Source organism: Bufo bufo, chromosome 10, assembly GCF_905171765.1.
Source record: "Bufo bufo chromosome 10, aBufBuf1.1, whole genome shotgun sequence".
In the NCBI taxonomy this organism is placed as follows: Eukaryota; Metazoa; Chordata; class Amphibia; order Anura; family Bufonidae; genus Bufo; species Bufo bufo.
In genome coordinates, this window is record NC_053398.1 from 96,058,740 (window position 1) to 96,130,828 (window position 72,089).

Genomic DNA, 72,089 nt, shown 5'->3' on the forward strand with positions numbered 1-72,089 from the left:
GAAGCCTGATCAGGCTAAGTGTAAATACAAATACATTGCAGTACACTATACAGTGTACTGCAGTGTACAGTCGTGGCCAAAAGTTTTGAGAATGACAAAAATATTAGTTTTCACAAAGTTTGCTGCTAAACTGCTTTTAGATCTTTGTTTCAGTTGTTTCTGTGATGTAGTGAAATATAATTACACATACTTCATACGTTTCAAAGGCTTTTATCGACAATTACATGACATTCATGCAAAGAGTCAGTATTTGCAGTGTTGGCCCTTCTTTTTCAGGACCTCTGCAATTCGACTGGGCATGCTCTCAATCAACTTCTGGGCCAATTCCTGACTGATAGCAACCCATTCTTTCATAATCACTTCTTGGAGTTTGTCAGAATTAGTGGGCCACTTAGTTATCACTTTTGCCTTATGGCACGGTGCTCCATCGTGCTGGAAAATGCATTGTTCTTCACCAAACTGTTGTTGGATTGTTGGAAGAAGTTGCTGTTGGAGGATGTTTTGGTACCATTCTTTATTCATGGCTGTGTTTTTGGGCAAAATTGTGAGTGAGCCCACTCCCTTGGATGAGAAGCAACCCCAGACATGAATGGTCTCAGGATGCTTTACTGTTGGCATGACACAGAACTGATGGTAGCGCTCACCTTTTTTTCTCCGGACAAGCCTTTTTCCAGATGCCCCAAACAATCGGAAAGAGGCTTCATCGGAGAATATGACTTTGCCCCAATCCTCAGCAGTCCATTCACCATACTTTCTGCAGAAGATCAATCTGTCCCTGACGTTTTTTTTGGAGAGAAGTGGCTTCTTTGCTGCCCTTCTTGACACCAGGCCATCTTCCAAAAGTCTTCGCCTCACTGTGCATGCAGATGCGCTCACACCTGCCTGCTGCCATTCCTGAGCAAGCTCTGCACTGGTGGCATTCCTATCCCGCAGCTGAATCCTCTTTAGGAGACGATCCTGGCGCTTGCTGGACTTTCTTGGACGCCCTGAAGCCCTCTTAACAAGAACTGAACCTCTTTCCTTGAAGTTCTTGATGATCCTATAAATTGTTGATTGAGGTGCAATCTTAGTAGCCACAATATCCATTTTTATGCAACGCAATGATGGCTGCACGCGTTTCTTTGCAGGTCACCATGGTTAACAATAGAAGAACAATGATTTCAAGCATCACCCTCCTTTTAACATGTCAAGTCTGCCATTTTACCCAATCAGCCTGACATAATGATCTCCAGCCTTGTGCTCGTCAACATTCTCACCTGAGTTAACAAGACGATTACTGAAATGATCTCAGCAGGTCCTTTAATGACAGCAATGAAATGCAGTGGAAAGTTTTTTTTGGGATTAAGTTAATTTTCATGGCAAAGAAGGACTATGCAATTCATCTGATCACTCTTCATAACATTCTGGAGTATATGCAAATTGCTATTATAAAAACTTAAGCAGCAACTTTTCCAATTTCCAAAATTTATGTAATTCTCCAAACTTTTGGCCACGACTGTATTGTAGATGCATCAGACCCACTGGATCTTCAAACCAAGTGGGTCTGGGTAAAAAAAAAAAAAAAGTAAAAAAAAAAATCTAACCTTTTTCCTATATCCACACATATAATTGGTTTAACATAAAAAACACTAAACATGTTTGGTATCGCCGCATCCATAATTACCTGATCTATAAAAGAATCACGTTACTTTTACCGCATGGTGAATGCCATTAACCTGTGATTTATTTATTTTTATATAAAGCAGCAATAGGCTATTCTTAAGTCACCTTTGGAAACATTAAAATATATATTTTTGTCAGAATAAAGAGACATTACAATTATGAAAAGGCTTGAAGCTTTAAGAATACATTGAGCTGTTGTGACCAGATGCACGTCGTCTTCTTTGTACACCTGATGGCAATTCAATGCATCAAGATGTCTTGCTTGCTCATAGTTGGATATTGCAGGTAGCATGCTGTTCTTGAACATCAGAGGCTGGACTTGGGAAGGCAATATTCTTACAAGAAAGAATTACACCATTCTTTCAGACTGCAAAAACAATCACCTGCCTGTTTTTTATCGGCGCCACAGATGCCCTTTAACCAATCTGTAAATTGCTTTTCATTTTTCTTCATCACGAGAAACTGACCCAAGACAGTATAGGCCTAGAAAATAAAGAAATGGTGTATTTAGGAAAAGTGTAGACTGACACGATAACATAACTCAAGTTATAACATAGCTCATGCCCACCTCTGGGACCGGCCGCTATCCGTAAAACTTTATAGGCACTTTATTTTAGGAAGTCCTATAGAAATGAATGGGAAGTAAACTGCGCAAGCAAAGCCACTGCTTCATTCACGTCTATGGAGCACATGGAAATAGCTGAGCCAGCGCTAGGCTATTTGCAGCGGTCCCATAAAAATGAATGGAGGGCAGCTGAACATGCAGGGTCCACTGTCCTTCTCTTTGAGGGCTCCATTTTAGAGCTATCTTCGGCAGCCCCATAGAAATTAATGGAGGGTGGCCGTGCATGCGCAGTGTGCCCTCCATGACTTTCAAGGCTCTGTTCTCGATATAGGTACGGGTCCCAGAGGTGGGACCTGCACCTATAAGACATTGGGGGCATAACCTCTGTGTTCAGCAGCCTTCTAAATAAAATTCTTGATTTTACGGGATTCGTTTTTTTTTTAGGAACCATTTTGGAGTACACATAGTGTATTAAATAACTTTTATTATTTTCCTTTTAGGGGGAAAGATTAAAAAAACAGCAATTTTAACATTTGTGGAATTTATTTTTACGGCGTTCACTGTGTGGTATAACAAATATGATAGCTTTATTCTGTGGTTCAGTGCAAATGTGATCATTCTAAATTTACAGTATATATAAAAAAAATATATTTTTCTTTCCTCCGGCAACCCGGGCAAAACTGTTAGGTGCTAATGGCCATGGTCATAAATTTAGGAGAAGACTCTACACCTACATCCTGATAGAATCTGCAACATAGAATGGAACTGATTTTCAGTCGTGGAATTTTCTGCCAGAAAATCTGCCGCGTGTGAAGGCGCCCTTAGACTTGGATTTCTGCCACAGATTCTTTAAAAAAATTGCATTATGCCAAATCCAATACATATACAATACAACAGGGGAGCACCCAAAAATTTTGGTTAGGGGCGGCCCAGGCAGATTAATGGTGTCACACAAAAATCTAGGCCCCACCCTTTATTATAAACCCCTCCTACATATAATAGATCACTCCCAACAAACAACATACAGCTGAAATGATATAACTATACCGTCATGATGTCTAAAGGAGGACAATTACAGCAGGACTAAAAGCAACGTGTTTCATGTCTTGAGGCTAGACACTTCATCAAGTTCCAATAATAAAACTTGAGAATTCTTGTTTAATGTGAAGTTCCAAGTGTCCTCATTTTAACAGCTCTACCAACCACCCAGCTTTTATGAGGTCCTGAGTCAGGGGCATAGCTATAGCGGAAGCTGGGGAAGCAGCTGCTTTGGGGCACACACTCAGAAGGGGCCCAACCAGGAGGAGGAATAAAAGATTTTATTGTCAGGGCCCCCTCAACAGTATTAAAAATGACATTCTATACAGAGACACTCTAGCTAACTGATCGAACGATCTGCTGGGCCACATCTGAAAGAGCAATCTTGACTAGCCACAGGAGTTGGGGTTGCACAATAGGAGGGGGTTGTGACGAAGTTGCAGGGGGACGGGCCTGTTCAAAAATTTGCTGCGGGGCCTAGTCATTTCTAGTTACGCCACTGTGCTTAGTGGTCATAGACCATACGCTCTTTCTTCATGCCGCTGCCGTATTTACTGTAACTTTCTCCATTAAGTGGTGGAGGTTATAGCTGAAGTCTACACCAGCCTGTAGCTGGCATAGACTTCAGTTTCTGGCGCTCAGCAGGGCATAGATGTGCCTGATTTGTTAAGAGGCTTCTGCCTCTTAACAAATCAGACGCATCTCACGCCAGTGCAGGATGGATCCGCCAGTCTTGATATATCTCCCCCTATGTATTCATAGATCATATGTAAGCAATGGTTCAATATAAGTCTTTACTTGATAAAGAGACAAAGCCTGTAAAACAGGAAAAGAAATAGTCATGCAATAGGTGATGTCACATTTTTTCTGCTCCCTCTTCCTGGTCTCCTTGCACAGAGAATGTCTAGAAAACTCTACCACGGACTCAAGTCAGCCCCAGACTACTGATTCCTATGGCCATGAGCAGTGTTTCCTCTATGCCTATATGCACACGAATGTATGTGTTTTGAGGCCCGCAAATCGCGAAATCCGTGTTCCGTTTTTTTCCCGCATCCATACTGTTGGTCCCCAAATTATGGCCGTCGTGTTTCCGTGTGTCTTCCGTTTTGTTTTGCGGCCCCCAAAAAACAGAAGGCTGAAATCTATAGAAATTTAACTATGCCCACCCAGGATACAGGTATATATGCTGGTCATCTGAGTGTTTGGTGGCCATTTTCTGCAGTCTTTCCAGGCTACAGAGTGTTGTTCGATTCCTTGGCTTTGGTTTCATAGGATTCGTGCGTTTTGAGTCTTGGTTTTACCATGGCAGATGACTCTGAGGATGAGGCCATACTGTACTGGCTTTTTAGTAGGCGACGCGGACAGCAGTCACTTCGACAAGGAACCGAGGAGAAAGAGGAGACTTTGGGTCCATCACATTATTTCCCAACGGTACACGAAAGGACACTTCCATACCCTCTACACTGATCTTCGTCAGCATACTGAAAAGTTCTTGGTGTTCTGTCGGATGTAAGTGTCTACCTTTGATTGCCTGCTGTCATCTCTACGTACTGTCCTCAGCTTCTAGGACACCAATATGAGGCGCTGCATTACTCCTGAGGAAAGGCTCATTGTCACGCTGAGATAAGCAATGTGTTATTTTATTGCTAACAGTAATGTAGAGAGCTTATGTCATTAGTAACATGGTTCTTTAAGTGCCTGATGTTACACATGTGCTAATGTGAACTGAACTTACCAGTCTTTGTCCCTCATTTATTTGTGCTATTGTTAATTTAAATACTTTGTAATTTTAATAGCCAAATAACATGCAAAGATTAAAGGTAGTGTTGTATGTGAAGCTCTTTTTTTTGTCTGGGCACGCTAACATCATGCTGATAGAGTGTTCACATCATCCTGCGTTGCCCATATATTTACCATGAAAATGGCGTGACCACACTAGGTGTAAAAGAGCCTGTCAGAGTAGGGCCTAAATGTTTTTGGTACGAAATTAGGTACTAAAAAGGGACATCGAATATTTACTTTTTTGTCTACTACCAACAATTTTAAGTAAGCATTTTTCTGATGCCATAAACCCTTATTATTAATGTTTTTCTTTGTTTCCCCCCACAGATTCTTGGCAACTGGGAACTTATTTGCATCCCTGCAATTTGAGTTTCTTTTGGGAACCTCAACGATTTCTCAGATTGTGCGTCACACTTGTCATGTCATTTGGCATAGACTCCAAGAGGCGGTGATGCCACAGCCCAAGGCGGAGGATTGGGTTCGGATCGCTGAGGGCTTCAATAAATCTGCGCAGTTTCCTAACTGCATTGGGGCACTGGATGGCAAGCACATTCGTGTTAAGAAACCGCCTCACTCTCAGCACTACTGAAAAAACAATATTTTTCAGTAGTGCTTTTGGCTGATAGTAACTACCGTTTTATAATGGTTGATATTGGGGTCTATAGAAGCACTTCAAATGCAAGCATCTTTAGTGCTTCTAGATTGCGTGAATGGATTCGTGTCAACCAGCTTGACCTGCCCGAGTCCAAAAGACTGCCCGGATATGCAGGTCCGCCAGCTCCATTTGTCATCGTGGCTGATGAAGGGTTTGCATTGACTCCCCATGTTATGCGGCCCTTCCCCAGATGCGGTTTGGATGTTAGGAGGCGTATTTTCAACTACCGGTTGACTCGTGCCCGTCAGTATGTTGAGTGCGCTTTCGGCATACTCTGCAGCAAGTGGAGGGTGTTTAGGTCATCCATATAGATGGATTTGGAGAATTCTACCCTGGTGATTAAAGCTTGTGTTGAACTTCACCAGGATGCACAATCCTTCCTCTGCTGTTGACCAGAACCAATTTCCAACATCATCAGGTGTGGGTTTAGATCTGACCCTGCATAGATGACCTGGTACTTCAGGCATTGCAGTTCGGGAAATGTATGCAGACTTTTTCAGCAGCCCAGAGGGGGCCGTGCCATGGCAGTTGGATGCTATTCGTGGCGTATCTTCTGGGCTTGGTAGTTGTTTTTTTCTAGACAGCTTTTTGAATTTATGTTGTAGTTGAGTGTAGGGACTCGCAAGATAATGAGGACCCTTGACGTGGGCTTGTGGGCTGAGTTTTTTTGTCCATTAAACAGTTAATATAATCTGATGAAAATTACTACAGATGCAGTTCAAAGTGTACTTTGGAATACATCATTAAATATATTTGCAATCTTGGCCAAAAAAACTTCTAATACCTCATTGAAAGATTAATAATTTTCTTAAGTATGCCAATTATTAAACTAATAGTACTTGATAGATTGTGTAGAATGTGTAGAAATGATGACATCATTTTGTTTACAAGCAATACCATGAGGCAAGCGATTTTAAACTATGTTTTTTTACTTATCCTATAAACCTCAAATCAAACAAATAAAGACAAACCATGTCAGTAATGTTACAGGATACATAAATAAAAAACAAAACACATTTTCACAAATTTAACAAATCCCTGGTAAAACTGGTTGTCCCATAAGAGGGTTCATGCTGAACATTCCCCTGATCTGGGGCCCCTGATGTGTAATGGGCTGGATAATTGGCCTGGGAAAAGGGGGGGTTTGTGGTTTGGCTCATGGTAAATCGTTGTGGCTGGACCGAAGGCCCTCGGACTGGTGGCTGGCAAGGTGGATAAGTGGTGGGTATTTGATTTGGGGCCAAGATCACCTGGCGCCGCACTGTATCTATTAGGGCATGTATGTCCCCTTGGTATGGGGAGGCATACATCTCTAGGACACTTGCTATAGACAACATGCAACTACTTTGCCTCTCTGGAGGTACATGCCGCAGCAATGGTGCATCCCCCTCATCATAATTTCTTCCTGAACGTCATCCCTCTTCCGGGCTAGGTAGTCAATAAATTGGGAATCTATTATTTCCCGAGTAGCTAGCCCCGAAGAAGGCTGAGTGCCACCCCTCCTTCACCTCATCTGTGGTCATTGGGCTGGTGCAGGGCTCCCTTATGCAGGCCTTGACATTTCCCTTGGCTGGGGTTGTGGATCTTCAGCTGGGGTCTGGGTTGGAGTGGACGCTGGCGAGAAGACAGCTGGAGTTTCAGCACCTCCAAGATTGGAAGGCTGAGATTCCTCTGGCTCCGGATCATCCAGGCTGTCCACAGTACTGTAGGGCAAATCAGATAAAAAATATATAGGACATTAGCCACAACTAACATTCTGAATATATTGCAATTCTTAGCAAAATAGTGCTGCATGTTCTCATATAAGGTGAGCCGGCACAGAACCAACAAGGGTTACAAATGTTCGCCCTAAACATTTGTTGGCACATTACATAATCAAACCATTGGCGGACTGTTGCTTTGAATATTGTTCAAACAGCCTACCAACATTATGTAGTTTCATGGGTCTTTAGAGCTGTCCAAGTTTAAAAAATGTCAACACATTCCTGAGCTAACTAAGTGTGGAAATTCGGTCAATCTGTATATATAAAGGCATAGGGCAAAATAACATTGCTTGGTATACTTTGCTAAACAGTGATTTTGGGGATTTTGTTGGGTTGGAAGCCAACATAAAAAAATAACTGGTAAGCATCAACTAGAAGTCAGCACAAAACCAAACTGTGCATTCTCTGTTAAAAAATATATAATCAGATGGGTAGGCCACAGCCATTATATATTTCAGACCAAATCCGGATGAAAGGTCTTCAAATATACAAAAAGCGGGCAATGACATACAGTTACAAACATGCTGTAACGGGGTGCTGAAGGCACACTCGGTCTCCCATCAGCCGCAGACCTGCTGCTTAGCTTCGGGAGCGAGGATCTGTATTTGACCTCGTTCCCAGGGCGGCTTTGCTAGCTGGGAGGCTCCCTGCTCCTAGGTCTGCCTTGAGCGCCGAGCTGATCACTCGGTGCTCGACTGGTCGGTCTGTCGGTCATGTGACGCTGGCCACGTCACATGACCCTCACTCCCCACTATAAATACAGGCAGCCTGCTGGCCACAGGTTGCCTGTTAATTTAGGTTCCTGCCGTTTGTTGGATACCTGTATACTTACCTGATCCTGTTCCCTGACGATCCTTTGCCTGCTCCTCCTGTACTGCGCATCCCTCCTGGTATTTTGACCTCGGCTTCCACCTGACTATTCTTTGCGGACTCCTTTGGTACTTCTCGACTCTCCTGGTATTTATGACCCCGGCTTCTCCTGACCATTCTTTGCTTATCCCTCTGTACTGCGTTGTCCTCTTGGTTTTGACCCGGTCCATTCACTATCCATTATTTGTCTTGTCTGTCCTTCCCGCACGTATCCTAAGTTAGGGACTGCTGTCCAGTTGTCCCCTGTCATCAGGACTCGTGAGGCAAGTAGGCAGGGGTGAGGGTGGAGCCCAGTGGTCACTATCCTCCCCCCTGTGTGTCTGTGTACGTGACCGTTACACATGCTTTATGATTTATGAACAAAACTTATGACCTCAAATCCATAACTGGTTTAAGGAACCGTAACTGTTCGGTATACATGTACGGCCTTTTGCGGGATCCACCTTCACCACTGCGCCCCTTCTCTGTTATTTTCTGACGGAACTGGTCTTTGCAACTGTGCCGTCAGAACTGGTCTTTGCAACTGTGCCATCGCGTTTTAGTTTTTTTGACTGTGGAAACATAAAACATTTCAAACAATACATTATATAAGTTCTGTCTAAAAATAAAAATACACATTCAAAGTAACAGCAAATGATGACCCTAAATGAAAATAGCTTGAAAAACATGCTAAAAAGGGGATAATAAACAGCACATAGTACAGTAGGGCATAGCTCACTAACAGGCCGCAGCCTACATATCAGTCACAGATGTCCATGGGCCGCCCACTGTAACTACACGGCCTAGGCATGTTCCAGTCTGAGTTAGCTCTGTATACACAGCTAATGCATTTCTACATCATTTATCAGGAATTACTATGGTCGCCGCTCACCAGGACAAACTCCATAGCAGTAAAACAATGTTCTTTCCAACATGTCGGCCCAGGTCTGGCTAACAGCAGCTTTTGAAAATGTACATGAACATCAAATGCCTATGAAAAAAACACACCCATCCATTGAGCACTGGATACTAATGTGTAAGAAATGGATGAAGGAGGTGAATATTGTGACTAGGCCTTTAACAACATAATATGTTTGGAAAGGGGACAGATGTCGCCATATCAATTCTAACAGGCCCACATGTGTACAAAACTGTAAAGGACGTACGCTGTGTAGACATCACTTCTGTGTGCTGGAGCAAAGGTCGGGACAAGCATTAAAGGGCTTCTGTCAGCCCACTAAACCGTTTTTTTTTTGCTTAATAATAACCCCTACACTGCGATTTATCCATACATAAGTAAAATAAGAATTTTGGTTCAGTAGAATTTGCTAAAACCCTATTTTTATAATATGTAAATTACCTTGCTACCAGCAAGTAGGGCGGCTACTTGCTGGTAGCAGCCGCATCATCCGATGGTAATGACGCCCCCTCTGCTTGTTGATTGACAGGGCCAGCGGACGGGATCTTTCTCCGCTGGCCCTGCCTGTTTTCATTCAATATCTGGCGCCTGCGCCACGGCCGTACCTATCTTCAATCGGCGCAGGCGCACTGAGAGGCGGCCACTCACTCGGCCGCTTCATCCTCAATGCGCCTGCGCCGATGACGTCACATCTACACCCGGCGCAGGCGCATTGAGGATGAAGCGGCCGAGTGAGTGGCCGCCTCTCAGTGCGCCTGCGCCGATTGAAGATAGGTACGGCCGTGGCGCAGGCGCCAGATATTGAATGAAAACAGGCAGGGCCAGCGGAGAAAGATCCCGTCCGCTGGCCCTGTCAATCAACAAGCAGAGGGGGCGTCATTACCATCGGAGGATGCGGCTGCTACCAGCAAGTAACCGCCCTACTTGCTGGTAGCAAGGTAATTTACATATTATAAAAATAGGGTTTTAGCAAATTCTACTGAACCAAAATTCTTATTTTACTTATGTATGGATAAATCGCAGTGTAGGGGTTATTATTAAGCAAAAAAAAAAAAACGGTTTAGTGGGCTGACAGAAGCCCTTTAAAACATGTTTGTCTTCACATATTTGAAAACACATAATGAATGACAAACATGCACAGGCCAAACCAGAAGCATGTTTACAAAAGGGACACGAATATTACCTCATGTGACTACTTGCAAAATAAATTATGGAGAACACAGGGGCGGGACACAAGGGCAAGGACACAAAACCACATAGCTTGCACTAACCTAAATCTGCACGACCTCTGCTGTCTGCTCTGTCCCATTCTCCAGGCTTCATTCGTCGTGACACTCTCCCAGGACACATCATCTTTTTTTATTCTGTCGTGGTAGACATTGGTCCTGCTGTCCCAGAGCTCTGGGCGTTCCTGGACAAGCGTAATAAGCTTTTCGACATCCCAATGGGGCATTTTTCCAAGAGCACTGGCAAACACTCTTCAGTATAATATAATGTCCAAACTCTGGGCAAAACCAGTTTAAACTTCGTGTACAAGTTCACAGGCCTTGGACAGGGTTTTCATAGCAACCATCCGCAAAAAATGCGGCTGTGGATGACATACAGATGGCTTCTGTTTGTCATCCACATTTTTTGCGGACCATTGACTTGAATGGGTCCGCAAACCGTTTATTACGGACAAGAATAGGACATGCTTTACTTTTTTTGCGGAATGGAACCACAGACAATGGACGCAGAAAACAAACGGTTGACTATCCGCATTTTCAGCGGCTCCATAGAAATTAATGGGTCCGCAAATCCTGTCCGCAATAAAAAAAAGGAACCGAAGTGGAAACAAAGTATGTTTGTGTGCATGTAGGCTAAGTCTGCTTTTAAGGTAGTCAGTGCCTGAGAGCTGGCAGCATTGGGATGGGATCACAAAAAAAATATAAACAGACCGCTTCTAGGGGAGGTCCAGACCCGTTGGACCCCCCCACCTGTGGGTGTGCCCCTGCAATACAATACAATACAGGTGAACACAGCCTTGCATGGTACCGTATATCAACAGCTTACCTTGTCAAAACCCTTATCAGCAAGCTTTCCTCCCAGTACCTCACCAATGCCAGCAAGAGCCTTCACCGGCTTCTCTCCCATGGGCTCTGCCACAAAGTCTCTGTGTTTCTGTGATGTAGAAGACATCTTTGCTATACCTGAAGAAGTTAGATCACAAGAGAAGTTATGTTAGAAATATCACACATGAATCTCTTTATACAGGGACGTACATAGAAATCATTGGGCCCCATAGCAAGAATCTGAATTGGGCCCCCTAACCCTGCCTCCTAGGCTGGCCCATCCCACCTCCCCACCTCCTGCCCGGGCTCCTCCCCTGCCACACCCCCATTTGCCAATAAAGAAATGTATACATGACCTACCAAAAACATTAGGGACACTGGCGTAATTAGAAATGACTGGGCTCCACAGCAAATTATTGAATGGGCCCCCCCAGTTGTCCGGCACCTCTGACCAGCAGAGACACTTGACTTCTTCCCTAATACAGTCCAATTATCGTCCAATAGACAAGACATGGAAATATGTATACTGTAGTATGATATTTTGACACTGTCTATTGTCTATTGGACGATAATTGGACTGTATTAGGGAAGAAGTCAAGGGTCTCTGCCGGTCAGAGGTGCCGGACAACTGGGGGGGGGCCCATTCAGTCATTTCTAATTATGCCAGTGCCAGGGGCGGACTGAGAACCCTCAGGGCCCCCCGGCAAAATAAATCAAGGGCCCCCTTATAGGCCCCACCCATGTTCTGCTGCAAGCCCCACCCTTGTCCCGCCTCCATGCCCCGCCTCCAGCCACACCCTACACAATCTTTAATAAGATTTCAAAGTTAAAGCGACACAAAAGGCACCCAGACCACTTCAGCTCATTGAAGTGGTCTGGGTACAGTGTCCCTTTTGCAAATCGAGCTGCAATGTTCTAGAGAAACTGCATTGTTTAAGTTCCAGCAATAATTCAGCCTCTAGTGGCTGGCAGCCACCTGAGGGCTTCCTGGATTAAAACAGACCTTTGGTCTGGTATCTGACGCTGGACGTCCTCACACTCTGCATGATGACCTCCAGGGTCAGATCTTTCCCCATAGGAAAGCATTGATTCAATGCTTTCGTATGGGGTGATCTAATCTCAGCGTCCATTAGTGAGCCTCTGTTAGAAACAGTCCCCTCCACCTTGTACTTGTTCCACTGATCTGCTACTTGCGGGCTACGTGGGCATGAGTTCAGTGAATTCGGCGCGTGATCCCGCAAGACCCGTGACCTACAGCGGCAGGTCTCGCGGGATCACGCGCTGCAGGAAGGGATTGCGCACCGAAGTGACTGAACTCATGCCCTCGCAGCCCACAAGTAGCGGAACAATTACAAGAGGGGTGGGGAATAGCCAAATTAAAAAATATTTTGAACCAAAAGGTGTGCCTTTGGTGGGTTTTGAACTAATGATGGTCTGTGGATGGCACTGTTGTGGGGGCTCTGTGGATGGCACTGTTGTGGGGGCTCTGTGGATGGCACTGTTGTGGGGGCTCTGTGGATGGCACTGTTGTGGGGGCTCTGTGGATGGCACTGTGGGTGACACATATATAGCACCTTATGCTATATATGTGTCATCCACAGATCCCCCCAATACAGGGTCTGGGGGCCGGCATCTGGTGTTGTAATTTCAGCGGGGCCCGGTGCAGTCACTGTATTCTATTACACCGGGCCCCGCTCACCACTGTAATACTAATTTTCATATGTGAACAAGAACAAGAGAAATCCTCTGCGATCCTCTCCCTCTCTGTACTCACAAACTCAGTAGCAGGCAGGCCAGGCGGCAGCGCAACTCACTGACCTCACGCGCCTGCTCCTCCCACTTTATGAATGAAGCAGGCGGAGCAGGCGCGTGACGTCAGTGAGTTACGCTGCCGCCTGGCCTGCCTGCTACTGAGTTTGTGAGTACAGAGAGGGAGAGGATCGCAGAGGATTTCTCTTCTTGTTCACATATGAAAATTAGTATTACAGTGAGCGGGGCCCGGTGCGATAGAATACAGTGAGTGCACCGGGCCCCGCTGCCATTACCACCATTACCAGGCCAGCATAACACATTGTTATTTTGCGGCGGGCCCCCATCCCGGCCGGGCCAACGGACCATGTCCGAAGTGCCCGACCGGTCAGTCCGCCCCTGGCCAGTGCCAGTAAGAGAGACTGTTATTTGTACAGATATTAAATTAAAAAGATAGTGACTGGGGGCTGGGGCAGTCTTACTGTGTGGGCGGGCTGGCAGTGACACAGGTCCAGACTGGCTGCGGGATGACGGTTTGGCTGGCAACACTGGCGAGGCGTGCGGGCACCACAAGTCTCTCTCAACTTCTTCCACGCTGGGTGCGCGCCTGCTGCCTGCGAGCGATACACTGGGCCAATCAGCAGCAGGATCTTTGCACACTCCTAATGCTGATTGGCCTAATGTGTGGTGCTGTGCAGGCGCACGAGCCAAGGGAGCGCGCAGCCAGGCTGGGTTCTAGGGAGTGCGCAGAGTCAGTGAGAGTTCGCAGGAGGGAGGGGGAGGGAGGGGGGAGAAGCTGAGCCTGCAGTGAGCGCAGTTGCAGGGGGTGGGGCCTTCCGTGCGCTCCGGGCCCCCCTGTGCCGCGGGACCCATAGCAGTGGTGTACCCTGCCTATATTGGCGGTACGCCACTGTCTTTATACAAGCTGTTCTGTTTGGTTTAGAGATAAGCAACTTAAACCGTCTCAATAGCAAGAGCTCTTCCCTGTCAGGGACTGCCCCCACATGTGAAGAAGCACCCATCAGCCTGTTGATTGACCGGGCTGTACATCTAGCTCGGTGCTGGAAATCTGGGCCCTGCACTGTTGCCTGAGTAGCCACCAAAAGTCACTCACTACCTTTGTTTCTCAGTCTACCTGAAAATGTTTGACCATTTTTTTGGAACACACAGTAGAAGGGGGGCTTTATTGTGATGTAAATGAATTCAATAAATCAATACATTTGGTAGGGTTTATTTAGAATTAGGAAAACAGATTTTCCTCAATTTTTCATGCTATGTTAAGGTAGTTTGCTCAATAAATAATAATTACTGAAAAATGAATTGTTTAATTCTCCCAAGCATACCTTTGTCAAATATGTGTACATTGTGTAATGTGTGACATTGCAATGGCAGTCTCCCTCCCTTACCATTAGACATAGCCTCTGTACATGGAAGATAATCATCCAAGCAGAGAAATCTTATAATGAAGGTGCAAAAGTACATTTGGTGCATGAATTTTTTTTTTACATGCTTTTTGTTTGTTTTTTTCTATGGTGGTACTGCTTAGCAGGGAACATCCTATCCCAGCCATTTAACTCCCTAGATTCCGCCATCAATAGTGACTGCTGTTATGCAAGTGGGTGTGCTATACCCTGGAGGGGCGTGACTAAGTAACTTCCTGGTCTGCAGTAGAGCCTCTGATGGTGAGGATAGGCTTGGGCCATTAGGCCACTTCAGAGCAGTCCCATAGTCAGTGGCAGCTGACCACGGGGTCAGAGATACCGGTGCAAGCACCGAGTGGAAAGATGTAGTCAGGAAGTCTGGAGTCAGGGCAGGCAACGATCAAGCAAAGTCCGTAATTGAAGTCCAAGGTCAGAGGCAGGTGGCAAACAAGCAAAATCCATTAAATCAAGAAGCAGGGTCCGGTACACAGAAAAGCAGAACTTCCAAAACACCAGAAGGGAAAGAGGGGGCCTGCCGCCCGTGCCCGCGAGTAGGGCCAGCAGCGCAGGCTCGGAGCGCTGGGCTAACAACCACAGCATCTAGGCAGCTAAACAGATAGAGGGGCTCTGTCACCATTAGCTTTGCAAGTACAATTGTGGGGTGCCGAAACATTGCCGTAGCAGCCGAGGTCCTAAAAAAGTCATCCAGGCCTTCCATGACTGTATGCCCATTAGACTGTACTACAGGCATGGCCTGCCTATTACGTTGATAGGCTATAATGCATTGGTATACAAGGCATTAAAGTGGTTGGTGTCACCACCAGACATCTGAGAAGCTCTGACAGACGTTCTTCAGAACCTCCCACTTGAGGTTTCTTTTGTTTTGCTTTAGTTTCCTCATCTTGTTAGCCTCTCTCAGCTGTCATGTAGTTGCACTGATTGCATCCCTTTAAATCCCTTCCCATACTGCATCTGTCACGAGGGTGTCAAGAGCCATGCCTGACTCCGTTATACCCGGGGTCAGGAAGTCGCAGCGGGTGGCTGCGCGCTCTATGTAGAAAGATAGAGCTGTTTCTTTATGGTAGCTTTCTGGGTTTGCCTTGCAACCCTTTTTGGCTCACTCAGGGATCCGTAGCTCCTTTTCCTCAGCTGTTTCTTGTCCAGCATCCCAACCTCCTTATATTCCCCTCTCCCACTTCTCTGGTTGCCAGATATAGAGCTTCCTGCCTGGACTTCTATACTGACCCACTGGAGCTGTGTAGCTGTGTTCCCTGGTTGTTGTTCCAGAACATTACCCTCCGGATCCCTGTTGGGCCTTTGTGGTCTGCTGTGGTCGCCCACCTGGGATTATATGTTTGTCAGTATTGTCTGTCCTCTCCTTGGTGTTTTCCTCTTAGTGTCAGTGGGGCGGACTAGTGATCCCACCGCCCCGTTCACTACATAGGGCTCATCTTAGGGAAAGCCAGGGTTTAGGCACGTGATCGGCGTACGGGTGAGGAACCCGTCTAGGGACGTCAGGGCAGTCAGGTGCCAGCCGCAAGGTGAGTCAGGGGTCACCACCTTTCCCTCTCCCTTGGACAGGGCCTTCCCATTTCCCTCCCTCTGCGTGACGCTGATCATTACAGCATCACTTTGCGGTTTATACAACTTCCTGGAGTGTATGCATGCTGGATGCTACTACTGAGTCTTTTACAGATAAGTTTTGTTCATTCATTTGTATTTTCCTGTTTGCTGGATCCCAGGTGACCCTGACTCCCTCCGTATCAAGTGTAGGGAGCCGGTGGTCGTGTCCCCTCACTATTATAGGGTGTTCAGGGGTTATACAGTCGAGGTACGAGGATATGCGATCTTCTACCATTGAGAATTTTGCATAGGCTGAGCAGTTAGGGAGAGAGCCAGGTCTGTTGCAGGGCTATCCCTTTGGTTCCTTAGTTTTGGATCCAGTCAGTCGGATCTTCCTTTTGTGTCTTCTAGTTTGCTGTACACCTTCCGTGACATTATAAACCGCCAAAACCGTTTCAAGCATGGATCCGGTTTCATTTTTGACTGAACACATGCAGGGTCTTTTATTGGAGGTAGCAGATCTCCGTAAAACTGTTTCGCAGTTTCAGGTGACCGGTTCAGCTTGCGTTCATGGAGTTTGTTCTGAGCCTAAGATCTCGCTCCCGGATACGTTCTCCGGGGTAGTGAGAATTTTGTTCGTTTTAGAGAGGCTTGCAAACTCCATTTTCGCTTACTTCCCCATTCCTCTGGTGATGAGGAGCAGATGGTGGGGATCATCATCTTGCTGCTCAGGGATAACGCTCAGTCCTGGGCCTTTTCGCTGCCGGTGGGGGCACGGCCCCTCTGTTCAGTGGATGAATTTTTTTTAGCCCTGGGTCAGATATATGATGATCCGGATCGTATTGCTCTGGCTGAGTCTAGATTACGTCTTTTATGCCAGGGTAAACAGTCCGCAGAGATATACTGTTCAGAATTTCGGAGATGGGCAGCTGATACTGGTTGGAATGATGCTGCACTCCAAAGTCAATTTTGCCATGGTCTTTCAGAGGGATTGAAAGATGCATTTGCCTTTCATGAGAGATCTACCTCCTTGGATTCTGCCATGTCTCGGGCTGTTCGTATTGACAGGCGTCTTAGAGAGAGAGGAGAGATCACTCCTTCCTGTCATACTCAGTCCAAGGACAGTGCGGCGGTCTCATTCAGTGCACAGGGGTCTCAGTCTCTCTCAATCCCCTCTGAGCAGGAGCCCATGCAGCTGGGTTTGCTTGCCTCTGACAATAGAGGATTCAGCTCTCATAGGAAGGTTTGTGTCACGGCTGAGGATGGGGGAAATCCTCAGCCGTGCGGTGCCAGGTGCTGTAGGCCTACTCGGCCAGGAGAACAGGATAGGGAGCAGGTCACCTCCTAACAGCGTCCCTACCCTGACCCTAACTCCTAACTGCATGGGCCGACCTTAAAGGTAGGAGGACCCATGCGCAGGAACCTCGGAGCCCTATCTTACCCTCCGCAGATCCCTGCGCTAGGAGTCAGGGTAAGACGACCTACTCCTCCTAGACGCGGAGGAGCAGGAGTCTCACTGGCCAAGCTGTTGGGAAAAAGGGGAACACAAACAGTTTTACGGATATGGCAGGCGAACTAGAAGTTCCTCCAACCTGCCACAGCCTTGCTGACTGGATCCCTGAGCAACAGGAATCCAGAACCGTAAACTGCACAAAACAACATAAGAAAGTCCCAACAAAACATCACATAGACATCACACACAACCTAACATAAAGTAAATGTGACATATGGTTTTATGAACCACAAGGGTGGCTCTCACAGGCAGTTGGTAAACACAGGAGGCTGCTATCAGCAAGCATGCTGAAGCAACCTCCTGATCCCTGCCAAACACCAAGGCTATATAGGCCTAAGAGGCCACACCCAACGGTCAGACACACCCAGTGACATCACACACACTAGAAAGGAGATTAACCCTTCCAACACCAGGGAAGGGAAAACACCACTTACATAAGGGAAAGTGCACACAATGACATACAACACAGTGCACACAACACACACACCTAACAAAGGGTTGCTAGGTGTGACCGCATGCCAGGGCAGCAAGCTGCCTAGCAACGCTCAGGCTACTCTGCTGCTAAACCCCAACACTGGTTGCCCGCGGCAACCACAAGTGAGGCCACAGACAAGGGGCCCTCACCCGTGGTTGAAGACCCATGCAAAACCGCCGGCAACTGCATGCGGTAAGAAGTCACGGTCATGGGCCTGGCCGTGACACTCCCACCCCTCAAAGCCCCCCCACCAAAAAAGGAAACTGGTGAGGGACTCACACAAGGGGATGGGAGAAGGAGACGTCCACTCTCAGGACATGGTTCCCAGGGGGGTCACTGTCAACTGCATCCTCTCCCAGCTCACACTAGCCAGTCCGACGAGGCCTGCAGCCCGCACCAGCGACAAGGGAATGGAACCACAGAGAGTGGACGAGGGGACTCTCCACTCACGTCCCCACTCTAGTCGTTGCCAGCAGACCCTCCTAACCAGCACGCAGCTGGACCACTTACGGAGAGCTGCCAGCAAACGACCAGAGATGGGAACATGGAGAGGGACGAGGGATCCCCAACACGGACACGGAAGGTAAGGTGGCGGGGAATAAGCCACCAACCGTGCCGTTAACGGAGAACCCCCAGGAACGCTCTCCCTCCGGAGAACGCGCATGCAGACCACAAGCGTATGGCACTGCATGCTGCACCCTCTTTCGAAGGTATACATAAACACCACGTGTAATAAAATATCAGGGGACGCCAAACGAACACGGTGAGGAAGTGGCGGGGAAAAGCCACTCACCGTGCCGTCAGCGGCGAAACCCCCAGAACGCTCTCCCTCCGAAGAGCGCGCATGCACCCCATCCGTAGACGGCGGTACATGCTACACCCTCTTTCGAGGGAAGCATACTCCCACCCCTCAAAGCCCCTCCCAACAACAAAAGGGGAAAGTTGGTGAGGCATAAAAAACAGTGGGAGGGGGGGAGGGGAAAGACAAACAAAAGGGGACACCAACACGGACAACGGTGAGCGAGGAATGGCGGGGAATGCCACTCACCGCGCCGTAAATGGTGAAAGCCCCATAACGCTCTCCCTCCGGAGAACGCGCATGCACCCCATCCGCAGATAGCGGTGCATGCTTTACCCTCTTTCGAGGGAAGACCATGTGAGGAGCCTTTGTGGTTCATACTGTCACGGCTGAGGATGGGGGAAATCCTCAGCCGTGTAACGCCAGGTCATGTTATGGCCTACTCGGCCAGGAACACAGGATAGGGAGCAGGTCACCTCCTAACAGCGTCCCTACCCTGACCCTAACTCCTAACTGCATGGGCCGACCTTAAAGGTAGGAGGACCCATGCGCAGGAACCTCGGAGCCCTATCTTACCCTCCGCAGATCCCTGCGCTAGGAGTCAGGGTAAGACGACCTACTCCTCCTAGACGCGGAGGAGCAGGAGTCTCACTGGCCAAGCTGTTGGGAAAAAGGGGAACACAAACAGTTTTACGGATATGGCAGGCGAACTAGAAGTTCCTCCAACCTGCCACAGCCTTGCTGACTGGATCCCTGAGCAACAGGAATCCAGAACCGTAAACTGCACAAAACAACATAAGAAAGTCCCAACAAAACATCACATAGACATCACACACAACCTAACATAAAGTAAATGTGACATATGGTTTTATGAACCACAAGGGTGGCTCTCACAGGCAGTTGGTAAACACAGGAGGCTGCTATCAGCAAGCATGCTGAAGCAACCTCCTGATCCCTGCCAAACACCAAGGCTATATAGGCCTAAGAGGCCACACCCAACGGTCAGACACACCCAGTGACATCACACACACTAGGAAGGAGATTAACCCTTCCAACACCAGGGAAGGGAAAACACCACTTACATAAGGGAAAGTGCACACAATGACATACAACACAGTGCACACAACACACACACCTAACAAAGGGTTGCTAGGTGTGACCGCATGCCAGGGCAGCAAGCTGCCTAGCAACGCTCAGGCTACTCTGCTGCTAAACCCCAACACTGGTTGCCCGCGGCAACCACAAGTGAGGCCACAGACAAGGGGCCCTCACCCGTGGTTGAAGACCCATGCAAAACCGCCGGCAACTGCATGCGGTAAGAAGTCACGGTCATGGGCCTGGCCGTGACAGTTTGTTTCTGTTGTGGAGGTATAAGTCATTTGGCAAATGTTTGTCCCTCTAGGAGATTCAGGCAGTTTTTTGAGAGTAATAAAGAAACAAAAATAAAAAAATCCTCTAAAAACGTTCCATCTGTTACTATTGGCAAGGTTGATGCGGAAATTGAAGGTTTTCCTGTAATGACCGGCGTCACGCACAGGGAGGAAAAAGGGAAAGCCCTGCCCAAGGGAGAGGGAAAGGTGGTGACCCCTAACTCACCTTGCGGCTGGCACCTGACTGCCCTGACGTCCCTAGACGGGTTCCTCACCCGTGCGGCGATCACGTGCCTAAACCCTGGCTTTCCCTAAAATGAGCCCTAGATAGTGAACGGGCCGGTGGGATCGCTAGTCCGCACCACTGTCACTAAGAGGGAAACACCAGGGTGATGACAGACAAAACAGACAAACACATACACCCAGGTGGGCGACCACAATAGACCACAAAGGTCCAACAGGGATCCGGAGGGTAGCGTTCTGGAACAACTACCAGAGAACGCAGCAACACAGCTCCAGAGGGTCAGAATAGATGTCCAGGCAGGAAGCTCTATATCTGGCAACCAGAGAAGTGTGAGAGGGGAATGTAAGGAGGTTTGGGAGTGCTGGACAAGGAACACCTGAGGAGAAGGAGCTACGGATCCCTGAGTGAGCCAAAAGGGTTTGCAAAGCAAACCCAGAAAGCTACCATAAGGAAACAGCCCTATCTTACATAGAGCGTGCAGCCAACCGCTGCGACTTCCTGACCCCGGGTATAACGGAGTCAGGCGTGGTTCTTGACACCCTCGTGACAGTACCCCCCTCTCTACGAGGGGCCTCCGGACACTCAGGACCAGGTCTCTCAGGATGAGAGGCATGAAAAACCCGAACTAGCCTGTCGGCGTTTACTTTAGACGCAGGAACCCACATTCTTTCCTCGGGACCGTAACCTCTCCAATGCACCAGATATTGAAGAGAGCGGCGGACCCGACGAGAATTAACAATTTTGGATATCTGAAATTCTAGATTACCATCCACGACAACAGGAGGGGGTGGCAGCGGTGACGGTTCTAGAGGTGGAACATATTTTTTGAGTAACGACTTATGGAAAACATTATGGATTTTAAAAGTCTGAGGTAACTCCAGGCGAAAAGCCACGGGGTTGATGATGGCTACAATTTTGTAAGGGCCAATAAACCTAGGACCCAGTTTCCAAGAGGGAACCTTCAATTTAATATTCCTAGTAGACAACCACACATAGTCATTCACTCCTAGGTCCGGACCTGGCGACCGTCTCTTATCAGCCATGCATTTGTATTTACCTCCCATATTTTTCAAGTTAGCTTGCACCTTCTGCCATACCGATGAAAGAGATGACGAAAACCGTTCCTCTTCGGGAACCCCAGAAGACCCCCCCTCTTTGAAAGTACAGAATTGGGGATGAAAACCATATGCACCAAGAAATGGTGACTTGCCAGTGGATTCCTGACGGCGATTATTTATGGCAAACTCAGCTAACGGTAAATATGATGACCACAACTCTTGGTTTTCAGACACAAAACATCTTAGATATGTCTCCAGGTTTTGGTTGGTACGCTCAGTCTGTCCATTTGACTGAGGATGGAAAGCTGAGGAAAAGGACAAGTGTACCCCCAAACGGGAACAAAAAGCTTTCCAAAATTTAGAAATAAACTGGGTACCCCGATCCGAAACAACATCGGAGGGGACCCCATGAAGCTTCACGATTTCACTGACGAATAACTGAGCAAGAGTCTTAGCATTAGGTAGTGCGGGTAACGCAATGAAGTGTACCATTTTGCTAAACCTGTCCACTACTACCAAAATAACAGTTTTACCCGCAGACAAAGGTAAGTCAGTGATAAAATCTATTGACAGATGTGTCCATGGTCTATTGGGAATGACGAGTGGTAATAGAGACCCTGCAGGACGTGTATGTGAAACTTTTGCGCGCGCACAGGTAGAACAAGAAGACACAAAATCCAATACATCCTGACGCAACCTTGGCCACCAAAAACGACGAGACAATAGCTCCAAGGTTGCTTTCCTACCCGGGTGCCCAGCAAGTGCCGAATTATGATGTTCCTTTAATAATTTGAAACGTAGGTTCAACGGTACAAACAATTTCTCTGAGGGGCAAGAGACCGGGGCGTCCCCCTGGGCCTCTAACACCTTCCCCTCCAGAACAGAGTGTACCGCAGAAACAACCACTCCTCTTTGAAGAATGGGCACCGGATCACTCACATTACCCCCTCCAGGGAAACAACATCAGCCTTGGTATTCTTTGCCCCAGGACGATAGGTAATCACAAAGTTAAACCTGGTAAAAAATAGCGACCACCTAGCCTGTCTAGGGGTGAGACGCTTAGCTGATTCGAGGTACAGAAGAGTTTTGTGGTCCGTAATCACAGTGACGGGGTGGACTGCCCCCTCTAAAAAGTGACGCCACTCTTTAAACGCAAGTTTAATAGTTCCCTATTGCCAATATCGTAGTTCTTTTCTGCTGCAGATAGTTTTTTAGAAAAGAAAGCACAAGGACGCCATTTGCCAGGAGACGGACCCTGAGACAGCACCGCCCCCACTCCCACCTCTGACGCATCGACTTCAACAATAAAAGGCTGAGAGACATCAGGTTGGACTAGTACAGGTGCTGAGGTAAACCTCTCTTTTAGAGAGGAAAAAGCAACTTTAGCGGCGTCAGACCATTTAGAAAAATCAGTCCCCTTCCTAGACATGTCAGTAAAGGGTTTTACACTAAGCGAATAATTTTTAATGAATTTCCTATAGAAATTCGCGAAGCCCAAGAACCGTTGTAGTGCTTTGAGGTTCTCAGGAAGATCCCAATCTAAAATTGCCTGGACCTTCCTAGGATCCATACGGAAACCTGAAGCAGATAAAAAATAACCTAGGAATTGTATCTCCTGAACGGCGAAGACACATTTTTCAATTTTAGCACATAATTTATTTGTCCGTAGGACCTGCAGTACTTGTCTGACATGCACCGCATGTGTTCTCAGATCAGACGAATAAATTAAAATATCATCTAGGTATATTACCACAAACCTGCCGATTAGATGACTAAAAATGTAATTAACGAAATGTTGAAAGACGGCAGGAGCATTGGTCAGACCGAAAGGCATAACTAGATTTTCATAATGCCCCTCAGGGGTGTTAAAAGCTGTCTTCCACTCATCCCCCTCCTTAATACGAATCAGATTGTAGGCCCCCCCTAATATCAAGTTTGGAGAACCACCTAGCACCCGCAATCTGGTTAAACAGGTCAGGAATGAGAGGAAGAGGGCATGGGTCTCGGATGGTTATCCGATTTAATTCGCGAAAATCTAGGCAAGGACGCAGGCCCCCATCTTTCTTTTTAACGAAGAAAAACCCTGCAGCCATGGGTGAAGAAGAGGGTCTGATGTGTCCCTTAGCCAAGCTCTCGGAGATATAATCTTTCATGGCTTGTCTCTCTGGACCCGAAAGATTATATAACCTGGTCTTGGGTAATTTTGCGCCGGGAATAAGGTTAACCGGGCAATCATAAGGACGATGAGGTGGTAACTTCTGACAACCCTTTTCAGAAAAAACATCCTCAAAATCCGAAATAAATGTAGGTAGGGTAGTTATGGAGGCGACTAAGCAATTGCTATTTAAGCAATTTTCTCTGCACTGCTCACTCCACTCCAATATCTCCCTGGCCTGCCAATCCACCAATGGATTGTGCGCTACCAACCAGGGAAGACCCAGCACTACCGGAGTGGGAAGCCCCTCCAGAACATAACCTGAAAGCATCTCGTTATGGTGGTCCCCTACCCGAAGGTGTAAATTATGAACAATGTGGGTGAGGTTTCTCTGAGACAGAGGAGCAGAATCAATAGCGAATATGGGAATAGGTCTCTGTAGCGTACAGAGAGACAAACCCATAGTGCGGGCAAAATGGGCATCTATCAAATATACCCCTGCTCCACTGTCTAGAAAGAAAGAAATAGTCTCCGTCTTATCACCAAAAACAATAACCGCTGGCAACACAAATTGCGATGTACGTATGGAGGAAACGTATATACCCCCCGGCTGACATCCTCCACACAGCCTGGGGTTAGTAGTTTTCCGACGGTCTTTTGTTTCTGAGGAAAGAAGGACAGACATTAATGAAATGACCCCTCTCCCCACAAAAAAAACAAACCCCACGCCTACGGCGAGCCTCAGGAGGCTGGACCTGACGAGTAGTTCCTCCTAGCTGCATAGGCTCATCTAAGTCCGTACAGACTAACTGCTGCTTGGGAGGGGTTACCAATTGCTCCGGTTTTTTCAACCTGTCCCTAAGGCGTCTATCTATTCGGATAGAAAGGGACATAACTGCATCAAGGGAAAAGGGGGTCTCATATAATGCAAGCGCATCCTTAACCCTTTCGGATAACCCAGAGCAGAACTGACTCCTGAGAGCCAGGTTGTTCCATTGGGTATCCGTAGCCCACCTACGGAATTCAGAGCAATACTCCTCTACCGGCCGCTCTCCTTGTAAGAGTCTCCGTAATCTTGATTCAGCCAGTGCGACTCGGTCAGGGTCGTCATATATGAGACCCAAGGCCCCGAAAAACTCATCCACTGACCGAAGAGCCTGGGAATCAGTAGGTAAAGAGAACGCCCAGGACTGCGGGTCCCCCTGCAGCAGGGAAATAACAACCCCCACCCGCTGTTCTTCATTACCAGAGGAGTAAGGGCGCAGTTTAAAATATAATTTACAGGCCTCACGGAATGTCAAAAACTTGTCCCTTCCCCCAGAAAATCTGTCAGGGAGAGGGACCTTGGGTTCCGCAACAACCTGGTTACCAGTAGCAACCGCTGGGCTTGCGGTCAGTTGTAATTGCTGCTGTTGCTGGAGGACCAACGCCTTCAATCCTGCCACCTCCAAAGACAGGCCATGAAATTGTTTGGACAGAGCAGCAATTTGATCCATACTGGATTCTAAGTAGGTAAATTATTTATTTATTTTTTACCTACACAAAATAAGGGCCAGATACACTGCGTGCAGAATTATTAGGCAAATGAGTATTTTGACCACATCATCCTCTTTATGCATGTTGTCTTACTCCAAGCTGTATAGGCTCGAAAGCCTACTACCAATTAAGCATATTAGGTGATGTGCATCTCTGTAATGAGAAGGGGTGTGGTCTAATGACATCAACACCCTATATTAGGTGTGCATAATTATTAGGCAACTTCCTTTCCTTTGGCAAAATGGGTCAAAAGAAGGACTTGACAGGCTCAGAAAAGTCAAAAATAGTGAGATATCTTGCAGAGGGATGCAGCACTCTTAAAATTGCAAAGCTTCTGAAGCGTGATCATCGAACAATCAAGCGTTTCATTCAAAATAGTCAACAGGGTCGCAAGAAGCGTGTGGAAAAACCAAGGCTCAAAATAACTGCCCATGAACTGAGAAAAGTCAAGCGTGCAGCTGCCAAGATGCCACTTGCCACCAGTTTGGCCATATTTCAGAGCTGCAACATCACTGGAGTGCCCAAAAGCACAAGGTGTGCAATACTCAGAGACATGGCCAAGGTAAGAAAGGCTGAAAGACGACCACCACTGAACAAGACACACAAGCTGAAACGTCAAGACTGGGCCAAGAAATATCTCAAGACTGATTTTTCTAAGGTTTTATGGACTGATGAAATGAGAGTGTGTCTTGATGGGCCAGATGGTTGGGCCCGTGGCTGGATTGGTAAAGGGCAGAGAGCTCCAGTCCGACTCAGACGCCAGCAAGGTGGAGGTGGAGTACTGGTTTGGGCTGGTATCATCAAAGATGAGCTTGTGGGGCCTTTTCAGGTTGAGGATGAAGTCAAGCTCAACTCCCAGTCCTACTGCCAGTTTCTGGAAGACACCTTCTTCAAGCAGTGGTACAGGAAGAAGTCTGCATCCTTCAAGAAAAACATGATTTTCATGCAGGACAATGCTCCATCACACGCGTCCAAGTACTCCACAGCGTGGCTGGCAAGAAAGGGTATAAAAGAAGAAAATCTAATGACATGGCCTCCTTGTTCACCTGATCTGAACCCCATTGAGAACCTGTGGTCCATCATCAAATGTGAGATTTACAAGGAGGGAAAACAGTACACCTCTCTGAACAGTGTCTGGGAGGCTGTGGTTGCTGCTGCACGCAATGTTGATGGTGAACAGATCAAAACACTGACAGAATCCATGGATGGCAGGCTTTTGAGTGTCCTTGCAAAGAAAGGTGGCTATATTGGTCACTGATTTGTTTTTGTTTTGTTTTTGAATGTCAGAAATGTATATTTGTGAATGTTGAGATGTTATATTGGTTTCACTGGTAAAAATAAATAATTGAAATGGGTATATATTTGTTTTTTGTTAAGTTGCCTAATAATTATGCACAGTAATAGTCACCTGCACACACAGATATCCCCCTAAAATAGCTAAAACTAAAAACAAACTAAAAACTACTTCCAAAAATATTCAGCTTTGATATTAATGAGTTTTTTGGGTTCATTGAGAACATGGTTGTTGTTCAATAATAAAATTAATCCTCAAAAATACAACTTGCCTAATAATTCTGCACTCCCTGTATAATGTAATGACCGGCGTCACGCACAGGGAGGAAAAAGGGAAAGCCCTGCCCAAGGAAAAGGGAAAGGTGGTGACCCCTAACTCACCTTGCGGCTGGCACCTGACTGCCCTGACGTCCCTAGACGGGTTCCTCACCCGTGCGGCGATCACGTGCCTTAACCCTGGCTTTTCCTAAAATGAGCCCTAGATAGTGAACGGGCCGGTGGGATCGCTAGTCCGCACCACTGTCACTAAGAGGGAAACACCAGGGAGAGGACAGACAATACAGACAAACACATACACCCAGGTGGGCGACCACAATAGACCACAAAGGTCCAACAGGGATCCGGAGGGTAGCGTTCTGGACCAACTACCAGAGAACGCAGCAACACAGCTCCAGAGGGTCAGAATAGATGTCCAGGCAGGAAGCTCTATATCTGGCAACCAGAGAAGTGTGAGAGGGGAATATAAGGAGGTTTGGGAGTGCTGGACAAGGAACGGCTGAGGAGAAGGAGCTACGGATCCCTGAGTGAGCCAAAAGGGTTTGCAAAGCAAACCCAGAAAGCTACCATAAGGAAACAGCCCTATCTTACATAGAGCGTGCAGCCAACCGATGCGACTTCCTGACCCCGGGTATAACGGAGTCAGGCGTGTAGTTCCCGTTTTCTCCTACCTGCCAGGGTGGCGCTAGAGAGCAAGAATATTTTTTGTGAGATTTTTGTAGAAAGTGGAGCAGCTGTCAATCTTATTGATAATCAATTTGCTATAACTCATGGTTTCCAGGTATGCACTTTGGGAAAGGATATACCTGGTTTTGCTATTGATTGATTCCGTTCCACTTTCTCAGAAATCGTTAAAGGGCATAGTTCACAATATCCGTTTGATTGTGAGTGATACTCATGTTGAGGATGTGTCATGTTTCGTCCTAAACGGGTTGCCTACTCCTCTAGTGTTGGGGCTACCCTGGCTCACTAAACATAACCCCACCATTGATTGGCAAGCAAGGCAAATAAATGGTTGGAGTGACTTTTGCAGAGAGAATTGTCTCACGACATCTGTTTCAGAGGTTTCTACTAAGACTGTACCATCTTTTCTCTCTGAATTTTCGGATGTCTTCTCTGAGAGTGGTGTTCAGGAATTGCCCCCTCACAGGGAGTACGATTGCCCTATTAATCTCACCCCAGGCGCCAAGCTGCCTAAATCTCGTTTATACAATCTCTCCTAACCTGAAAGGGTCGCTATGCGTGCTTATATCTCTGAGAGTCTGAGAAAGGGACACATACGACCCTCGAAGTCACCTGTTGCCGCTGTTTTTTTCTTTGTTAAGAAAAAAGATGGTTCTTTAAGACCATGTTTGGATTTCAGGAAGCTGAACAGTATCACAATTCGTGACCCTTATCCGCTTCCTCTGATCCCGGACCTGTTTAACCAGATTGTGGGGGCTAAAGTTTTTTTCCAAATTGGATCTAAGAGGGGCATACAACCTGGTCAGGGTCAGAGAAGGAGACGAATGGAAGGCGGCCTTCAATATCCCTGAGGGCCATTTTGAGAATTTCGTTATGCCTTTTGGTTTGATGAATGCTCCAGCCGTCTTTCAGCATTTTGTGAACAGCATTTTTTATCATTTTATGGGGAAATTTGTATTAGTGTATCTAGATGACATTTTGATTTTTTTCTCCTGATTTCAAAACTCATAAGGAACATTTATGTCAGGTCTTGCTCATCCTGCGGGAGAATAAATTGTACGCTAAACTGGAAAAATGTGTGTTTGCGGTTCCAGAAATTCAATTTCTGGGGTTTCTTCTCTCCGCTTCTGGTTTTCGCATGGACCCCGAGAAGGTCCGCGCTGTGCTTAAGTGGGAGCTTCCTGAGAATCAGAAGGCGCTGATGCGTTTTCTGGGTTTTGCCAATTATTACAGGAAGTTTATTTTGAATTATTCCTCTGTTGTTAAACCACTTACTGATATGACTAGAAAGGGGGTAGATTTTTCCTCCTGGTCGGTAGAGGCGCGTAAGGCCTTTTCTAATATTAAGGAGAGTTTTGCTTCTGCTCCCATCTTGGTACAACCTGATATCTCTCTACCCTTCATAGTTGAGGTTGATGCTTCTGAGGTGGGTGTGGGTGCTGTCTTGTCTCAGGGTCCCTCTCCTGCCAAATGGTGACCGTGTGCCTTTTTCTCGAAGAAACTCTCCTCCGCAGAGAGAAATTACGATGTGGGAGATAGGGAGTTGTTGGCCATCAAGTTAGCTTTTGAGGAATGGCGCCATTGGCTAGAGGGAGCCAGACACCCTATTACTGTGTTTACTGACCATAAGAATCTGGCCTACTTGGAGTCAGCCAAGCGTCTGAACCCGAGACAGGCCAGATGGTCTTTGTTCTTTTCAAGGTTTAATTTTGTTGTCACCTTCCGCCCTGGGGTTAAGAATGTGAAGGCGGATGCCCTGTCACGTTGTTTTCCGGGAGGTGGGAATTTTGAAGACCCGGGTCCCATTTTGGCTGAAGGTGTGGTGGTCTCTGCTCTTTATCCTGAATTGGAGGCAGAGGTTCAGGTAGCCCAGTCAGAGGCTCCTGATCTTTGTCCTCCTGGGAGGTTGTTTGTGCCTCTCGCTTTAAGACACAAGATTTTTAAGGAGCACCACGATACTGTTCTTGCTGGGCACCCGGGGCAAGAGCCACAGTGGATCTCATCGCTTGGAGATTCTGGTGGCCGGCGCTTCGTAAGTCGGTTGAGGGTTTTGTGGCAGCCTGTGAGACCTGCGCTCGTGCCAAAGTCCCTCATCCTCTTCTTCCGTTACCCATTCCTTCCCGTCCTTAGACACATCTCTCCATGGACTTCATTACGGACCTGCCTCGTTCCTCGGGGAAGACTGTGATTCTGGTGGTGGTGGACCGTTTTAGCAAAATGGTACATTTCATTCCTTTTCCTGGCTTGCCCAATGCTAAGACGCTGGCGCAGGCATTTATTGATCACATTGTCAAATTGCATGGTATTCCTTCAGACATAATCTCTGATAGGGGCACGCAGTTTGTTTCCAGATTCTGGAAGGCTTTCTGTTCTCGCTTGGGGGTTCGGTTGTCATTCTCTTCTGCTTTCCACCCGCAGTCGAATGGCCAGACAGAGCGCGTCAATCAGAATCTGGAGACATATCTGCGCTGTTTTGTGGCGGAGAATCAGGAGGATTGGTGTTCTTTTTTGTCCCTTGCTGAGTTTGCTTTAAATGACCGTCGTCAGGAGTCCTCGGATAAGTCACCATTTTTTGGTGCATATGGGTTTCATCCGCAGTTTGGGACATTCTCTGGAGAGGGGTCTTCTGGTTTACCTGATGAGGACAGATTCTCCTCGTCTTTGTCATCTATTTGGCAAAAGATTCAAGATAATCTAAAGAGCATGAGTGAGAGATATAAGCGTGTGGCGGATAAGAGACGTGTGCCTGGTCCGGACCTGAATGTTGGTGATCTGGTGTGGTTGTCTACTAAGAATATCAAATTGAAGGTTCCCTCCTGGAAGTTTTCCTAAGTTTATTGGGCCTTACAAAATCTTGTCCGTCATCAATCCTGTTGCCTACCGTCTTGATCTTCCTCAGACTTGGAAGATCCATAATGTTTTTCATAAGTCCTTATTAAAACCTTATGTCCAACCCATTGTACCCTCGTCTTTGCCTCCTCCTCCGATTGTGGTTGATGGTAATCTTGAATTTCAGGTCTCTAGGATTGTGGATTCTCGTGTTGTCCACGGTTCTCTCCAGTACCTCGTTCATTGGGAGGGTTATGGTCCTGAGGAGAGGATGTGGGTCCCAGTGACGGACATTAAGGCCACTCGTCTCATCAGGGCTTTCCATAGGTCCCATCCTGAGAAGGTGGGCTCTGAGTGTCCGGAGTCCACTCGTAGAAGGAGGGGTACTGTCACCACCAGACATCTGAGAAGCTCTGACAGACGTTCTTCAGAACCTCCCACTTGAGGTTTCTTTTGTTTTGCTTTAGTTTCCTCATCTCGTTAGCCTCTCTCAGCTGTCATGTAGTTGCACTGATTGCATCCCTTTAAATCCCTTCCCATACTGCATCACTTTGCGGTTTATACAACTTCCTGGAGTGTATGCATGCTGGATGCTACTACTGAGTCTTCTACAGATAAGTTTTGTTCATTCATTTGTATTTTCCTGTTTGCTGGATCCCAGGTGACCCTGACTCCCTCCGTATCAAGTGTAGGGAGCCGGTGGTCGTGTCCCCTCATGTAAAAGCGTCATCACAAACACACGCCTGCGCAGTATTCAGTACTCCTCAAAAGTCACCATCTTAGAAGAGGTAAAACATCGGTCAGACGCAGCTATTACACAGCGTCATCACCCATGCGAACCACCATTCGGACAGCAGCAAAACCATACAAATCGTACAATCGACACGCTGTTCGAGGTTTTTTTCTCCCAGGCTGTGAGCTGTGCGCTGCGATTGGCCAGCGCTACAGCCTAGGAGAAGGAGACACCCACAGGACAAGGGAAGACCCGCCTACTATAACTTAAGGAGCAAAGGTACCGGAGGGCATAACGGGAGAACGGAGCGGCGCCCGGGGATAATAGTAAGTGCAGTGAGATCCCCGGGCGCCGCTCTACATGGCAGCATACTTAGTTCACATAGTTTTTACAAGTGAAAGGTCCTCTTTAAAGTCTGCATTGAGGCCATGCGATCTCAAGGAATTGAGGGTATATATCCAACGTATTTCTTTTTTCTTTAGCAATGTAATCATATTGCAACCTCTCCTGGGCATTGGTACATGGTCTATAATCCAGCATTTGAGGTCCCTTTCCTTATGATCGAGATCCGCAAAATGCTTGGAAACCGGAAAATCCAATCTTTTTTGTTGAATACTTAACCAATGATTATTCATTCTGGATTTAAAATCTGTGGAGGTTTCCCCAACATATAAGTTATTACACGGACAAGATAATATATACACTACATGATCCGAAATGCATTTCAAATGAAAACGAATGGGATAATTCACACCTGTGAATGGATGAGTGAATGTAGTAGATTTACACATACAGTTGCAAGAAAAAGTATGTGAACCATTTGGAATGATATGGATTTCTGCACAAATTGGTCATAAAATGCGATCTGATCTTCATCTATGTCACAACAATAGACAATCACAGTCTGCTTAAACTAATAACACACAAATAATTAAATGTTGCCATGTTTTTATTAAACACACCATGTAAACGTTTACAGTGCAGGTGGAAAAAGTATGTGAACCCTTGGATTTAATAACTAGTTGAACCTCCGAAATGCATGTCAAAAGAAAACGAATGGGGTAATTCACACCTGTGAATGGATGAGTGAATGTAGTAGATTTACACATATATCTACAATTGACACAACCTAGACAAGGATAACATCCCAATCCAGGTTGTGTCAAAGTGGACTGTCTCAGTACTTTTTTTGTTCCAACATCCGCCCTAACTAGCTGGTCCCTCAAACTCATGGCTATGGGGTCTAATATGGCCCCCACATATGCTAATATTTACATGTATGTGTTTGAGGAGGACGTCATCTACCTATCCAACCACTTCAGGTATATACTGAGGTGGTGGAGATACATAGATGACATCTTCCTCATTTGGACAGGTAGCCAGGATCAGTTGATGGATTTCCACAGGTTTCTCAACAGTGTTCATACATTGTTGCAATTTACATTAGTACATTCCACCATTGAAATGCAATTTTTGTTGATGGAACTTTCCATACACAATTGTATACCAAACCAACTGATAAGAATACCACACTTTTGTATATTAGTTCCCATCCTAGGAAAATGATACGTTCTCTTCCATACTCACAGAAGCTTCGTACCAAGAGAATTGTCTCTGATGAGTTGGAATCTAGACAAACTATGATGATACGGAAATTCCGAAAGCATGGTTATCCATATAAACTACTGAATGAATATTGCAATACGGTGATGGAATTGGATAGGAAGAATATCGTGTCCAATCCAACAGTAAAATGTACAATATCTAGGATCCCATTTGTATCCACTTGCACTGAGGCGAGTAATGACATCAGTTAAATGACATTGGCCCATTTTGGCTGGGTCCATTAAAGGTGTACCGGAATTTGATACTCCAGCATTGTTTTCTTATAGGAAATCCATGGGTTTGAGGGACCAGCTAGTTAGGGCGGATGTTGGAACAAAAAAAGTACTGAGACAGTCCACTTTGATACAACCTGGACTGGGATGTTATCCTTGTCTTGGTTGTGTCAATTGTAAAAATACAGTTAAAAGAAAAAGTATGTGAACCCTTTGGAATGATATGGATTTCTGCACAAATTGGTCATAAAATGTGATCTGATCTTCATCTAAGTCACGGTCTGCTTAAACTAATAACACACAAATAATTAAATGTTACCATGCTTATATTGAACACATCATGTAAACATTCACAATGCAGGTGGAAAAAGTATGTGAACCCCTAGACTAATTACATCTCCAAGAGCTAATTGGAGTGAGGTGTCAGCCAACTGGAGTCCAATCAATGAGATGAGATTGGAGGTGATGGTAACAACTGCCCTGCCCTATAAAAAACACATACCAGTTCTGGGTTTGCTTTTCACAAGAAGCATTGCCTGATGTGAATGATGCCTCGCACAAAAGAGCTCTCAGAAGACCTACGATTAAGAATTGTCTCCACGACTGGAACCCGTGCATACGTACAGGAGCCCTAACACCAAACAGTATGCCGAACCAGCAACTCACACAGGTATCCAGCACACCAGACTCTGCCAGGACCCCCATGCCGCAAGGAGCTTGGCAGCCCTAGGCAGCGCTGAAAAGGGTTATAAAAGTATCTCCAAAAGCCTTGCTGTTCATCAGTCCATGGTAAGACAGATTGTCTATAAATGGAGAAAGTTCAGCACTGCTGCTACTCTCCCTAGCATTGGCCGTCCTGTAAAGATGACTGGAAGAGCACAGCGCAGACTGCTCAATGAGGTGAAGAAGAATCCTAGAGTGTCAACTAAAGACTTGCAAAAGTCTCTGGCATATGCTAACATCCCTGTTAGCGAATCTACAATGCGTAAAACACTAAACAAGAATGGATTTCATGGGAGGATACCACAGAGGAAGCCACTGCTGTCCAAAAAAAAACATTGCTGCACGTTTACAGTTTGCACAAGAGCACCTGGATGTTCCACAGCAGTACTGGCAAAATATTCTGTAGACAGATGAAACCAAAGTTGAGTTGTTTGGAAGAAACACACAACACTATGTGTGTAGAAAAAGAGACACAGCACACCAACATCAAAACCTCATCCCAACTGTGAAGTATGGGGGTGCGGGCATCATGGTTTGGGACTGCTTTGCTGCATCAGGGCCTGGACGGATTGCTATAATCGAAGGAGAAATGAATTCCCAAGTTTATCAAGACATTTTGCAGGAGAACTTAAAGCCATCTGTCCACCAGCTAAAGCTCAACAGAAGATGGGTGCTGCAACAGGAGAAAAGGACCCAAAGCATATAAGTAAATCAACAACAGAATGGCTTAAACAGAAGAAAATATGCCTTCTGGAGTGGCCCAGTCAGAGTCCTGACCTTAACCCGATTTGAGATGCTGTGGCATGACCTCAAGAAAGCGATTCACACCAGACATCCCAAGAATATTGCTGAACTGAAACAATAAAGAGGAATGGTCAAGAATTACTCCTGACCGTTGTGCACGTCTGATCTGCAACTACAGGAAACGTTTGGTTGAAGTTATTGCTGCCAAAGGAGGTTCAACCAGTTATTAAATCCAAGGGTTCACATACTTTTTCCACCTGCACTGTAAACGTTTACATGGTGTGTTTAATAAAAACATGGCAACATTTAATTATTTGTGTGTTATTAGTTTAAGCAGACTGTGATTGTCTATTGTTGTGACATAGATGAAGATCAGATCTCATTTTATGACCAATTTGTGCAGAAATCCATATCATTCCAAATGGTTCACATACTTTTTCTTGCAACTGTATGTGTAAATCTACTACATTCACTCATCCATTCACAGGTGTGAATTATCCCATTCGTTTTCATTTCAAATGCATTTCGGATCATGTAGTGTATATATTATCTTGTCCGTGTAATATCTTATGTGTTAGGGAAACCTCCACGGATTTTAAATCTAGAATGAATAATCATTGGTTAAGTATTCGACAAAATAGATTAAATTTACCTGTTTCCAAGCATTTTGCGGATCTCGATCATAAGGAAAGGGACCTCAAATGCTGGATTATAGACCATGTACCAATGCCCAGTAGGGGTGGCAATAGGATTACATTGCTAAAGAAAAAAGAAATACGTTGGATATATACCCTCAATTCCTTGAGACCGCATGGCCTCAATGCAGACTTTAATTTAGGATAGGTATTTGGAGGATAGCTTGCCCTGTCCCATTGTAGGTTCGCTCGTCCCTCCACCTTCGAGTTAGGTAGTAATGGAACTATTATATTGTAATATGTGGAGGGTATATTTATACTAATTATTTTCTCTCTCTTTTGTTATACACAGATTATTGTGGTGAATGGCCAAGGACCACATGACTGATGAGCAGTGTGATGTGCAATCAACGCAACTTCAATCCCAGAACTATCTTTAGGCGTCAATTCTTATACTCTATTGCCTGTAATATTATAGTGGTTCAGTCTCCTAAGTATGATTGTGATGGCATGAGGAGATCCCTCATTATGTTATGGGATCAGCAGGGTTAATACTGTGTGGGACTGCTGGTGACTCGGCTCCTCCCACATGGGGTTCCCTGTAGATGTTTCAACAGCTGGTGCCTGACGGTACTTTCAGTTGGATACAGAGCATCTTATAAGTAACAGCGTGTCGATTGTACGATTTGAATGGTTTTGCTGCTGTCCGAATGGTGGTTCGCATGGGTGATGACACTGTGTAATAGCTGCGTCTGACCTATGTTTTACCTCTTCTAAGATGGCGACTTTTGAGGAGTACTGAATACTGCGCAGGCGTGTGTTTGTGATGACGCTTTTACATGACGCCGCTTGCATGACGCGCCTCTTGGTGCATGCGGACTGGAGGATCGGGCACGTTGTGCTCAGCAGACGAGTTACAATGGGGATTTGTAAGTTGCCTTGTTATGTGCCTTTACTCACACCTACCGCCATGTGGTTTTGCTATTCCTCATATATAATGAATTGCAATCACCTTTTTTAACTATTAATTGTTGGGAGCAATTTTTAAAGCATCCTATATACACAGTGATTTTGCGCTAACCCTGTATGGATACTTATGATATTGTTTTACTGTACTGTACCATTAATAAATTACAGATGTTTTATGATGAATTGTAACATTTCAATGTATTTATAATGTTATTCACGCTAGCATGGGTTAATGCCGGCTTTTTTTGTAAACACTTCAATTTGATGATGTCACTTCTTTTCACTATATATGTTCATTTTTCATTGTTCACATTGCTTGAGAAAGGCTTCATGTTGGAGTCGAAACGTCGTGTCACTTATGGGTGAATAAACACATCCTTTTTTACGGTAATTTTAGAGTGCTGCTCTGCTTTACAGTTATATATATATATACCCGGGTATATAATTTAAGATTGTTGCAGAATCTCTGGTTATTGCAATACTGCTGTGTTCTCAGTATACTGCACGTATGTACTATTATCATTCTTACCCTTATAAAGTTACTGTTATAACCTTATGTGGTATCTATATGTATTCTTTAGATTGTGAGATTAGTACAGTAATCATTGGTAAGGCTGCTAACTATACTTCATATGTAAGTCCCAGGAAGAGATCCTCCCTGTAATACAGAGGCTCTAACCTGGGTGGAGGCATTGACATACTTTACTTATGTTCTCACTCTTCCATTCAGCGAAGGTTCTAGGTCCCATTATACACACAGGTCAGTGCCAGAGTCTGTGGTGGGAGGCATATTACCCACCCAAATAGGGCTACAGGCTTATACGCTGTATAATCTGCAGCACGCCCTCTAATACATACACGCTCCATGTCACCCTACACTGGTCTGAGCACAGTCTACAGAAAGAGCACCTCACCCCCTGTTCACACACCTCTTGCCTAGAAAATAATCCTGACTGGTGACAACTAACCTTTATGCCTTCGTATGAACCTTCCAGCCAGACAGCCACACACTGTTGTGAAAGTGATAGTGAACTAACTTACTTAGTCCACATTCCTAAAAAAGTGGGAGGGTGAGACAGTGATGATAGGCGGACGAGACAGTCGTAATGGGAGGGTGAGACAGTGATGATGGCGTGTGATTGTGTGTAGGTTTATACAACTCACCTGTTGTGATCATTATCTCTAAGGTCCAAAGGTCCAGCTGGTGGCTTTTGTACCAAATTACAAACACCACATATGTAATACAAAAACATCTTTAATGTGTCTCATTCAAAGACATACAGCATAGAAATATGAAAAATCCATAAAAAATCTATGCAGATAGATGCTGAGAGAGTGATACCCCCCAGTCTCGAGATCCCCATATGTCACCTACTTATCAATATATCATTACTGTAGTTGGAGATAAAGTCCCCACTGCTGAGGTATACATAAAATACCCCACCATTATAAGTATCCTGTCTATAAATTCATGATATTAAGGTACATACCCTAATGTATAACACATACAAATATACAGTGCCTTGCAAAAGTATTCACCCCCCCCCCCCCCCCCCCCGCTTGACTTTTTTCGTATTTTGTTGCCTCACAATCTAGAATTAACATGGATTGTTTGAGGATTTGCATCATTTAATTTACAGAACATGCCCACAACTTTGAAGATGTTTTTTTTTTTTTTTTATTGTGAAGCAAACAACAAATAGGGCAAAATAACAGAAAAAGTCAATGTGCATAACTATTCACCCCCCTAAAGTCAATACTTTGTAGAGCCACCTTTTGCAGCAATCACAGCTCCAAGTCGCTTTGAATAAGTCTCTATGAGCTTGCCACATCTTACCACTGGGATTTTTGCCCATTCTTCCTCGCAAAACTGCTCCAGCTCCTTCAAGTTGGATGGTTTGCGCTTGTGAACAGCAATCTTTAAGTCTGACCACAGATTTTCTATTGGATTGAGATCTGGGCTTTGACTATGCCATTCCAACACATTTACATATTTCCCCTTAAACACTCAAGTATTGCTTTAGCAGTGTGTTTGGGGTCATTGTCCTGCTGGAAGGTGAACCTCCATCCTAGCCTCAAATCACGCACAGAGTGGTACAGGTTTTGCTCAACAATATCCCTATATTTAGCACCATCCATCTTCCCCTCAACTCTGACCAGTTTCACAGTCCCGGCTGCTGAAAAACTTCCCCACAGCATGATGCTGCCGCCATCATTTTTCACTGTGGGGATGGTGTTCTTTGGGTGATGTGATGTGTTGGGTCTGCGCCAGACATAGCCTTTTCTTTGATGGCCAAAAGTTTAATTTTTGTCTCATCAGGCCAGAGCTCTTTCCTCCATACATTTTGGGAGTCTCCCACATGCCTTTTCGCAAACTCACAACGTGCCTTTTTGTTTTTAGCTAAAAAGTAATGGCTTTCCTCTGACCACTCTGCCATAAAGCCCAACTCTAAGGAGCGTACGGCTTATTGTCATCCTATGTACAGATACTCCAGTCTCTGCTGTGGAACTCTGCAGCTCCTCCAAGGTTACCTTAGGTCTCTGTGCTGCCTCTCTGATTAATGCCCTCCTTGCCCGGTCCGTGAGTTTTGGTGGGTGGCCGTCTCTTGGCAGGTTTGCTGTTGTGCCATGTTCTTTCCATTTGGTTATGATAGATTTGATGGTGCTCCTGGGGATCATTAAGGATTTGAATTTTTTTTTATAACCTAACCCTGACTTGTTGTCATGGATGGTGTTGCAGAAAGCTGGAACTTATAAATAAACATCCGACTGGCTTGATCCCAAACTAAGGAGCATATGGGTGAGCCCTATAAAACCCCTAGAGCTCTCCCTAACTGCTATGCCCATGCAAAGATCTTTATGGTAGACGATTGCATGTCCACGTACCTTATACTATCTGACACCTGAAAACCCTAGAATAGTGAGGGGACATGACCACCGGCTCCCTGCACTTAATACGGACGGAGTCAGGGTCACCTACAATCAAGCCAGCAAATAAACACAAATAAATGAAACAGACTTATCTGAGGAATCAGGAGAAGGAGCATCCAGCAGTGAACAACTCATCCAGGAAGAAGTATAAACCACAAAGTGAGGCAGTATGGGAGGGAATATAAAGGGAGACAATCAGTGCAAATAGATGACAGCTGGGAGAAGGAAAGGAGATGACAAAGTGAAACCAAAACAAAGAACTTCATGCAAAAGGTAGCGAAGAACGTCTAACAGATCCCTCCCTCTACGGGTGGAATCCGGACACTCAGAGCCCACCTTCTCAGGATGAGACCTATGGAAAGCCCTGATGAGACGATTGGCCTTAATGTCTGCCACTGGGACCCACATCCTCTCCTCAGGACCATAACCCTACCAATGAACGAGGTACTGGAGAGAACCGCGGATAATGCGAGAATCCACAATCCTAGAGACCTGAAATTCAAGATTACCATCAACAACAATCGGAGGAGGAGGCAAAGAGGAGGGTACCGTGGGTTGGACATAAGGTTTCAATAGGGACCTGTGAAAAACATTATGGATCTTCAAAGTCTGAGGAAGATCAAGACGGAAGGCAACGGGATTGATGACGGACAAGATCTTGTAAGGCCCAATAAACTTAGGACCCAACTTCCAGGAGGGAACCTTCAGTTTGATATTCTTTGTAGACGACCACACCAGATCCCCCACATTCAGGTCCGGACCAGGCACACGTCTCTTATCCGCCACACGCTTATATATCTCACTCATCCTCTTCAGATTACCCTGAATCTTTTGCCAAATAGATGACAAAGACGAGGAGAATCTCTCCTCATCAGGTAAACCAGAAGACCCCTCTCCAGAGAATGTCCCAAACTGCGGATGAAACCCATATGCACCAAAAAATGGTGACTTATCAGAGGACTCCTGGCGACGGTTATTTAAAGCAAACTCAGCAAGGGACAAAAAAGAACACCAATCCTCCTGATTTTCCGCCACAAAACAGCGCAGATATGTCTCCAGATTCTGATTGACGCGTTCGGTCTGACCATTCGACTGCGGGTAAAAAGCAGAAGAGAAAGGCAACCGAACCCCCAAGGGAGAACAGAAGGCCTTCCAGAATCTGGAAACAAATTGTGTGCCCCTATCAGAAACGATGTCTGAAGGAATGCCATGCAATTTAACAATGTGATCAACAAACGCTTGCGCCAGTGTCTTAGCATTGGGTAACCCAGGAAAGGGAATGAAATGCGCCATTTTGCTAAAACGGTCCACTACTACCAGAATCACAGTCTTCCCGAGGAACGAGGCAGGTCCGTAATGAAGTCCATGGACAGATGCGTCCAAGGACGGGAATGAATGGGTAACAGGAGGAGAGAACCCGATGGCCGTGAATGAGGGACCTTGGCACGAGCGCAGGTCTCGCAGGCTGCCACAAAACCCTCAACCGTCTTACGAAGAGTCGGCCACCAGAATCTCCGAGCAATGACATCCACTGTGGCTCTGCTACCCGGGTGCCCAGCAAGGACAGTATCGTGGTGCTCCTTAAAAACCTTGTGTCGTAAAGCAAGAGGCACAAACAACCTCCCAGGGGGACAAAGATCAGGAGCCTCTGCCTGGGCTGCCTGAACCTCTGCCTCCAAATCAGGATAAAGAGCAGAGATGACCACCCCTTCAGCCAAAATGGGACCCGGGTTTTCAAAGTTCCCCCCTCCCGGAAAACACTGTGAGAGGGCATCCGCCTTCACATTTTTAACCCCAGGGCGGAACGTAACAACAAAATTAAATCTAGAAAAGAACAAAGACCATCTGGCCTGTCTCAGGTTCAGACGCTTGGCCGATTCCAAGTAGGCCAGATTCTTATGGTCTGTAAACACGGTAATAGGGTGTCTGGGTAATTTTGGAGTGCTGCTCTGCTTTACAGTTATATATATATATATATATACCCGGGTATATAATTTAAGATTGTTGCAGAATCTCTGGTTATTGCAATACTGCTGTGTTCTCAGTATACTGCACGTATGTACTATTATCATTCTTACCCTTATAAAGTTACTGTTATAACCTTATGTGGTATCTATATGTATTCTTTAGATTGTGAGATTAGTACAGTAATCATTGGTAAGGCTGCTAACTATACTTCATATGTAAGTCCCAGGAAGAGATCCTCCCTGTAATACAGAGGCTCTAACCTGGGTGGAGGCATTGACATACTTTACTTATGTTCTTACTCTTCCATTCAGCGAATGTTCTAGGTCCCATTATACACACAGGTCAGTGCCAGAGTCTGTGGTGGGAGGCATATTACTCACCCAAATAGGGCTACAGGCTTATACGCTGTATAATCTGCAGCACGCCCTCTAATACATACACGCTCCATGTCACCCTACACTGGTCTGAGCACAGTCTACAGAAACAGCACCTCACCCCCTGTTCACACACCTCTTGCCTAGAAAATAATCCTGACTGGTGACAACTAACCTTTATGCCCGCGTATGAACCTTCCAGCCAGACAGCCACACACTGTTGTGAAAGTGATAGTGAACTAACTTACTTAGTCCACATTCCTAAAAAAGTGGGAGGGTGAGACAGTGATGATAGGCGGACGAGACAGTCGTAATGGGAGGGTGAGACAGTGATGATGGCGTGTGATTGTGTGTAGGTTTATACAACTCACCTGTTGTGATCATTATCTCTAAGGTCCAAAGGTCCAGCTGGTGGCTTTTGTACCAAATTACAAACACCACATATGTAATACAAAAACATCTTTAATGTGTCTCATTCAAAGACATACAGCATAGAAATATGAAAAATCCATAAAAAATCTATGCAGATAGATGCTGAGAGAGTGATACCCCCCAGTCTCGAGATCCCCATATGTCACCTACTTATCAATATATCATTACTGTAGTTGGAGATAAAGTCCCCACTGCTGAGGTATACATAAAATACCCCACCATTATAAGTATCCTGTCTATAAATTCATGATATTAAGGTACATACCCTAATGTATAACACATAAAAATATACAGTGCCTTGCAAAAGTATTCACCCCCCCCCCCTTGACTTTTTTCGTATTTTGTTGCCTCACAACCTAGAATTAACATGGATTGTTTGAGGATTTGCATCATTTAATTTACAAAACATGCCCACAACTTTAAAGATGTTTGTTTGTTTTTTTATTGTGAAGCAAACAACAAATAGGACAAAATAACAGAAAAAGTCAATGTGCATAACTATTCACCCCCCTAAAGTCAATACTTGTAGAGCCACCTTTTGCAGCAATCACAGCTCCAAGTCGCTTTGAATAAGTCTCTATGAGCTTGCCACATCTTACCACTGGGATTTTTGCCCATTCCTCCTTGCAAAACTGCTCCAGCTCCTTCAAGTTGGATGGTTTGCGCTTGTGAACAGCAATCTTTAAGTCTGACCACAGATTTTCTATTGGATTGAGATCTGGGCTTTGACTATGCCATTCCAACACATTTACATATTTCCCCTTAAACCACTCAAGTATTGCTTTAGCAGTGTGTTTGGGGTCATTGTCCTGCTGGAAGGTAAACCTCCATCCTAGCCTCAAATCACGCACAGAGTGGTACAGGTTTTACTCAACAATATCCCTATATTTAGCACCATCCATCTTCCCCTCAACTCTGACCAGTTTCACAGTCCCGGCTGCTGAAAAACTTCCCCACAGCATGTGTCATGCCCCGCTCTGACGATGTGCAGAGGTCGGCCAGGATAGCAGCACGAGTTTAGTGTTTGTTTTGGAGCCGTGCTGGATCCGCCTCTCATCAGGTGCACTGGGTGGGGTCATTAGTTTAAATAGCACACCATCCCAGTGCTCTGAGCGGATTATAGGAATCATTGTGGTCTTGGAAGCAAGGAAGGAAGGTTGTCTGTTCCAGGTCAGAAAGATAAGTGTGATTTCAAGTTTGGTTGTTTTGTGTCATCTCTCCCATCCAGGTTCTGTGCGAGCAGACTGCTCCTATTTCCCCTCTTCACCATCTTAGGTAATTTAGGGTGTTTCAGCCCAGGCACGGGGACACATCATACCTACCATAAAGGTCTGCATGTGGGCTGAGCAGTGCAGGGAAAGAGGTCAGGGATTAGCTAGGAGGTGACCCTTCCCCTGTCTCTCGCCCAGAGCCTGGTTGGTGGGTTATCTGTGAGTCTGAGTGCACGCCCGCCGTGACAGCATGATGCTGCCACCATCATTTTTCACTGTGGGGATGGTGTTCTTTGGGTGATGTGATGTGTTGGGTTTGCGCCAGACATAGCCTTTTCTTTGATGGCCAAAAGTTACATTTTTGTCTCATCAGGCCAGAGCTCTTTCCTTCATACATTTTGGGAGTCTCCCACATGCCTTTTCGCAAACTCACAACGTGCCTTTTTGTTTTTAGCTAAAAAGTAATGGCTTTCCTCTGGCCACCCTGCCATAAAGCCCAACTCTATGGAGCGTACGGCTTATTGTCATCCTATGTACAGATACTCCAGTCTCTGCTGTGGAACTCTGCAGCTCCTCCAGGGTTACCTTAGGTCTCTGTGCTGCCTCTCTGATTAATGCCCTCCTTTCCCGATCCTTGGCAGGTTTGCTGTTGTGCCATGTTCTTTCCATTTGGTTATGATAGATTTGATGGTGCTCCTGGGGATCATCAAGGATTTGGATTTTTTTTTATAACCTAACCCTGACTTGTTGTCATGGATGGTGTTGGAGAAAGTTGGAACTTATAAATAAACATCCGACTGGCTTGATCCCAAACTAAGGAGCATATGGGTAAGCCCTATAAAACCCCTAGAGCTCTCCCTGACTGCTATGCCCATGCAAAGATCTTTATGGTAGACGATTGCATGTCCACGTACCTTATACTATCTGACACCTGAAAACCCTAGAATAGTGAGGGGACACGACCACCGGCTCCCTGCACTTAATACGGACGGAGTCAGGGTAACCTATAATCAAGCCAGCAAGTAAACACAAATAAAGGAAACAGACTTATCTGAGGAATCAGGAGAAGGAGCATCCAGCAGTCAACAACTCATCCAGGAAGAAGTATAAACCGCAAAGTAAGGCAGTATGGGAGGGAATATAAAGGGAGACAATCAGTGCAAATAGATGACAGCTGGGAGAAGGAAAGGAGATGACAAAGTGAAACCAAAACAAAGAACTTCATGCAAGAGGTAGCGAAGAACGTCTAACAGACCCCTCCCTCTACAGGTGGACTCCGGACACTCAGAGCCCACCTTCTCAGGATGAGACCTATGGAAAGCCCTGATGAGATGAGTGGCCTTAATGTCCGCCACTGGGACCCACATCCTCTCCTCAGGACCATAACCCTCTCAATGAACGAGGTACTGGAGAGAACCACGGATAATGCGAGACTCCACAATCCTAGAGACCTGAAATTCAAGATTACCATCAACAACAATCGGAGGAGGAGGCAAAGAGGAGGGTACCGTGGGTTGGACATAAGGTTTTAATAGGGACCTGTGAAAAACATTATGGATCTTCCAAGTCTGAGGAAGATCAAGACGGAAGGCAACGGGATTGATGACGGACAAGATCTTGTAAGGCCCAATAAACCTAGGACCCAACTTCCAGGAGGGAACCTTCAGTTTGATATTCTTTGTAGACAACCACACCAGATCCCCCACATTCAGGTCCGGACCAGGCACACGTCTCTTATCCGCCACACGCTTATATCTCTCACTCATCCTCTTCAGATTACCCTGAATCTTTTGCCAAATAAATGACAAAGATAAGGAAAATCTCTCCTCATCAGGTAAACCAGAAGACCCCTCTCCAGAGAATGTCCCAAACTGCGGATGAAACCCATATGCACCAAAAAATGGTGACTTATCAGAGGACTCCTGGCGACGGTTATTTAAAGCAAACTCAGCAAGGGACAAAAAAGAACACCAATCCTCCTGATTCTCCGCCACAAAACAGCGCAGATATGTCTCCAGATTCTGATTGACGCGTTCGGTCTGACCATTCGACTGCGGGTGAAAAGCAGAAGAGAAAGACAACCGAACCCCCAAGCGAGAACAGAAGGCCTTCCAGAATCTGGAAACAAATTGTGTGCCCCTATCAGAAACGATGTCTGAAGGAATGCCATGCAATTTAACAATGTGATCAACAAACGCTTGCGCCAGTGTCTTAGCATTGGGTAACCCAGGAAAAGGAATGAAATGCGCTATTTTGCTAAAACGGTCCACTACTACCAGAATCACAGTCTTCCCCGAGGAACGAGGCAGGTCCGTAATGAAGTCCATGGACAGATGCGTCCAAGGACGGGAAGGAATGGGTAACGGGAGGAGAGAACCCGATGGCCGTGAATGAGGGACCTTGGCACGAGCGCAGGTCTCGCAGGCTGCCACAAAACCCTCAACCGTCTTACGAAGAGTCGGCCACCAGAATCTCCGAGCAATGAGATCCACTGTGGCTCTGCTACCCGGGTGCCCAGCAAGGACAGTATCGTGGTGCTCCTTAAAAACCTTGTGTCGTAAAGCAAGAGGCACAAACAACCTCCCAGGGGGACAAAGATCAGGAGCCTCTGCCTGGGCTGCCTGAACCTCTGCCTCCAAATCAGGATAAAGAGCAGAGATGACCACCCCTTCAGCCAAAATGGGACCTGGGTCTTCAAAGTTCCCCCCTCCCGGAAAACAACGTGAGAGGGCATCCGCCTTCACATTTTTAACCCCAGGGCGGAACGTGACAACAAAATTAAATCTAGAAAAGAACAAAGACCATCTGGCCTGTCTCGGGTTCAGACGCTTGGCCGATTCCAAGTAGGCCAGATTCTTATGGTCTGTAAACACGGTAATAGGGTGTCTGGCTCCCTCTAACCAATGGCGCCATTCCTCAAAAGAGCTTATTTGATGGCTAACAACTCCCTATCTCCCACATCGTAATTTCTCTCTGCAGAGGAGAGTTTCCTTGAGAAAAAGGCACACGGTCGCCATTTGGCAGGAGAGGGACCCTGAGATAAGACCGCACCCACACCCACCTCAGAAGCGTCCACCTCAACAAAAAAAGGTAGAGAGACATCAGGTTGTACCAAAATGGGAGCGGAAGCAAAACTCTCTTTGATACTAGAAAAGGCTTTAAGCGCATCTACCAACCACAAAGAAAAATGTACCCCCTTTTTAGTCATATCAGTGAGTGGCTTAAAGAGGACCTTTCACTAGAATAAAACATCTAAACTAACTATACAGACATGGAGAGCGGTGCCCAGGGATCTCCCTGCACTTACAGTTATACCTGGGCGCCGCTCCGTTCGCCCGGTATAGGCTCCGGTATCTTCATAGTTAAGCTCCACCCAGGGGAACCTGCCGGCGTCTCATTCTCCTAGGCTGTAGCGCTGGCCAATCACAGCGCTCAGCTAATAGCCTGAGCGGAAAAAAAAGCCTCTCAGGCTATGAGCTGAGCGCTGTGATTGGCCAGCGCTACAGCATGGGAGAATGAGACGCCTGGAGGTTCCCCTGGGTGGAGCCTAACTATGAAGATACCGGAGCCTATACCGGGCGAACGGAGCGGCGCCCAGGTATAACAGTAAGTGCAGGGAGATCCCTGGGCGCCGCTCTCCATGTCTGTATAGTTAGTTTAGATGTTTTATTCTAGTGAAAGGTCCTCTTTAACAACAGAGGAATAATTCAAAATGAACTTTCTGCAATAATTGGCAAAACCCATAAAACGGTACAGCGCCTTCTGATTCTCAGGAAGCTCCCAATCAAGCACAGCGCTGACCTTCTCAGGGTCCATGCGAAAACCAGAAGCGGAGAGAAGAAAACCAAGAAATTGAATCTCCGGAGCCGCAAACACACATTTTTCCAGTTTAACGTACAATTTATTATCCCGCAGAATCAGCAAGACCTGACGTAGGTGGTCTCGATGAGTCTTAAAAAAAGGAGAAAAAATCAAAATGTCATCCAGATAGACCAGTACAAATTTCCCCATTAGGCTACTTTCACACTAGCGTTGTTTAAATCCGGCGTTCAATTCCGACACCGGAACTGCCCGCCGGATCCGGAAAAACGTGTGAAAACGGATTACATTTGAATCCTGATCAGGATTTTGATCACAATGAAAAATTGCATTGGAAAAAACGGATCCGCCATTTATGGACTTTTTCGGGTTTAACATGCAAAAGCCGGATCCGGTTTGACTGAACACACGCGTTAATGCAAGTCAATGGGAAAAAGACCGGATCCGGCGTTCAGTCAAAGTGTTCAGGATTTTTGGCCGGAGCTAAAAATACAGCATGCTACGGTTTTCTGAAAAGCCTGATCAGTCAAAAAGACTGAACTGAAGACATCCTGATGCATCCTGAACAGATTACTCTCCATTCAGAATGCATTAGGATAAAACTGATCAGTTCTTTTCCGGATTTGAGCCTCTAGGACGGAACTCAGCGCCGGAAAAGAAAAACACTAGTGTGAAAGTACCCTTAAATGATGAAAAATGCTGTTCACAAAATGTTGGAAGACGGCCGGAGCATTCATCAAACCAAAGGGCATAATCAAATTCTCGAAATGACCCTCAGGGGTATTGAAGGCCGTCTTCCATTCGTCCCCTTCCCTGACCCTGACTAGGTTGTATGCCCCTCTTAGATCCAACTTAGAAAAAACCTTAGCCCCAACAATCTGGTTAAACAGGTCCGGGATCAGAGGAAGCGGATATGGGTCACGAATCGTGATACGGTTCAGCTCCCTGAAATCCAGACAAGGTCTTAAAGAACCATCTTTTTTCTTAACAAAAAAAAAAAACAGCGGCAACAGGTGACTTCGAGGGTTGGATGTGTCCCTTTCTCAGGCTCTCAGAGATATAAGTACACATAGCGACTCTTTCAGGTTGGGAGAGATTGTATAAACGTGATTTTGGCAGTTTGGCGCCTGGGATGAGATTAATAGGGCAGTCGTACTCCTGGTGCGGGGGAACTCCTGGACACCACTCTCGGAAAACACATCCGAAAATTCAGAGAGAAAAGATGGCACAGTCTTGGTAGAAACCTCTGAAAGAGACGCCGTGAGGCAATTCTCTCTGCAAAACTCACTCCAACCATTTATTTGCCTTGCTTGCCAATCAATGGTGGGGTTATGTTTAGTGAGCCAGGGTAGCCCCAACACTAGCGGAGTAGGTAATCCGCTTAAGACGAAACATGACATATCCTCAACATGAGCGTCACCCACAGTCAAACGGATATTGTGAACTATGCCCTTTAACGATCTTTGAGAAAGTGGAGCGGAATCGATAGCAAAAACAGGTATATCCTTTTCCAAAGTGCATACCTGGAAACCATGTGTTATTGCAAATTGATTATCAATGAGATTAACAGCTGCTCCACTATCTACAAAAATCTCACAAACAATGTTCTTGCTAGCTAGCGCCACCCTGGCAGGTAGGAGAAAACGGGAACTACAAGTAAATGGCAAACCTTCAATTTCCGCATCAACTTTGCCAATAGTAGCAAATGGAAAGTTTTTGGAGGTTTTTTTTCTTTTTCTTTTATTACCCTCAGAAAACTCCATGAATCTCCTAGAGGGGCAAACATTAGCCAAATGATTTATACCCCCACAACAGAAACAAACCCTCCTCTGAGAGCTGAATCCTCTACTATCAGAGGCAAGCAAACCCAGCTGCATAGCCTCCTCCTCAGAGGGGATTGAGAGAGACTGAGACCCCTGCACACTGAATGAGACAGCCCCACTGTCCTTGGACTGAATATGACAGGAAGGAGTAGTCTCCTCTCTCTCTCTAAGACGCCTGTCAATGCGAACAGCTAGAGACATGGCTGACTCTAACGATGCTGGTCTCTCATGAAAAGCAAATGCATCTTTCAATATTTCCGAAAGACCATGGCAAAATTGACTTCGGAGTGCAGCATCATTCCAACCAGTATAAGCTGCCCATCTCCGAAATTCTGAACAATATATCTCTGTGGACTGTTTACCCTGGCATAAAAGACGCAGTTTAGATTCAGCCAGAGCAATAAGATCCGGGTCATCATATATCTGTCCCAGGGCTACAAAAAATTCATCCACCGATCGGAGGGGCCGTGCCCCGACCGGCAGCGAAAAGGCCCAAGACTGGGCGTTATCCCTGAGCAACGAGATGATGATCCCCACCCTCTGCTCCTCATCACCAGAGGAATGGGGAAGTAGGTGAAAATGGAGTTTGCAAGCCTCTCTAAAGCAAACAAAATTCTCACTACCCCCGGAGAACGTATCCGGAAGCGAGATCTTAGGCTCGGAACAAACTTCATGAACGCAAGCAGAACCGGTCACCTGAAACGAGACACAGTTTTACGGAGATCTGCTACCTCCAGTGAAAGACCTTGCATGCGGTCAATCAAGGCTGAAACCGGATCCATGCTTAAGACGGTTATGGAGGTTTATAATGTCACGGATGGTGTTGCAGAAAGCTGGAACTTATAAATAAACATCCGACTGGCTTGATCCCAAACTAAGGAGCATATGGGTGAGCCCTATAAGAGCCCTAGAGTGCTGACTGCTATGCCCATGCAAAGATCTTTGTGGTAGACGATTGCATGTCCTCGTACTATGTGACACCTGAAAACCCTATAATAGTGAGGGGACACGACCACTGGCTCCCTGCACTTAATACGGACAGAGTCAGGGTCACCTACAATCAAGCCAGCAAGAAACACAAATAAAGGAAACAGACTTATCTGAGGAATCAGGAGAAGCAGGCTCCAGCAGTGAACACAATCCAGGAAGAAGTATAAACCGCAAAGTGAGGCAGTATGGGAGGAAATATAAAGGGAGACAATCAGTGCATATAGGTGACAGCTGGGAGAAGAAAAGGAGATGAGAAAGTGAAACCAAAACAAAGAACATCATATAACAGGTAGAGAAGAACGTCTGCCAGATCTTCTCACAGAGCTGGCGGTGACAGTAGTTGTCACAGTACACACTGTAGGCCTAACACACACGCTTGCAGGCAAGTAACTGCAATTATATTACAGTCAAAAAAGTTTTTTTTTGTATGTAATCTACTGTGACACCAGATACGAGTGGCACTGTGCACTGGCAGTAGTTGGCACAGTACACACTGTAGGCCTAACACACACGCTTGCAGGCAACTAACTGAAATTATATTACAGTCAAAAAAGTGTTTGTTTGCTTTTTAAATGTAATCTACTGTGACACCAGATATGAGTGGCACTGGTGGCACTGTGCACTGGCAGTAGTTGGCACAGTACACACTGTAGGCCTAACAAACACGCTTGCAGGCAAGTAACTGAAATTATATTACAGTCAAAAAAGTTGTTTTTTTTTTAAATGTAATCTACTGTGACACCAGATATGAGTGGCACTGTGCACTGGCAGTAGTTGGCACAGTACACACTGTAGGCCTAACACACATGCTTGCAGGCAACTAACTGAAATTATATTACAGTCAAAAAAGTGTTTTGTTTTTTAAAATGTAATCTACTGTGACTAGGGTTGCCACCCGTCTGGGATTGACCGGGACAGTCCGGGTTTGTAATCCTGTGTCCGGGTACAAGCCTTTCTCAGACCCGGACACAGGATTATTCATTCAAAGTAAACTGCAGTGTGTGTGGACGGACGTCCGACCGAGACTCCGTCGATCCGATCACATATTTAAGCTGTCACTCATTACGGCCGGGTGATCAGCTGAGCGCAGCGCTCCCGAGCCTCCCTCCTCCCTCCTACACACTACAGTGATGCCAGGCAGCGCTGTGTTCACTCACTGTTCAGTCTCCGGACTCCTCGCTCCTCCTCTGCCTCCCAGTCCCTCCCTCCTTCTCTCTGATAAGGAAGTCAGGTCCACACAGGAAGTGACATCAGAGAGAGAGGCAGGGAGGGAGAATTGAAATCATTCTTCTTCAAACTCCAGTCCAGCTCCAGTCCAGCTCCAGCAGCCTGCCCAAGTAGTGCCCCTGCCCACTGTGCCCTGCCTGCAGAGTGACCAAGACAGTCCTGACACCTGTCCTAGATAGACACTTCTAAAAAGGTATATAAAACATTTGAAGTGTGTAATGTAACAGTGTTTAACCACCTCCGGACCGCCTAACGCAGGATCGCGTTCCGGAGGTGGCAGCCCTGCGCAGAGTCACGCATATATGCGTCATCTCGCGATGGGCGAGATTTCCTGTGAACGCGCGCACACAGGCGCGCGCGCTCACAGGAACGGAAGGTAAGAGAGTTGATCTCCAGCCTGCCAGCGGCGATCGTTCGCTGGCAGGCTGGAGATGTGTTTTTTTTAACCCCTAACAGGTATATTAGACGCTGTTTTGATAACAGCGTCTAATATACCTGCTACCTGGTCCTCTGGTGGTCCCATTTGTTTGGATCGACCACCAGAGGACACAGGTAGCTCAGTAAAGTCCCACCAAGCACCACTACACTACACCCCCCCCCCGTCACTTATTAACCCCTTATTAGCCCCTGATCACCCCTGATCACCCCATATAGACTCCCTGATCACCCCCCTGTCATTGATCACCCCCCTGTCATTGATTACCCCCCTGTAAAGCTCCATTCAGATGTCCGCATGATTTTTACGGATCCACTGATAGATGGATCAGATCCGCAAAACGCATCCGGACGTCTGAATGAAGCCTTACAGGGGCGTGATCAATGACTGTGGTTATCACCCCATATAGACTCCCTGATCACCCCCCCTGTCATTGATTACACCCCTGTCATTGATCAACCCCCTGTAAAGCTCCATTCAGACGTCCGCATGATTTTTACGGATGCACTGATAGATGGATCCGATCCTCAAAACGCATCCGGACGTCTGAATGAAGCCTTACAGGGGCATGATCAATGACTGTGGTGATCACCCCATATAGACTCCCTGATCACCCCCCTGTAAAGCTCCATTCAGATGTCCGCATGATTTTTACGGATGCACTGATAGATGGATCCGATCCGCAAAACGCATCCGGACGTCTGAATGAAGCCTTACAGGGGCATGATCAATGACTGTGGTGATCACCCCATATAGACTCCCTGATCACCCCCCTGTAAAGCTCCATTCAGATGTCCGCATGATTTTTACGGATGCACTGATAGATGGATCCGATCCTCAAAACGCATCCGGACGTCTGAATGAAGCCTTACAGGGGCATGATCAATGACTGTGGTGATCACCCCATATAGACTCCCTGATCACCCCCCTGTAAAGCTCCATTCAGATGTCCGCATGATTTTTACGGATGCACTGATAGATGGATCCGATCCGCAAAACGCATCCGGACGTCTGAATGAAGCCTTACAGGGGCATGATCAATGACTGTGGTGATCACCCCATATAGACTCCCTGATCACCCCCCTGTCATTGATCACCCCCCTGTAAAGCTCCATTCAGATGTCCGCATGATTTTTACGGATGCACTGATAGATGGATCCGATCCGCAAAACGCATCCGGACGTCTGAATGAAGCCTTACAGGGGCATGATCAATGACTGTGGTGATCACCCCATATAGACTCCCTGATCACCCCCCTGTCATTGATTACCCCCCTGTAAAGCTCCATTCAGATGTCCGCATGATTTTTACGGATGCACTGATAGATGGATCCGATCCGCAAAACGCATCCGGACGTCTGAATGAAGCCTTACAGGGGCATGATCAATGACTGTGGTGATCACCCCATATAGACTCCCTGATCACCCCCCTGTCATTGATTACCCCCCTGTAAAGCTCCATTCAGATGTCCGCATGATTTTTACGGATGCACTGATAGATGGATCGGATCCGCAAAACGCATCCGGACGTCTGAATGAAGCCTTACAGGGGCGTGATCAATGACTGTGGTGATCACCCCATATAGACTCCCTGATCACCCCCCTGTCATTGATCAACCCCCCTGTCATTGATCAACCCCCCTGTCATTGATCACCCCCCCTGTCATTGATCACCCCCCTGTCATTGATCCCCCCCCCCCCCCCCTCTGTAAGGCTCCATTCAGATATTTTTTTGGCCCAAGTTAGCAGAATTTTTTTTTTTTTTTCTTACAAAGTCTCATATTCCACTAACTTGTGTCAAAAAATAAAATCTCACATGAACTCACCATACCCCTCACGGAATCCAAATGCGTAAAATTTTTTAGACATTTATATTCCAGACTTCTTCTCACGCTTTAGGGCCCCTAGAATGCCAGGGCAGTATAAATACCCCACATGTGACCCCATTTCGGAAAGAAGACACCCCCAGGTATTCCGTGAGGGGCATATTGAGTCCATGAAAGATTGAATTTTTTGTCCCAAGTTAGCGGAACGGGAGACTTTGTGAGAAAAAAATTAAAAATATCAATTTCCGCTAACTTGTGCCAAAAAAAAAAAATTTCTATGAACTCGCCATGCCCCTCATTGAATACCTTGGGGTGTCTTCTTTCCAAAATGGGGTCACATGTGGGGTATTTATACTGCTCTGGCATTCTAGGGGCCCCAAAGCGTGAGAAGAAGTCTGGTATCCAAATGTCTAAAAATGCCCTCCTAAAAGGAATTTGGGCACCTTTGCGCATCTAGGCTGCAAAAAAGTGTCACACATCTGGTATCGCCGTACTCAGGAGAAGTTGGGGAATGTGTTTTGGGGTGTCATTTTACATACACCCATGCTGGGTGAGAGAAATATCTTGGTCAAATGCCAACTTTGTATAAAAAAATGGGAAAAGTTGTCTTTTGCCAAGATATTTATCTCACCCAGCATGGGTATATGTAAAATGACACCCCAAAACACATTTCCCAACTTCTCCTGAATACGGCGATACCACATGTGTGACACTTTTTTGCAGCCTAGGTGGGCAAAGGGGCCCATATTCCAAAGAGCACCTTTAGGATTTCACAGGTCATTTACCTACTTACCACACATTAGGGCCCCTGGAAAATGCCAGGGCAGTATAACTACCCCACAAGTGACCCCATTTTGGAAAGAAGACACCCCAAGGTATTCCGTGAGGGGCATGGCGAGTTCCTAGAATTTTTTATTTTTTGTCACAAGTTAGTGGAAAATGCTTTTTTTTTTTTTTTTTTTTTTTTTTTCATACAAAGTCTCATATTCCACTAACTTGTGACAAAAAATAAAAAGTTCCATGAACTCACTATGCCCATCAGCGAATACCTTGGGGTCTCTTCTTTCCAAAATGGGGTCACTTGTGGGGTAGTTATACTGCCCTGGCATTCTAGGGGCCCAAATGTGTGGTAAGGAGTTTGAAATCAAATTCTGTAAAAAATGACCTGTGAAATCCGAAAGGTGCTCTTTTGAATATGGGCCCCTTTGCCCACCTAGGCTGCAAAAAAGTGTCACACATCTGGTATCTCCGTAATCGGGAGAAGTTGGGGAATGTGTTTTGGGGTGTCATTTTACATATACCCATGCTGGGTGAGAGAAATATCTTGGCAAAAGACAACTTTTCCCATTTTTTTATACAAAGTTGGCATTTGACCAAGATATTTATCTCACCCAGCATGGGTATATGTAAAAAGACACCCCAAAACACATTCCTCAACTTCTCCTAAATACAGAGATACCAGATGTGTGACACTTTTTTGCAGCCTAGGTGGGCAAAGGGGCCCACATTCCAAAGAGCACCTTTCGGATTTCACAGGTCATTTACCTACTTACCACACATTTGGGCCCCTAGAATGCCAGGGCAGTATAACTACCCCACAAGTGACCCCATTTTGGAAAGAAGAGACCCCAAGGTATTCGCTGATGGGCATAGTGAGTTCATGGAAGTTTTTATTTTTTGTCACAAGTTTGTGGAATATGAGACTTTGTATGAAAAAAAAAATAAAAAAAAAATCATCATTTTCCACTAACTTGTGACAAAAAATAAAAAATTCTAGGAACTCGCCATGCCCCTCACGGAATACCTTGGGGTGTCTTCTTTCCAAAATGGGGTCACTTGTGGGGTAGTTATACTGCCCTGGTATTCTAGGGGCCCAAATGTGTGGTAAGGAGTTTGAAATCAAATTCAGGAAAAAATGAGGAGTGAAATCCGAAAGGTGCTCTTTGGAATATGGGCCCCTTTGCCCACCTAGGCTGCAAAAAAGTGTCACACATCTGGTATCCCCGTACTCAGGAGAAGTTGAGGAATGTGTTTTGGGGTGTCTTTTTACATATACCCATGCTGGGTGAGATAAATATCTTGGTCAAATGACAACTTTGTATACAAAAATGGGAAAAGTTGTCTTTTGCCAAGATATTTCTCTCACCCAGCATGGGTATATATAAAATGACACCCCAAAACACATTCCCCACCTTCTCCTGAGTACGGAGATACCAGATGTGTGACACTTTTTTGCAGCCTAGGTGGGCAAAGGGGCCCATATTCCAAAGAGCACCTTTCGGATTTCACAGGTCATTTTTTACAGAATTTGATTTCAAACTCCTTACCACACATTTGGGCCCCTAGAATGCCAGGGCAGTATAACTACCCCACAAGTGACCCCATTTTGGAAAGAAGAGACCCCAAGGTATTCGCTGATGGGCATAGTGAGTTCATAGAACTTTTTATTTTTTGTCACAAGTTAGTGGAATATGAGACTTTGTAAGAAAAAAAAAAAAAAAAAAAATCATAATTTTCCGCTAACTTGTGACAAAAAATAAAAAGTTCTATGAACTCACTATGCCCATCAGCGAATACCTTAGGGTGTGTACTTTCAGAAATGGGGTCATTTGTGGGGTGTTTGTACTGTCTGGGCATTGTAGAACCTCAGGAAACATGACAGGTGCTCAGAAAGTCAGAGCTGCTTCAAAAAGCGGAAATTCACATTTTTGTACCATAGTTTGTAAACGCTATAACTTTTACCCAAACCATTTTTTTTTTTACCCAAACATTTTTTTTTTTATCAAAGACATGTAGAACTATAAATTTAGAGCAAAATTTCTATATGGATGTCGTTTTTTTTTGCAAAATTTTACTACTGAAAGTGAAAAATGTCATTTTTTTGCAAAAAAATCGTTAAATTTCGATTAATAACAAAAAAAGTAAAAATGTCAGCAGCAATGAAATACCACCAAATGAAAGCTCTATTAGTGAGAAGAAAAGGAGGTAAAATTCATTTGGGTGGTAAGTTGCATGACCGAGCAATAAACGGTGAAAGTAGTGTAGGTCAGAAGTGTAAAAAGTGGCCTGGTCTTTCAGGGTGTTTAAGCACTGGGGGCTGAGGTGGTTAAAGGGTTTCTTCCACCAAAAATACCGTTATGTAGCTGACTGATATAGCGATGCGCTAATGTCAGCATTACATAACAGTATGTTTCTAACATTAGTCCCTGCTGCCGTTTTTGCTAAAAAAGCACTTTTATTATATGCTAATGAGCCTCTAGGTGCTATGTGGGCGTAAAATCAGCACCTAGAGGCTCCGCCACTCACCCATTATCCCGCCCAGGTCCCCTGTTCTGCCCGCCCTGCTCCTCTTGATTGATGCCACTGTTCGCAGCAGCGTTGACAAAATCCCGCGCCTGTGCCGTTCACTATGTCTTCGGCGCAGGCGCAGTGAGTGAAGGCCGCTCTCCTGGTGCCGACTTCCTCACTGTGACGTAGTCGGCGCAAGCGCAGTGAGGAATCCGGCACCAGGATCGCATTATTCACTCACTACGCCTGCGCCGAAGACAGAAGTGAACGGCGCAGGCGCGGGATTTCGCCATCGATGCAGGGAACAGTGGCATCAATCAAGAGGAGTGGGGCGGGCACAACACTGGACCTGGGCGGGATAATGGGTGAGTGGACGGAGCCTCTAGGTGCTGATTTTAAGCCCAAATAGCACCTAGAGGCTCATTAGCATATTATAAAAGTGCTTTTTTAGCAAAAACGGCTGCAGGGACTAACGTTAGAAACATACTGTTATGTAGTGCTGACATTGGCGCATCGCTATATCAGTCTGCTACATAACGGTATTTCTGGTGGTAGAAACCATTTAAACAGGTTTCTGAATCTGTCAATCATCATAAAAAACGTTACGTTATGTAGCTGACTGACATTAGCGATGGGCTGATGTCAGTCAGCTACATAATAGTGTGTTTTATAACTCCCTGCCTGCTGCCGTTCTCTTAAAATAAAAACTTATAATATGCTAATGAGCCTCTTCAGGGGCGTAACGATCGCAGTGCAACAGCGACCAGGGGTGGAGGTGGAACATGGGCGTGGCTGGAGGCGAGGCATGGTTGCGGCTGGAGGTGGGACATGGGTGGGGCCTGGAAGGGGGACCTCCCTCCCTTCGGTTCGGGTTTGGCTTGAAGAAAAGGTGGCAACCCTAACTGTGACACCAGATATGAGTGGCACTGGGCAAGTGGGCACAGTATACGCTGTGTGCCTGACACACACGCTGGCAGGCAACTGCAGTTAGATTACAGAGGAAAAAAAAAAAAAAGCAGACTGATGTACTAGCCCTAAAAAGGGCTTTTTGGGGTGCTGTCAGGACGCTGTCCTTACAGCAGATCAGATGAGTCTCTCAGGACTGGAGTGGACACTGAATACACTGGCCTAGCTGACGATTTCCCTATTAAATCAGCAGCAGCTACACTGTCCCTCCTCTCACTAAGAATGCAGCTTCCGAATGAATCTAAAATGGATGCTGTCCAGGAGGTGGGGGGGTCTGGGAGGGAGGGTCTGCTGCTGATTGGCTGGAATGTGTCTGCTGACTGTGAGGTACAGGGTCAAAGTTTGCTCAATGATGACGTATAGGGGGCGGACCGAACATCGCATAACAAGCGATGTTCGCCGGCGAATAGTTCGGGACATCTCTATCTGCATGGTCTCTCCTATATATGAAAAACCGCAAGGGAATTTGATCAGGTATATCACATTAGATGTATCACAAGTGTAGTAACCCCTGATCCTGTAAGACTTCCCTGTGTGTGGATGATAAAAATACGGGCCCTTCGCCACATTGGAGCACTGCATACAATGCAGACACGGAAATGTTCAGTTTTTCCGCTGCTTCAAGGTTCTCTGAACCTGGTTTCCTCTTATATGTCCTATGTCTGCATGTATCAACTGATCTCTTTAGGAAGAAAACAGATAGGAATTGTATATTACACTATCAAAGCGCTCATCTACCAGCCACGAAGAAGGCTATACCCAAGTCCCAATACATGAGGGTCAAAAAGATAGTAACAGATGTCTCAACCCAACAAAAAAGAATGGAAGAAATGACATCTAGATTCTTGGAGAGAAATTACCCCCCAGATTTATTAACAAAAGTGAAGGAATCGGCGATGCAACAACAGACACAAAAGAACAGAGTTGAGAGTATAGCATTTATACACAAATACCATTCCTTTAACCATCGCATAGATATCATAGTCCGTAAACATTGGCATGTATTGGGAAGAGCATATCCAGGGGTTAAAGAGTTCCAGAATCCACCACTCATTTGTAACAAACGAAATTCCAACTTGAGAGATCAGTTGATACATGCAGACATAGGAAGTATAAGACGAAACCAGGTTCAGAGAACCTTGATGCAGCAGAAAACCGGAACATTTCCGTGTCTGCGTTGTATGCAGTGCCCCAATGTGGCGAAGGGCCCGTATTTTTATCATCCACACACAGGGAAATCTTACAGGATCAGGGGTTACTACACTTGTGATACATCTAATGTGATATACCTGATCAAATTCCCTTGCGGTTTTTTATATATCGGAGAGACCATGCAGACCATTAGAAACCGGATTTGTAAGCACAAGTCAACAATTCGCAAGAAAAATCTACTGCTACCGATACCCTTCCACTTTGAGAATTGCAGGCATTCCATTTCACAGTTAAAATACCAGGTGATAGAGCAGGTTTGCCCTCCATGAAGAGGAGGTGATATAAAAAAACTTTTATTAAGGAGGGAAGCATTCTGGATCCACACTTTAGACACACTGCAGCCCAGAGGTCTGAACAGGGATTATAAAGTTTTGGCGTTTTAAAGATTTTTTATGGATTTGATATTTATTGTGATGTATTTTTTCACAGGCTGCAACATTACGATAATGGAATGATGTTTCTATATGAAATCAGAGTTTAGGTGAAATGACCTAGTCACGTGATGTTTCACACCAGGTTGTATTTGTTCAATTGAGGAGTCATTTGATGATGTCATAAGCATGTGATGTGATTGGACACCTATAAAATAGAATGTATTGTCATTTGTGATATGGCTGAGGAAGGCTATACGTGCCGAAACGCGTCCCATGTGAGGACTATTTCTTCATAATAAAGATATAATATTCAAGCAAGCAAGGCAGCTGGGAATTTTTGATTTGGATTTTGTGGACAGGAGATGTGGCGCAACTAATGTCACTGTCCGCAGCGGACACCGTCTACGGAAAAAGTACACTGGATGTCACAGATATTTTTTGGATGCGCACACTTTACACTGGAGATGTGGCGCAGCTAATGTCACTGTGCACAGCAGCATAGGCGTGCGCACGGGGTGTGCCGGGTGTGCCTGGGCACACCCTAATCACACCCCTGTGCTCCGCCTCCTGCACTGCTGCAGTGCCGCTTGAGCCCCGCACTGTCCGCACAGCTTCAACATACATTGACTGCTCGACTGACGACTATACTGTATCGACTGCTCACTGCTCCTGTGCTCCGTGACTCCGTCTCCCGGCGGCCGGCCGCGTAACGCCACTCACTCCGACGTCACGCGCCTGCTCCGTCTGCTTCATTAATAAAGTGGGAGGAGCAGGTGCGTGCGGCGTGACGGAGTGAGTGACGTCACGTTACGCTGCCCCCCGCCGGCCGCCTAGTTTGAATGTTTGGAGAGCCTGCCTGCTCGCCCGCCCACCCAGTGCCCATGCCCAGTGAATTGTGTGCACTGTGAAAATTGTGTGCACTGTGAGTCCTGACTGTCCCAGTAAGTTAGTAATAGATTAGATAGTAGTACAACTTGGCACAATTTTAATTCAGACATCCCAACCTGCAAAAACTCATTTCAGGGAGGTGCACTTCTAATTTCAGGGAGGTTTTCTTTTTTTTTCTTTCACAAACTTTTTATTACATTTCCCAAACATATGCAGCATCTGCACACTTTGCTCTATGGTGTGGAGAACTGGGCTCATTACCCTGCCCCAAATTATCATATTTATGTATATGATTAAAGAGATTCTGTCACCACCTATAAGCCCTGTGAGCTAAACATATGCTCATGTCCAGGGTAGCATTCTGATTTCTAAGGTGGCCTTATAAAAGCTATTTGTGGCTTTATTCTGCAGAAAAACAGGTTTTACTAACCTGTCAATCATTGAATTAAGGTGCCCAAGCAGGGGAGGTCTGTGGATGCATGGTGCCCGGCCGCACGCATCGCCGTTCGTGCCCACCGCCGCCTTCTACTCCTCAGTGCCGCCTCTCCCTCCCTCCCCCTCCTCCCGCTTTGAGATGCCGCACGTGCGCATAGGCTCAGCCTGATGCGCCGTTGCGGACTGCTGGCATCGGCTTCTTCTTGCACTGTGCGCACGCGCCGAGAAGGGGACACTGCTACAGGGTGCCGGAAAGGTTTACTGCGAGTAAACTAGAGATGGGAAGTTCGGATCCTTCACATGAATCGGTTCATTTGATTCAGTTCATTCAAATGAACCGATTCATGAATCAAATCTTCGGTTCATTCGCTGAGCTGACAAGAAGCAAGTGAACCGAAGCTTAGGTTGCGCAATGCGCATGCGCATGCGCGGATGCTTCGATTCACTTGCTGACTCGCTGAGTCGGCTCTTGGTCTGAGTCAGGAAGTTTATTCTTTAAAACCCTGTGTGTAATTATCTACCCCACTGTAGGGGGGAAAAAAAAGCAAAAAATACATCTCTCTCAATAGTTATATAGCTACTGAATGAGACAGAAGAAGGGATGCCTTTAACATATATACACTGCTCAAAAAAATAAAGGGAACACAAAAATAATACATCCTAGATCTGAATTAATTTAATATTCTTCTGAAATACTTTGTTCTTTACATAGTTGAATGTGCTGACAACAAAATCACACAAAAATAAAAAAATGGAAATCAAATTTTTCAACCCATGGAGGTCTGGATTTGGAGTCACACTCAAAATTAAAATGGAAAAACACACTACAGGCTGATCCAACTTTGATGTAATGTCCTTAAAACAAGTCAAAATGAGGCTCAGTAGTGTGTGTGGCCTCCACGTGCCTGTATGACCTCCCTACAACGCCTGTGCATGCTCCTGATGAGGTGGCAGATGGTCTCCTGAGGGATTTCCTCCCAGACCTGGACTAAAGCATCTGCCAACTCCTGGACAGTCTGTGGTGCAACGTGACGTTGGTGGAAAGAGCGAGACATGATGTCCCAGATGTGCTCAATTGGATTCAGGTCTGGGGAACGGGCGGGCCAGTCCATAGCATCAATGCCTTCGTCTTGCAGGAACTGCTGACACACTTCAGCCACATGAGGTCTAGCATTGTCTTGCATTAGGAGGAACCCAGGGCCAACCGCACCAGCATATGGTCTCACAAGGGGTCTGAGGATCTCATCTCGGTACTTAATGGCAGTCAGGCTACCTCTGGCAAGCACATGGAGTGCTGTGCGGCCCTCCAAAGAAATGCCACCCCACACCATTACTGACCCAATGCCAAACCGGTCATGCTGGAGGATGTTGCAGGCAGCAGAACGTTCTCCACGGCGTCTCCAGACTCTGTCACGTCTGTCACATGTGCTCAATGTGAACCTGCTTTCATCTGTGAAGAGCACAGGGCGCCAGTGGCAAATTTGCCAATCTTGGTGTTCTCTGGCAAATGCCAAACGTCCTGCACGGTGTTGGGCTGTAAGCAACCCCCACCTGTGGACGTCGGGCCCTCATATCACCCTCATGGAGTCTGTTTCTGACCTTTTGAGCAGACACATGCACATTTGTGGCCTGCTGGAGGTCATTTTGCAGGGCTCTGGCAGTGCTCCTCCTGTCCCTCCTTGCACAAAGGCGGAGGTAGCGGTCCTGCTGCTGGGTTGTTGCCCTCCTACGGCCTCCTCCACGTCTCCTGATGTACTGGCCTGTCTCCCGGTAGCGCCTCCATGCTCTGGACACTACGCTGACAGACAAAACAAACCTTCTTGCCACAGCTCGCATTGATGTGCCATCCTGGATAAGCTGCACTACCTGAGCCACTTGTGTGGGTTGTAGACTCCGTCTCATGTTACCACTAGAGTGAAAGCACCGCCAGCATTCAAAAGTGACCAAAACATCAGCCAGGAAGCATAGGAACTGAGAAGTGGTCTGTGGTTACCACCTGCAGAACCACTCCTTTATTGGGGGTGTCTTGCTAATTGCCTATCATTTCCACCTGTTGTCTATCCCATTTGCACAACAGCATGTGAAATTGATTGTCACTCAGTGTTGCTTCCTAAGTGGACAGTTGGATTTCACAGAAGTGTGATTGACTTGGAGTTACATTGTGTTGTTTAAGTGTTCCCTTTATTTTTTTGAGCAGTGTATTTCCTTGCTAAGCCAATTTGACCCTAAAGGGTTAATTCAACCTGTAATCTAAACTCTCTGTCCTGTCACTTCTCTTATCTCTCTGCTCTGCTATCAGTAAACCTTTCCAGGATATATTGTCTCACATGCGGGCGTCAGGGAGCCGCTATCTAATAGCGGGAGACTCCCTGAACGTCCTGGAGACTTGAGATCCCTGTTAATTACAACACTTACATAAGGAACGGCGGGGTCTTACAATAGTTGCCGGTCTCCACTCCCTGTTGGGGGTCAGTCACTGTCAGGGACATTGTTATGGGGGGGGGGAGATATCTGTGGATGATGAAACATATATAGCACAAGATGCTGCTATATATGTGTCATCCACAGGTGTCCCCCCCCCGGCCCCCCATAACAGTGTCATCCACAGATTCCCCCCGCATCTGCGTCAGATTCCATACAGATGCCCCCATAACAGTGCCATTCACAGATATCCCCTTAAAGGGGTATTCTCATCTTGCTCTTTCAGCCTCACCTGCAGTCACTCTGTTGTTCACTTCCTGGTTTTATGCAGCTAAAGCTGGGCGGGCTTAGGCAGCTAGAGTGAAGGCCGGCCACGCCTCCTTATGACATCACACTGAGCACTGAGTTCTTACGTGCTCGTTCCTGTGGAGAGTATGACTCATCAGTCTGGCAGCCTGCAGTGTCTGTGAGGCCCCCCCCCCCCCCTGCTGTGGAATCCTCAGAGAGCTGTGATAAGTGAGCTCAGTGTACAGTAACATGTGGCTCTTTTGCACAGTTTTACACACAATCTCAGTCTGATCTTTTACAAACCCATTCTGTGCAGCAAACACTATAATTCCATATTATACATTAGCTCTAAAGATAGTCAGCCAGTAGACTTATAATCTGTGCATTTGATTCCCATAAAACATGACCATCCCCCACCCCCCAGCACTGATGCAGATTTCTTTCTATTACAGCTGTACTACAATTGTGTATGAACCTTACACTATGTATATGTATAGATGCATATATAGCTCAGGAACATGTGTCTTCTCCAGTCTCCTTTCATAAGTTTGGCTCAAGGGCTTCCTATACAGCTCAGCTACATCTTTATTATACTCTCCCACCATCCTTGAGGTTGACGGTCCGCATATAAAGCTCTGCTCCAACTCTTTATTCCACCATCACTGAGGCTGACCATCCGCTTATACAGCTCTGCTACATATATATATAGTCACTTCCACACTAGCACTGTTGCTGAACAGCCTCATACAGTTCTAGTTCATCTATCTCTCTTCCACCATCACTGAGGCTGACCATCCGCTTATACAGCTCTGCTACATATATATAGCCACTTCCACACTAGCATTGTTGCTGAACAACCTTTTATACAGCTCTGCTACATCTGTCTCCCCCTCCCACACTAGCATTGTGGATGAAAAGCTTCCTATACAGCCCTTCTACATCTGTCTTCCTCTACACTACCAGGACCTACAGACAGATGTAGCAGAGCTGTATATAAAGTGATTCTAACACAGTTCTGGTAGTGTAGAGGAATACAGATTTTACAGAGCTGTATCTGAAGATCAACGTACATGAAGATCAAACAGAATTTGAGAGAGAGGACGTGCCGGAGAAGTATCGGAGGACCAGGAACTCTTCAAAATAGGTGAGTATCATTTTTTATTTGAATAAATGCACCACCAAATCCACCAACGATTTGACATTAGATTACAATAATGGAATTCAGGATGAACTCCATTATGGAATGGAGCAACATAGGGGGAAGACGTTATGGAGTGGAAGGACACAGAGGGGACACCATTATAAAATGGAGGGACACAGAGGGGACGCCATTATGGAATGGAGCGACACAGGGGATGCCATTATAGAATGGAGGGACACAGAGGGGACGCCATTATGGAATGGAGGGACACAGAGGGGATGACATTGAATGGAGGGACACAGGGGGGATTACATTCTGAAGTGTAGGGATACAGGGGATGCCATTATGGAGTGAAGGGACACAGAGTGGAGGACATTAGGAAGTAGAGGGACAAAGGGGACTCAATGTCCCTCCATTCTATCAACATCATAATGTCCTCCCCTCTGTGTCCCTCCGTTCCATAATGGAGTCCCTCTGTGTCACTCCATTCAATGTCACCCCCTCTATGTCCCTCCATTCAATGTCACCCCCTCTATGTCCCTCCATTCAATGTCACCCCCTCTATGTCCCTCCAATCAATCTCACCCCCTCTATGTCCCTCCAATCAATGTCACCCCCTCTATATCCCTCCATTCAATGTCACCCCTCTGTCTCCCTCCATTCAATAATGCAGCAGCCACTATGAACACAACCAGACGTGAGCAGCCATAAATCCCCCACAGCTCCATTGATGCAGTCCAGAGTCTGACCCCATCCTGCCTCATGTCCTCTGCTCCTACCCCTCTCTGCTCCTGCAGATGAAGGCACAAAGGAATAGCGTGGCCGCCCGGCGCTGATCTTTATTTCTTTGTGCTGCGTCCAAAACGGAGCCGCGCGTTCGATGGATTTCACACATGTTGGCATATTCCATGACATAAAAAAAGCTGCCCCGCACACGCATCACTAAAATATACCCAGTTGTCCCCTGTGTCCCTACATTCCATACAGTTGTCCCCTGTGTCCATACATTTCATATAGTTGCCCCCTGTGTCCCTACATTCCATATAGTTGCCCCCTGTGTCCATCCATTTCATATAGTGGTCCCCTGTGTCCATCCATTACATATAGTTGTCCCCTGTGTCCCCACATTCCATATAGTTGCCCCCTGTGTCCATCCATTTCATACAGTTGTCCCCTGTGTCCATCCATTTCATAAAGTGGTCCCCTGTGTCCACCCATTTCATATAGTTGTCCCCTGTGTCCCTACATTCCATATAGTTGCCTCCTGTGTCCATCCATTCCATATAGTTGTCCCCTGTGTCCATCCATTTTATACAGTTGTCCCCTGTGTCCATCCATTTCATATAGTTGTCCCCTGTGTCCCCACATTCCATATAGTTGCCCCCTGTGTCCATCCATTTCATACAGTTGTCCCCTGTGTCCATCCATTTCATATAGTTGCCCCCTGTGTCCATCCATTTCATACAGTTGTCCCCTGTGTCCATCCATTTCATATAGTTGTCCCCTGTGTCCCTCCATTCCATATAGTTGTCCCCTGTGTCCATCCATTTCATACAGTTGTCCCCTGTGTCCATCCATTTCATACAGTTGTCTCCTGTGTCCATCTATTTCATATAGTGGTCCCCTGTGTCCATCCATTACATATAGTTGTCCCCTGTGTCCCCACATTCCATATAGTTGCCCCCTGTGTCCATCCATTTCATACAGTTGTCCCCTGTGTCCATCCATTTCATAAAGTGGTCCCCTGTGTCCACCCATTTTATATAGTTGTCCCCTGTGTCCCTACATTCCATATAGTTGCCTCCTGTGTCCATCCATTCCATATAGTTGTCCCCTGTGTCCATCCATTTTATACAGTTGTCCCCTGTGTCCATCCATTTCATATAGTTGTCCCCTGTGTCCCCACATTCCATATAGTTGCCCCCTGTGTCCATCCATTCCATATAGTTGCCCCCTGTGTCCATCCATTCCATATAGTTGCCCCCTGTGTCCATCCATTTCATACAGTTGTCCCCTGTGTCCATCCATTTCATATAGTGGTCCCCTGTGTCCATCCATTTCATACAGTTGTCCCCTGTGTCCATCCATTTCATATAGTGGTCCCCTGTGTCCCTCCATTCCATATAGTTGTCCCCTGTGTCCATCCATTTCATACAGTTGTCCCCTGTGTCCATCCATTTCATATAGTTGCCCCCTGTGTCCATCCATTTCATACAGTTGTCCCCTGTGTCCATCCATTTCATATAGTTGTCCCCTGTGTCCCTCCATTCCATATAGTTGTCCCCTGTGTCCATCCATTTCATACAGTTGTCCCCTGTGTCCATCCATTTCAATGTGGTCCCCTGTGTCCATCCATTTCATATAGTTGTCCCTTGTGTCCCTTCATTCCATATACTTGCCCCCTGTGTCCATCCATTTCATATAGTGGTCCCCTGTGTCCATCCATTTCATATAGTTGTCCCCTGTGTCCCTACATTTTATACAGTTTTTCCCTGTGTGCGCCTACATTTTATACAGTTTTTCCCTGTGTCCCTCCTTTCAATATAGTTACATAAATGCTTCCTTTTTGGCCCCTCCACTCCATATTGATGTCCAAATTAGTTCCTTGAATCGATAAAGGTGTCCCCTGTGCCCCTCCTATTCAAATTGTCCACCCCTCTGTGTCCCTGAATTCAGAAGGAACTCCTTTATTGTCACATATTCAGAAATCGTTGGTGGATTTGGTGGTGCATGTAGAAATTATATTTACCTATTAGGAAATAGTCTCCCGGTCCTCCGATGTCCGTCTGCACCCACCCGAACTGTTCGGGTGGCCGCGCATGCACGGCTCTATCTCAGACGCGATAGATAAATTCTGCGCGTTCACGATTTCTTCCACAGGCTGGCCACAGGATCGCAGACGCTGCGGTGCGCAGGCACGGCCCATGGATGCGGCAGGCGAGATGTGGCCATATCCATGGGAAGCGCGAAAAAACACTGGAAAGAGAAAGGATGAATTTTCATGGCAATGGTAGGATATTTTTAATGACATGTATGGCAAGAAGTGTTCAATGGGGGGAAAAGATTTAAAATAACCCTTATTGATAAGATGAGAATACCCCTTTAACAGTCTATTAGGGGATATCTGTGGATGACACTGTTATGGGGGCATCTGTGGAATATGACACTGTTATGGGGGATCTGTGGATGACACTGTTATGGGGGATCTGTGGATGACACTGTTATGGGGGGGAATCTGTGGATGATACTGTTATGGGGGGGATCTGTGGATGACGCACTGTTAATAAGAGTGCATCATCCACAGATGCCCTCATAACAGTGCCATCCACAGATATCCCCTTAACAGTGCATCATCCACAGATGCCCCCATAACCATGTGTCATCCACTGATGCCCATAACAGTGGAATGTCATCCACAGATGCCCATAACAGTGCGTCATCCACAGATGCCCCCATAACAGTGTCATCCACAAATGCCTCATAACAGTGTGTCATCCACTGATGCCCATAACAGTGTCATCCACAGATCCCCCATAATAGTGTCATCCACAGATGCCCATAACAGTGCGTCATCCACAGATGCCATCATAACAGTGTCATCCACTGATGCCCATATAACAGTGGGGTGTCATCTACAGATGCCCATATGTCACACCCTGCCCTGTGGGTGTTCTGAGACGATCTGTCAGAGTTGCTGCACGTGACTTGATCTGACTGTTTTCTTTTGGGTTTGAACAGAATCCCACCTCCTATCAGGTGTGGTTCGTTTGGTCATTGGGGAGGCTATTTATTCCTCCCTCTCCCTATAGCCTTTGTGGGTTATAGTGCTTCCTTGTTTGTGTGCTGGAAATTTTGGTGGATTGTCTGCTCCAACTCATCTAAAGATAAGTCCTTTTTCCTTCTGTGTCTGTTTTTACTAGGCCCCTAGAGTGACGCTAGCTCCTTCGGTGGTTGAAGGAGCTGGTAGTCTCTTTCCCTTTTCCCTACTGCGGAGGGTTTGGTCCAGTGTGTTTCAACATAGGTACGTGGGCATGTGCATATCTACCATTGAGATATGCACATGGACATAGCAGCGTAGGGAAAGTCTTTTAGGGATTGATAGGAGATGACCCCTTTGTTCCCTAGCTTTTGGAGCCTAGTCAGTTGTTTTGTTTGCTTTGCTGTTTCCTTCCCTTATCTTACCTACCATAACAGTGCATCATCCACAGATCCCCTATAACAGTGTGTCATCCACAGATCCCCCATAACAGTGTGTCATCCACAGATCCCCCATAACAGTGTGTCATCCACAGATCCCCCATAACAGTGCATCATCCACAGATCCCCTATAACAGTGTGTCATCCACAGATCCCCCATAACAGTGCGCCTGCGCACTGAGGAGAGACAGAAAGGAGTGCAAAGAATCCGTGGAAGCAGAGGACGGCACAGCAGACGACTGAATAGCTTCTTTTGTAAGTAAATTGTTTTATTATAAATGTAGTTTAATGTCTGTTTTTGTCTTTTATTATATTCTGGCTTTTGCTTAAAGAGACAGTAATTCTTTTTTTTTTTTTATGGTTCAATAAGATTTTATTATCTTTTACAATCATAAAAGAAACATCACAAATTGCAGTATAAATACCGCATACAAGGATACATTGCGACATGCAATCGTAAACAGCAGTATAGCATCAAGGACAAGTTATAAGCATGTATCTGTATCTGTATAACAAACAATTAGCTGTCATAAAGTCAGCGGAATCAAAGGCCCTGAAGGGGCTTAATAAGGCCTCAAACAAATGATGTATAGGCCAATAATTCTAGACAAACTTTGACATAAAAGGGGGGAGACAGGATGACACACAAGAAGAGGGGGGGAGGGAGAAATCATAGGGCATAGCTAGAGAATAGCTAGGTACTTTTAAGGAGGAGAATCAGGGAGTACCCCAGATGCCACCCAAACTGAGAACGAGGTAGATGCTCTAAACCTGGACCATGGCTCCCAACTCCTAAGAAACGCCGGAATCTTGTTGTGATCAGAGGCACACATCTCTTCCCTGTGTATCAGCACATCCAGTGCAGAGGCCCAAGTGATCCTTTTCAAACTCTCGGTTGACTTCCAATTGCGTGGTATAATTTGCCTCATGGCCAGCATAAAGAGCCGCAATGAACCTTTTTTAACATGTGAGATCCGCCCCGGGAAAATAGATAGCAGAGCGATGGAAGGGGAGAGTGCTATGGTGGCCCGGAATAGAAAATTATAAAGCTTGAAGACATCTATCCATAATGGGTTAAGCCTCGGACATTTCCACCATATATGGGTCATGGTTTCCCTAGCACCATGGCATCGCCAACATAGTTCAGAAACCGAGGGGTAGAAACGATGCAATTTCTCCGGTGTCCGATACCATCTGGTAAGTATTTTATAATTGAGTTCTTGTAAATTACACGATATAGAGATCTTATGCGTAAGAAGCAAAGAACGTTTCTATTGATCCCCAGTAAATGTTTCACCCAATTCCATCTCCCAATCAAGCATAAACTTGAGTTTGAGGTAGGAATCTCCAGATTGGCTGCCCTCAGTCACCCCGGTGTTCAGTATGGCATAAAGTAAGGAAATAGCATGGCCAGGGGCCGCCTGAGCAACACATAGCTTTTCAAAATCCGTTAGAGATGTGTGGGACTGCAAACCAGGCATCAGAGAACCAACAAATTCCCTGAGCTGAAAATAGAGGAACCATCTTCCAGGAGATGGTGGGAGTATGTGCGATAGGTCCTCGAGAGGGCGTATCCCAGTAGAAGAACAGACGTCTCTCAGTCTGACAGTAGATGTGTGGTTAACTCGAAAGGCGGGCACCTGCCTTAGTCCCATAGGTAAATATGGATGATCAGTGAGCATTGAGAGGGGACCTGGGATCTTAGCCAAATTTAGTTTAGGTGCAAACTTTATCCATGAGTAGGGAGGAGCATATCAGATTGGGCATGCGGGAGGTTGCATAGGGAATTAGGGGGCAGCCAAAATATGCCTGTTGCAAGGTGGGGATTCGTAACATGCTCAATTTCTACCCACATCTTAGTATCCTTATTGTGAAAAAGATTTAAGACGCAGTTCAAAACTGCAGCCCTATAATAAGTCAAAAAGTTATGTAAACCTGTCCCTCCCTCTAATTTAGGGCGAGTCAAAAGACTATGGCCAAGCCGAGCTCTGGACTGATTCCACACGAATTGAGAAGCCAAGCGCCGGAGGCGAGTAAAGTAGATCAGGGGGATTTTACATTGAATAGTTTGAAATAAAGCAGGCGCGGTAATATGTCCATTTTAAGGGTATTAATTTTACCAAACCAAGAGATTCGTAGGGGCATCCATTTTTGAAGGCTCTCTGTAATGGATTTGAGGAGAGGAGTATAATTCAGTTTAAATAGGTGTGAGGGATTGGCAGGTATGTGAACTCCCAAATATTTGATAGAATCTTCCGCCCATTTAAAGGAGAAGGATTCTCCAAGGGATTGCACTTCCCTATGGGGAAGGTTAATATTCAGAATTTCGGACTTGTGTACATTAACTTTGAAGTTATTGACGCGTCCAAATATACCAAATTCCTTGAGAACGGACGGAAGGCCTATTCTGGGGGACGTGAGGTATAAAAGCAAGTCGTCTGCAAACAACGATAACTTATGTTCGGTTTGTCCGATCCAAAAACCTTTGATTGCTGTGTTTGCCCTAAGGGCATTGGCCAGGGACTCCATAGTCAGTATATATAAAAACGGGGACAAGGGACAACCTTGGCGTGTACCGTTTCTAATATGAAACGGTGAGGACAGAGTGCCATTGACCCGCACACATGCCGATGGTGTAGAATAAAGAGCCATGATACGCTGGAGCATCTTGACACCTAGGCCTAGGTGGGCCAGGGTTTCAGATAGAAACCTCCAGTCCACCCGGTCAAATGCCTTCTCGGCATCAATCGATAGAAGACATAAAGGAGATTTATATTGTCTAGCTCTGGCTATGAGCCCCAGGGACTTCAGAGTATTATCACGGGCCTCTCGGCCGGGGACAAATCCCACCTGTTCCTTATGAACACTGCCAGGGATGTGTGGGCGCAATCGCATGGCTAATATCTTAGCATACATTTTCAGGTCGACATTAAGAATCGAAATGGGCCTATAGTTTCCACAAACCGTAGGATCTCTACCCGGCTTAGGGATGACTACTACGTGTGCCTGTAGGGCCTGATATGGAAAGGGGCATACAGCAGAAATAGAATTAAAGGTCACAGTTAGAACTGGAGCTAAGTCCTCTGTCAGGACTTTGTAAAAACGGGGGGTGAACCCGTCGGGTCCCGGGCATTTCCCTATTTTCAGGTCCTGGATTGCTGCTTTAATTTCTGAGATGGAAAAATCGCTCTCCAGGTCAGAAGATGTCACCGTATCAAAGGGCTTGGGCCAGTGGGAGGTAATGTACTGACGTATGTCCTCCGACGGGAGTGCCGAAGATATATCTCAGGAGGCCTGCAAGTCATAAAGGGCGGAGTAATAATTTTTAAATTCCGTGGAGATCGCTGAAGGGGCATGGACCAAGCCATTTGTGTTTGTATTAATAGCATGCACGTGTGTCGTTGGGGGTTTGGGATGGAGAGCTCGTGCTAACCATCGCCCGCTTTTATCACCATATTCATAAAAACCATGTCTAACTCTATCTCTGGCGCATAGGGATTTCTGATCTAATATCTTTAAAATCTGCTGACGAAGGGAAGAAATGTCCGCCCTCAGGGAATCCGCAGGAGACAGCTTATTCCGTTCCTCACTCCGAGAAAGCTCAGAGAAAAGATTGGACAGTTTCAAGGTACACTCTTTTTTCAACCTCGACCCGTGTGAGATAAAGAGGCCTCGTAACACACATTTGAGGGCTTCCCATTTTATCGGTTGAGCAGTAGTGTCGGATTCGTGGTTTAGAGAAAAATCCGCCACGGCTTTCCTGACGTCAGCCATACACACCCCATCGTTCAGCCGATTGTCGTTTAGCCGCCATGAGGACGCCCTATTTCCTAGCGTGGAACCCTTCAGAAGACCATATACAGGGGCATGGTCGGACCACACAATAGTGTCTATGGAGCATTTGGGATCAAGGTCAAGAAGTTTCTGTGATATGAAAAGATGGTCCAGCCTG

The 72,089-nt window shown here is 46.1% G+C and overlaps 1 protein-coding gene across 2 annotated transcripts; it reads right to left on the bottom strand.

Annotated features, from left to right (window-relative positions):
- Window positions 1–1,703: 1,703 nt before the first annotated feature.
- On the bottom strand, window positions 1,704–41,420 carry LOC120980416 (barrier-to-autointegration factor-like). Of its 2 annotated transcripts, none has more exons than XM_040409519.1 (3): window positions 41,340–41,420; window positions 11,286–11,431; window positions 1,704–2,145 (listed from the first exon to the last, which is right to left on the bottom strand). In XM_040409519.1, exons 2-3 carry the CDS (start codon window positions 11,409–11,411, stop codon window positions 1,999–2,001), a joined length of 273 nt encoding a protein of 90 aa, XP_040265453.1. In that variant the 5' UTR covers window positions 11,412–11,431; window positions 41,340–41,420; the 3' UTR covers window positions 1,704–1,998. The 2 variants fall into 2 exon arrangements, with proteins under 2 accessions (XP_040265453.1, XP_040265454.1); XM_040409520.1 differs by having other exon boundaries at window positions 11,286–11,422; window positions 41,340–41,386.
- Window positions 41,421–72,089: the final 30,669 nt, after the last annotated feature.

Coding starts and splice junctions, on each gene's coding strand:
- LOC120980416 (XM_040409519.1), bottom strand. CDS start 11,411: ATGTCTTCTACATCACAGAAACACAGAGACTTTGTGGCAGAGCCCATG. Junction 2,146..11,285: donor CTGATAAGGGTTTTGACAAG/GTAAGCTGTTGA, acceptor TTTATTTTCTAG/GCCTATACTGTCTTGGGTCA.